Source organism: Micromesistius poutassou, assembly GCF_964030765.1.
Source record: "Micromesistius poutassou genome assembly, chromosome: 5".
Lineage (NCBI taxonomy): Eukaryota > Metazoa > Chordata > Actinopteri > Gadiformes > Gadidae > Micromesistius > Micromesistius poutassou.
In genome coordinates this window covers 9,577,944-9,650,032 of record NC_140275.1, presented here as the reverse complement: position 1 = coordinate 9,650,032, position 72,089 = coordinate 9,577,944, and the positions used below count along the sequence as shown (strand labels likewise).

General features: G+C 45.3%; 2 protein-coding genes across 4 annotated transcripts; one reads left to right on the top strand and one right to left on the bottom strand.

Annotated features, from left to right (window-relative positions):
• Window positions 1-18,023: 18,023 nt before the first annotated feature.
• hk2 (hexokinase 2) lies at window positions 18,024-61,180 on the bottom strand. Of its 3 annotated transcripts, none has more exons than XM_084468444.1 (18): window positions 61,136-61,180; window positions 59,698-59,860; window positions 58,277-58,425; window positions 57,915-58,034; window positions 53,934-54,029; window positions 53,427-53,526; window positions 51,519-51,702; window positions 48,491-48,652; window positions 46,461-46,694; window positions 44,988-45,292; window positions 40,495-40,643; window positions 39,978-40,097; window positions 39,746-39,841; window positions 38,186-38,285; window positions 34,793-34,976; window positions 32,848-33,003; window positions 22,211-22,447; window positions 18,024-18,429 (listed from the first exon to the last, which is right to left on the bottom strand). In XM_084468444.1, the coding sequence occupies exons 1-18, from the start codon at window positions 61,172-61,174 to the stop codon at window positions 18,285-18,287; spliced, it is 2,739 nt and encodes a 912-aa protein (XP_084324570.1). In that variant the 5' UTR covers window positions 61,175-61,180; the 3' UTR covers window positions 18,024-18,284. The 3 variants fall into 3 exon arrangements, with proteins under 3 accessions (XP_084324570.1, XP_084324569.1, XP_084324571.1); XM_084468443.1 differs by lacking the exon at window positions 61,136-61,180 and adding an exon at window positions 60,498-60,649; XM_084468445.1 differs by lacking the exons at window positions 18,024-18,429; window positions 22,211-22,447; window positions 32,848-33,003; window positions 34,793-34,976; window positions 61,136-61,180 and adding an exon at window positions 60,498-60,649 and having other exon boundaries at window positions 37,917-38,285.
• A 454-nt stretch (window positions 61,181-61,634) lies between these two features.
• On the top strand, window positions 61,635-69,082 carry figla (folliculogenesis specific bHLH transcription factor; the record flags this gene model as incomplete). The annotated part of the gene is made up of 6 exons (XM_084468138.1): window positions 61,635-61,817; window positions 62,166-62,312; window positions 64,012-64,101; window positions 65,080-65,235; window positions 65,345-65,417; window positions 68,997-69,082. The coding sequence occupies 6 exons, from the start codon at window positions 61,635-61,637 to the stop codon at window positions 69,080-69,082; spliced, it is 735 nt and encodes a 244-aa protein (XP_084324264.1).
• Between the last annotated feature and the right edge of the window lie 3,007 nt (window positions 69,083-72,089).

Below are 72,089 nucleotides of genomic sequence, written 5' to 3'. Positions count from 1 at the left end.
CTTTCCCTGAGCCTGTGGCGTGTAATTCAACCATTTTAACCATATATTCACATTAGGTCCCCCTGTCTCTATCTCCCATCTATCTGCTTGCACAGGGATAGTATCCCTCCTTGTACCCAGGATGTGTGAACCATGACGTCTGCTTCCATACCTTGCAGGCACTGGGGCCGTGGTAGTATCTTGTAGGCTCAGTTGTTATACACAGATATTTCTCAGCCTTGTAGAATGAGTCTTCACTTTGTCTGCAGTCCATTAAATGACAAATATCAAGTTCAAATATTGTTGCTATTCCGTAACAGTATGTCAACGTGGTTACCTCCGTTATTGTTGCATCTTTGTGCATTGGGGTCCGGAAGGATCCCATGCATCTGGAGGTGGTATCAGCCATCGTCTTCTGTGTGTGTGTGTGTGTGTGTGTGTGTGTGTGTGTGTGTGTGTGTGTGTGTATATGAGAGAGAGAGAGAGAGAGAGAGAGAGAGAGAGAGAGAGAGAGAGAGAGAGAGAGAGAGAGAGAGAGAGAGAGAGATCGATCGATCTTGTGCATTGGGATCCGGGCGGATCCCATGCATCTGGAGGTGGTATCAGCCATCATCTGTGTGTGGCGCCCGTGCCTCTATGCCTCTTTGGTCGTTCTTCTACACCTCTGCGTCTAACCTTCCAGAAGGGAAGGCTCCACGGTTACAACATGAAGCCCCTGGTCTAACATGAAGTGAAGATGGAAGTCCTGCAGAGTGTTGGCTAAGCAAAGACCCTCACAAATCCAACGAGACAGACGGGGCTTAGAGATAACACGGCCCTTGGCTGTGTAGCTATAACGTACAAACAGCTGAACGTTGCCCGTAAATTGCCAGTGCCCGCACCAGGCACAAGAAATGCAACTCTTGATCGATTGAACTAGCAACCCTCTGGTTACAAGTCAACCTGCTCAGGAGGTAAAGCAGGTTGACTTGGGGGGTCACGTGATGGCAAGCTAGAGAGCGGACGCGGAAAGCACTGCTCCGTAACTATAAATTAAATAACTGATTTGTACGTACTGAAAGTTTGAAATAATAGCATAAACTGCATTTTAAGAGCAACGGGAACGGAACCTTATCCTCCATATATGTCACCTAAGAAGAAATCACCGAAGAAACACAGTCTTGTGTTTCCACGCCCGTAGCTGCTAGCCAAGAACCTGCTTCACCGGACATGGCTAACCATCAAGAAAGGGCTGAACGGGAATACAGCTCCGCCGAACTGATGGCAGCTATCAACGAAGGAAACAAAATGATAACCAGCAAGATCGAAGATCTAAATTCCACTCTGAAAACTTTGCGACAGAAAACAGCACTCATCGAAAAGAAACAAGACAACTTAGAAGGCGGCCTGAACAAGATTAATAACGACGTGGATAACTTGTCAAGGCGCCTTTCTCAGGCAGAGCAGACGGTGAGCGATCTCAAATTCAAAGTGGACGACATGGAAAATTGCTCCCGGAGATGCAATCTCCATCTGACGGGTTTACCAGAGGGATTGGAAGGAAACAGCCACACCAAATTTGTGGGGAATTTACTGCTTAACACTCTGGGGCCCAACAACTTTCCCAATGGGATTGAGCTTGAGCGCGCCCATCGCACTCTTGCTGCAAGACCAAAGCCAGGTCAACCGCCCCGCGCCATAATAATGCAATTCCTTCGCTACCAGTGTGGTAGATAAACCGCATTTAACACTATAACTTAAATAAGAGAGTTCGAGGAGACCGGAGCAAGAATGACAAAAGACTTTATTTTTACTCGCGAACAAGTAAGAGCAAAGCCGAGTTGGTTTGACAAAGAACTCCCGAGCTGGTCACGGGCACCTCCTTATATCTCCTTTCTGGCCATCAAGAGTGTTGTTATTTACGATATCCCCTGTACATACAATGTCTAACTATAGTTTCACAGTCTGTTGTTTTTCTAGTTTCTCTCTTGGCCCGCATTCTGCTTGCTAGGATTTTTGGGAATGGTTCAGCTGTTTTTCCAACAGGTTCAACAGTTTTACGACACTAGATTGGAGTGTCCAGTTGGTCTCTGTCCCTAGACTAACCTCAATTCACCCTGATCCTTGACCTCTATGCCAGTGCAAACACAAGCAAGTTAATCTATAGGCCTTTTGGCATTCCAGGCTACAGTCTAAAGGGAAGAGGTGACTTGCCTTCTTAAGCTCTTCTCCACCATTATTATATTTATATAGCATATGGGCCTGATAATAATTGTATATTACCATGAGATGTAGAGGTAAATTTCTTCTATACCAGGATAAGGAACGGGCTTTGACACAGGCTCGTCAGCTGGGCACCCTGCGACATGATAACAACATCATCCGGCTCTATCCCGACTACTCATTTGATCTTCAACAGAAAAGACGGAGGTTTGATGACACAAAAAAATTCTGCGGGAGAAGAAAGTGGACTACCGGCTGGTGTATCCCGCTCGCCTACTGCTGAAACATGCCGGTAAAGAAATGAGCTACACAGACCCAGATGAAGCCCATACATTCGCCGAAAACCTGCCCGTGACAAATTGAGCAAAGACGTCGAGGGATTTTGTTATAAGATGACTGTTTGGAGACTACATCGCTTTAGTGCCCGACACCGGAATCTCGTTGGGATGTGGACTTATCCAGCAGCCGGGGCAACGTTAAGGCTACATGCGGACACCCACCTGTTTCTGCCCTTGTGTATGGAGACCGTAAGATTATTATTTGGACTTGTTTCGGTGATGGATAAAGCAATGATGACCAGACATTGTGATTGTCCTCTCCTCTCGCGTTAAGGAGAGGGCTTTGGACATGCTTCGCTGTTGTTTTTGTTGGTCTACTTTGTTCATTGTGCGGTCTCCTTCCTTCCTTTTTTCTCCCTCTGATACCAGCGGCATGTGGGTAAGTTACATGTGTGTTGAATTTGTTTAAAATTATTATGTAGGCTATATATAAGACATAGGCCTATGCACGAATGCTTTCAATTAAAAATAGCCTAGTTGAAACAGATTTTTTCAAAAAAAAAAATTCAGATTTTTTAAAAATGTGCTTGTCCGCCTACGTCTAAACTACTGGTATTTTATTTATTTATTTTTGGAAAAGGGCTTTTGGTAATGCGGTCTTCTTAATTACAATATGTTCCTGTGTGCCCTGTATTTCTGTTCCTTATTTAGTACTCATAAAATAGGGGTTGCTGTCACGTTACTACCTATTGATGCGCTCAATTTGTACTGTGAAGTGCAAGCTCGCGCACGTTGTGTTCTATAGGGTTTTTTCCTGCTCCCACAGTTCGGGAAACTGTTTCTTCGTGTTTTTTTTTTTTCCCCTGTATAAAACCTGAAAAACTCAATAAATACAATGTTTAAAAAAAAAAAAAGCAGGTTGACTTGTAACCGGAAGGTTGCTAGTTCAATCCCCGGCTCCTCCTAGTGTCGATGTGTCCCTGAGCGAGACACTTAACCCTAACTGCTCCTGACGAGCTGGCTGTCGCCTTGCATGGTTGACTCCGCCGTCTGTGTGTATTAACCGTTGTAAGTCGCTTTGGATAAAAGCGTCTAATAAACGCCCTATGCCCTTTGGCAGAAACCAAAGCCAATAAAAGCACCGTCTTAAAAGAGAGCATCCAAAGGGGCTTGAGAGTGAGACAGAGGCTGGAGAGGGTCTCCTGGAAAACCCACACAACAAGATCCCCGAAGGAAGATCCCCACGTGGCGTAAGCGCACAGAAAAATGGGCTCAACACGGCTAGCGGGTAGGTGACTAGCCGTCACAGGCTACGTGGCCAGCTGAAACGGCTGCCACATAGACTTTGATAGTGGCTTCTTTCTCCAGTAACCACTGTAGGAAACTAAGCACGCTTCCCACCTCACAGAGAGAAGGGATAACTTGCCTGCTGTCACACCAATTAGAGAACTCGTCCCACTCAGACGACCATCCCCGCCCAGTCACTTTGAATGGGCTTTGCTTAGGTCTATTTAAGCGATATCTTGACCCATTGCTGTAGCAGCTTTACCCTTTGTTTTGTGGAATTGTATTGCAACTATGCTCAAGTCACAGACGTTCTTAAAGCCTTGCATTTTGTCGGATTTTGTGCATATTGGCGGCACACTGTGTGCGTGTGTTTGTTATGATAGCACTACGTCGGTGATTGTGTGTCGGGCGTACAACTGTACTGCGTTTGATTTTTGGCCACGCCCCCTCGCCATATTTCGTCACCCCCTGACTGTTTTAAAGTTGGCACCGGGGGTCTGCCTTGACGGCCGCTGTTTACATGTGTAACAGACTTCGATCAGCCTGTTACATTAATGTTCACAGGTCTTCGTATGACTAGTTGGCCGATAATGCAGAGGAGACGTGGAATGGATCTGACAGAATTTATTCTGTAACATAGGACAACAGGGCATATCACACGCGGGCAGTTGGAGATAACGCTGACATCCCCCCTTTCCAAACTGCCAAACGATAGCACAAAATAATAGAAGACAATACTGTGATCGTGTGTACCAAGTATAATAAATAAAAATAATAAAATTACATGAATAATTATAAATTAAATACTGACAGATCTTTAAATATTATTAACACACATACCTGTAACATAGGACAACAGGGCATATCACACGCGGGCAGTTGGAGATAACGCTGACATCCCTACGACAGCATAATTAGCCCGTTAGCTCCTACTTGAATACCTTTCATTCAATTCGGATCTTATTACACTGATTTGCATATTTGCCTATCCGCGAACAGCGGAACCCATAGTAAACATTCATACACCATGAAAAATATATACTGTATGTGTCATGAAAACAATGAGACAACGGCTATAACAAAACATTTATGATGTAGGACTCATAAATCCAACTTACCCCCTTTCCAAACTGCCAAACAGGAAGTCTGGGCGTGTGCGACCCCAATTAGCGCCCCATCGGAACCAACAATAAATGACAAGTGGAACTAAATAAATAATGTACCATGTTACAGGTCAAACATTTGGGGAAATTCACTATAAACCAACATTTGTTTTATCATACTGTTACACATGCACAGCTTAATCCGATTAAAGCCATAGTTTGAATATGCTCCGCAATTGGACAACTGCAATTGTCCTGAGTATACATAATAATAATAATAATAATAATAATAAAAGCACTTTTCATTAAGTAATCTCAAAGTGCTACAGAAAACCGAGAAACAAAAAACAAAAACACTAAGGGCAATAACACATTAAAATCCAGTGGTAAAATACATTAATAAAAACAGCTAAAAGAGGAGGTGCAGATTGAATTATGAAAAACAACAACAACAACAACAACAACAACAAAAAAAAGGACAAGGACAACTTAAGAAAGCCTGCCTGAACAAAAAAGTTTTTAGCCCTTTTTTAAAAATGTCCACAGACTGTGGTTTTCGTAGATGTTCAGGGAGGGAGTTCCAGATGAGAGGGCCAGCAGAGCAGAAGGCTCGGTCTCCCATGGTGCGAAGTCTTGTGCGGGGCTGATGGAGGAGGTTTGTGCTTTGGGACCGGAGTGGGTGGATGAGTGAGGGGTAAGGAGGTATTATGTGGCGTTGCCGTCAATGCAAAGGTGGGTGATGAGGGCGATTACAGTAATCAAGCCTGGAGGAGATTAAGGCGTGGATGAGTTTCTCTGCGTCAGAGAAATTGAGGAAGGGGCGGAGTATAGAAATGTTCTTGATATGGAAAAAGCAGGTTTTGTACAGATGTTTGATGTGGTTTGCAAAGGTCAGTTGTGGGTCCAGCTTCACACCGAGGTTTGTAACTGTGGTTGAGAGGGGGATGTCTTGACCGGAGAAGGAGATGGAGGTTATGGGTGATGACTGGACCTGATGAGGGGTGCCAATTTGTATGGCTTCAGTTTTAGAGATGTTCAGCTGGAGGAAGTTGTGACTCATCCACGCCCTAATCTCCTCCAGGCAGTTGGAGAGGACTAGAGATGATGGTGAAGAGGGAGCAGATGATGATGAAGGGACCGGGGTAGAGCATAGGTTGTGGTCGGTTCGCAGGTACAACTGAGTGTCATCGGCATAGCAGTGAAAAGACATGCCGTGTCGGCCGATGACACGACCCAGTGGCATGTGTAAAATGAAGAGCAGGGGTCCTAGGATGGATCCTTGGGGGACACCACAAGTGACGGGGGCTGTTTGGGACCTGGCAGATCCCAGGCTGACGTCAGTGTCGAACCGTGAGCACTACAGCTGGGCCTTCAGTAGTCCGACCGGCTCCGGTTCTTACATTTTTCATGTTTTAAAACAAATAAACACAAAGTCTCTGCATCTGAAGGAGGCGATGCGTGAACGGGAAGCAGACCGTGGTGCTTTTTAATAACACACTTCGACCCCGTTTGTTGCAACTTATGAAAATATAATCATGTGGGGAAAAAGACTTACAAACATGGACCAAAACGGCTCCATAATACGCACAAAAATCCAACAGAAACGAAAATTAACTTTAAAAAAAATTAACTAAACAGCATGAGGGTCAAAATTGCTGTTTTACGCATTCCTCTGTGCGTCTGGCACGCGTGTGCCAGACGCACTATCTATCTAAAACACACACCATGCTTGCAAACTGAACCACTGTAGGGGGGTCTGGGGGCACACTTATGATTATTATCATTATATTGTTGTTGTACGGAGTCAAATACGACGAAGAGCCAGCGCTGTCCGCTCTGTCAGCGCTGAAATATGAATGAATGACAGCGTGTCGCTGAGAGAGAGAGAGAGAGAGAGAGAGAGAGAGAGAGAGAGAGAGAGAGAGAGAGAACCTGATGCTGATCGCGGCCGGATGCATTACAATGTGCTACTGGCTCTGCCTCTTTCTTTTCTTTTTTGCCACAGGCATTCCTGTTTGTGTACATCATTGTCCTCCGGTGCTGTCTCCTGCAGATTGGTCAGCTGACTTGAGAACTTATTGGCATTCACTTGTTTTGCTGCTATAATGATAATAAATAAACCTTTCCAAGCTGACCCAGAACCCTGGTCGGAATATACAGATTATTTTGGTCGGAGCAATGCAGAGAAAATAAATCATAGCGAAAAAAAGACACAGTATGATAAATTGAAAGCGTTTAACAATTGCAATCATTTAATTAACGATGATAAGGATGTAAACAATTAGACCATCAAAAACATTCTGCGCAACAAGAAACATTCCCAACATTAACTTCATAAACATAGACCTTTTAGGCTACATTAAATAAACATAGGCTACTCTAATGCCAAAATCTGTAATAAAATGAGGTCACCCAGAATGTTACCCCGTGACACTGCTGACACTGACACCGAGGCTCATTTCATCACCATGGACAGCGCTATGAAATCACGGCGCACAACGAACCATACACACTTGACAAATAAATTCATGAGCAGACTCAAACTACAATACAATTTGAAATGCACAATATAGCAAAAGCTACACAAAGCTGGTAAAATAAAGACTTTTTTTAAGTTGCAATGAAGTGCAAATACCTCTCCATGCGCAATTACGCATGGCAAATCAAAAATAAAAATGAAAGTCACAGTTTCCATATAGGTTCCGCTACGACTTAATTATGTACAGTGAATAAAATGGGGGGAATAAAACTCCTCTAAAAACAAAAATCCAACCACACTTCTGATAAATTTACACATTGAATTAAAGGCAATTTGCGCTGGAAATGTTCCGAAACAACCTCCGCAATAAATACAAATTACTGCATGTCCACTTGGCTCGAATTAATCACTTGAAATAATAATCAAGGTGATTTGTAACATAGGCAGCCGCCTACCTTACATGAAAACGAAATCCATTCGTCTGTCTTTCTTTGTGAAGTGGGCGATGGCAGCGTCGTAAAGTTTGTCCTTTGACTTGAGCTCCAAGAGAAGCCCTTTCTCTATGGACATCAGTGCCAAAGCTCCCAGGCGATCATGTCCAGTGCTGTTTCTGGCGTGCGTCTTGATGCGCTTCAGTGCCGAGAAAGACCGCTCCACGGAGGAAGTGGACACGGGGATGGTCAGCACCAGGCAGATGAGGTGATACAGCTGCGGCATGCTCTCAGTCAGCTCTTTCAGTGTCAGAAAGTGCAGCAGGTCTGATGGGCTCCTTCCCTCAAAGTTTGCCATGTTGTACATGACTGTCAGTTCAGTCTTGAGCCTGGGGAGGTCAAAGTGCAGCCCGTAGTTTTCAGCGAGGCTCTGAAACTCAGAGCTGGGGAAGCTTTCTCTGTATGAGGCAAACTTCTTGGGGTCGAGAAGGGCAAGGAACATCAGCTTTTCATGATCCTTGAACCTGTTTCTCAGCTGAGTGAGAATGTTGTCCAGGATTTCACTGTGCAGCTGCTGGTACGCACGTCTCCAACTCTCCGTGCCCTTCGCCCGCTGGGAGCCCCGGCTTCGCGCACCGTGTCCTCATAGATGGAGTCAAATTTGGCCTTTTCTCTCTCTGTGGTGCTGCAAAAGTCATCAATGCTGGACAAACAGAACTGCATGTCACACTCCTTATTCTGCAAGATCCCAAAGAGCACGTCAGAGTAGGCAAACACTGAGTTGAATGTGGCGAGGAGAAAGCAGAACTCGAAGCCCGTCAGCAGTGCGATGTATCCATCAGCGCTGTGCACAGCATCATCATCAAAATCATTGTGGTTGTCCACAATGAATTCAAAGAGCTCCAGGAGTTCTTCTCTCCGCTCATACACAGTGCAAACCAAACGTGATGAAAAGTTCCACCGTGTTGGGGTCACTCTGGGCAGTCTCCGCTGGCATATTTCATCCAGGAGTTTCGTGCGTTTGGCTGACTTTGAGAAAAAGGCTGCGAGGCCACTGAGGTGTGAGAAATTTTTTTTGCACTCTTTGATTTTAGCAGCACTTTGAGACATGACGAGGTTCAGAGAGTGCGCATAACAGTGAACGAAGAGAGCTTGTGGTATTTTTCCCTTTATTTTAGCTTGGACCCCATTCAGTCCAGAGGCCATGACTGCAGCTCCGTCGTAACACTGGGCAATTACCTTGTTGGTGCAGGCACAGTCCTCCAGAAACTCCAAAACTTGTCCAGCTATGGCGTTTGCACGCTTATCACCACTGACATCACCAAACTGGAAAAAGCGCTCCTTCACACTGCCGTCAGTGGTGTAACGCAGGACATACGACATCTGAGCGGTGTTACTTACGTCAGTTGTCTCGTCCACCATAACGGAGACAAAAGGCGTATTTCTCACCTCCTCCCTCATTGCCTCGGTCATTACATCCGCCACCGACTGGATCAAGTCATTCTGAATTTTGCTGGAGGTGCCGATGAAAACAGTGGCCGACTCCAGGTGGCAGCGCAGAGGGCTGTCATACTCCGCCAAAAACTCCAGTAACTCCAAGTAGTTCCCCTTGTTTGTGGAATCTTTACTTTCATCATGTCCTCGAAATGCCAGCTCTTGCTTTCCAAGAAATGTGACGACATTGATGAGACGTTTCAGGATCTCTCTGTTCTGCCTGACCTTGTTGTTGTGGGCCGTAGTATGATTGCGGCGCTGCTCATCTAGCTGAAGATCAACTCTTGTGTCCCCAAAAGTTTTCAAACTGACCGTCGCTTGCAGGTGTGCCGCAGAATCTTGATGCCGGTGGGCTGACTTGGTCAGATTTGTAAGGCTGACAAATCCGCCGCTGACCCAGGTGGATGACTTGTCACTGGTAAAAAGTAAACAACTCCAGCAGTACAGCCTGTTTGTTTTCTTACAGCCCGTCATCCATGGATACCGCTGGTAATTTTCTGTCTTGAAATGCCTTTCCACTTTTTTAACTTTTTCTTTTAATTCCAGTTCTGGAGTTGGTCTTCCGTTTTTTATTATTTCAAGTTTTTCTGTGAAGCACCGCCTTGAAAAAGGCGATGCTATCAAGCTAGCCACAACGTCGCTCTCGTCCGCCATTTAACTGTCTCTCAACGGCTCTCACCACTCTGCCCCTGTTCGGACTTCACGAAGGCCTACGATCTTTTGTTTTTGTCCCGCCCACTTAAAATCAAACCGTGATTGGTCAATTTTCCCATCACTCTCCAAACCAAAACACATGGCTTGGCCTTCCCCGAGATTCGTGAAGTCCTAACCAATCAATGAGCTAGCTAACCGGGCTACGATAGAGACGGACGATTCTGATTGGATAACACGTTTCAGGACAGAAACCCTTTCATTGCTGATGTGAACTTGACAGTAAACTTAACTTTAGAACATAGATGAGAGAAAATGTATTAAATGTATTGTATTAAATTAAATTAAATCGTTTAAAAATATATATATATATACACATATTATTTAATACTCATATTTTTTGGTTTACAATTTTTAAGGCCTTCTCTGAAGGCCTAGAAGGCCCTGAAGGTTCCCCTCTGGCTGACGTACTCCGTCCTGTCAGCGAGGTACGAGGTGAACCAGTGTGGAGTGACGGAGACCAATGTCGGTGTGGAGACGGCTTAGGAGGATATGGTGGTCGACAGTGTCGAAGGCCGCTGAAAGGTTGAGGAGGATGAGCAGGGAGGGGGATCCAGAATCGGCAGAGATGAGAAGGTCATTGGTTACCCTCAACAATGCTGTCTCTGTACTATGGGCAGTGCGGAAACAAGATTGGAATGTTTCAAACAGTCAATGACCTAGTAGATGTTACAGCTTTTTCTAGTGAATGACCTAGTAACAGCTTTTTCAAGCACCTTGGACAGGAATGGGAGATGGGCCGGTAGTTGGAGAGGCATTTTGGGTCGAGGTTGGATTTCTTCAGAAGAGGTTTTATAACAGCAGTTTTGAGTGAGGGTGGGACATGGCCAGAGTTTAACGAGTGGTGTATGATTTGTGTGATGAGAGGGCTTATGGCAGACAGGTTAGATTTGATGAGTGCTGTAGGGAAGGGGTCCAGGGGGGAGGTGGAAGGCTTCATCTTTTTGATGAGAACCTTCAATCTGTGTGACTGTAGCGAAAATGCTGAAAAGGGCTGGTTGGTTGTGGGCAGGCAGATGACAGAGATGGAGCTGGGGAGCCTGAGAGCTGAGACCGGATGGAATTGATCTTGTCTTTGAAAAATACAAGAAACCTGTTGTGTGTGTTCTGCTGAGGGTTCTGTATGGGTTTGGTTTTTGGGATTGAGGAGATGGTTTATGGTGGAAAAAAGCTGTTTGGAATTTCCTGGACTGTTATTGATGATGTTTGAGTAATAGATGGACCGGGCTTCTTTAAGGGCCGCTGTGTAGGCCTTCTGGTTGGCCTCACCGGCTTCCTCCATCTTCTGCGCCAGCTTTTTAAATAAATTGCCTATCCGAAGTAAATCGCCTATTCAAGTTGACAGCTGTCTACTGAAAACATCTTTGTCCTGCCGGAGCAGCCCCTCCGCCGCCCGTCCGTGTATGGCATTCCCCCAATTCCTTCTCCCCCATGGCCGAGATAACCCACACTATGAGTTTTTACTTGTTGTGGAAGTACCCGAGAATAAAGATCGTAAAGACGTCAGAAGAAAAAAACGTTTATTTTGACAGATGTGCCCGAAGTTACTAATTTACAACCTTGTTGATGACCCACATTTAGGAAAACATGTACTTTTAATTCAGCTTTGGGTGAAATCGAAGCGTAGCGTCTGTGTGCTTCCACCTTTAATGAATGCATGCCATGCGCACTCCCGCGGCCAGGGATACGCTTCTTATAGGGGGTAACTACATTCACCGGCTTCCTCGATATCCCCCACCTTTCTAAATAAATCGCAGTTTCTCGTTTTCCGACGGCGACAACAACACGTATACCGTCTCCTTCTACTTCCGGCCCCCCCGGAAAAGACCTCGAGCATGCGCAGAACGCAAACTCCGAAACGACGTTTACGTGTTTACATGCAGGTAGAGACCAGACTATGAACGACTTATCTAGGTGTTCTTATCCGATTTAGCTTGTCCGTTCACGTGGCGATTTTTGTGCAAAGTAGGTCGGATAAAGGTGTTTACATGCATTTTTCCAAGTCCTGTTGAGGTACTTATTCGCTTAGTTACCCGATTATGACTCTGCGTGTAGACGTGCCGACTGCCTCGCCGCAGGTGGGTGAAATCCAGAGGTGGACAGAGTACAGTTTCCTTACTTGAGTAAAGTACAGATACCCCTTGCTAAATTTTACTCAAGTACAAGTAAAAGTACTACAGTCAGATGTCTACTTAAGTAAAAGTACTGAAGTACTTGTTTTTAAAAGTACTTGAGTATCAAGAGTACATTCTCTAAATATTGCATTACTACTGCCACAGTGCTAACATTTATGTATAGAAACGTCCTACATGGAGTTATGAAAAATGTTAATACCTTGGAGAATGTAAAAGGAATTGAAAGTAAAATCAAGTCATTTTCATCTTTTTACCATGTTGCTTTATTATTTAACATTTCTCACTTGCCCACAAGGCAATAGCATACAGTAACAGTATACTCAAGAACAAAGAACAGCTGAATAACACCATTCTCACACATCTATGTGTGTGTGTGTGTGTGTGTGTGTGTGTGTGTGTGTGTGTGTGTGTACTTCAATTCAATCAAATGTCATGAAGTCCTTGTTCAGCTTGAGGAGAAGTTGGTTCTCCCCTTCTTGGGGTGAAAAGCAAACCTGCTATGCTAAAAAGCCTTATGTCTTCTGAGACACCTGCTTGGTCTCCAGCATTTTCAGTTGCTTCGCCTTGAAGCCTGTTCCACCTTCTGATGGCCTCTTGCAGGCTGTTGAAGTCAGTTGACTGTATTCCTCCAGATGTGTCTCATGCCTTCTCTGTAAAACACAGCATAATATTTCAGTTTACACAATAATAAACTAATAAATATTAGAAAAGATACCCATCATGTAGTCTACATAGCAGTATTATTAATTATGAAGTGCTGGTTGTTCATAATTTTCCAATGGCTCCAGACTAACTTTTAAATTGGTTTTACTGGTGCAACTTTCTTTAATTTACGTGTGTAACGGGTATAAGAAATACTTTGATTATTTTATTGAAATTCCTGCTGAAATATGTATATAGCCTGTATATTGTTTTGTCCTTCAAACAGGTAGAGACACACACACACACACACACACACACACACACACACACACACACACACACACACACACACACACACACACACACACACACACACACACTGTGATTTAGCACCTCCACTGGATATGACGTCTACGGGGGAAATAACATTGACTTCAGTGCAAAATAATAACACTACTAACGTGAGCAACACAACCAATGCAAAACGAAAATTAAACTTCAGTGTAATTTATAATACTTTGCAGAGCAACATCAGACCGTGGCTTACCCCAAGCAGAGAGCTGGAAGACTGCTAAGAGCATCCGGGTTGCGGTCATATATATAGACTTTTAGGTACCAGTAGATTGTCATTGCAGGACAAAACAATAGACAGGCAGTGTTTCGCCACAAATTGATTCCGCTTTTCTTATTTATTTTTACTTGAACGCGATTTTTAAATGCAACTCCGCCAGCCCGTAATCGCACCCCCGTAATGCTGCCAGTCCGACATGCTCCCATTCCGACAGTCCTGTGCGCGTATGCAAATTAGCCATGTGCGCCAAACAGAAGAAGGGCCCTATCTTGCGCCCGGCGCAATTGACTTTCTACACCGACGCATGTGTCGTTGCTAGTTTGCACCCGGCGCAAAGCTGATCTTCCCCCGCAGCAACCAGGCACCACTACACTTGCATGTTAAATATTATGATGTCAAAGATTATTCATACGTGTGAAACTGCATAGAAATAGCGTACTCGAGCTCACACTAGAAACGATACATTGTATGCTTTTGTCAGGGGCATGTCGAAACATGAATCTGAAAGGTCTTCAGTTGATTATCTATGTTACACGATTAGCTTGCCTCGGCTTATGCTAACTAATTGTCAGGCCAAAGTTAGCCATCTGAATGGCTAGCTACAGCCTCGACTACTAAAACGTAACCGAGAATGTAAAATGCTGCATTATCGCAGCTAGCCAATCATTTAGTACACTTTTCTGTAGCTAGAATCTAGCTTAGAAATGCAAGGAAGTGTACCTTGACATGCTTCCGCAAGTTGGAGGATGAATTTTTGTAGGCGGTGATGAAGTTCTCTTTTGGCAAACACAGCAAACACTTGAAGCGATAACTATCATTAACTTGTTCAGTAAATTTAAATAGTCTGGCGAGGTGGGGCCACGGGTTGGCAGTGGAACATTCCCGGGATGGACCTGCTGCGTCTTCATCCATTGTTTCCTCCATGGTTTCGTCTCGCATCTAAATCTGACCAAGGAGTTGACTTTGGTGGAAAGCGAAGGTGATTGCTGATAGGCTGAAGTGGCGCCTCGCGCCTGCACAATCCAATCACGTTTCAGAGGGAAACAACAAATTGACGGTTTCCGAGATTTTTCTTTTCTCCTTTTATTTTTTATTTTTTAGAAGAAGTAACGGGTACTCACGGTTATGATTGAAATGTAGCGGAGTAAAAAGTACAATATTTGCCCCTCAAATTTACTTGAGTAAAGTCATGAGTACTCCCCAAAAATGATACTCGAGTAAAGTACCGATCCCTCAAAATTGTACTTAAGTACTGTACTCAAGTAAATGTACTCCGTTACTGTCCGGCTTTGGTGAAATCACAGGCAAGGCGGTGTCGTCTGCGACGCACCGATAGCACAGAGGAGCGTCGCGGTCGTCTCCGCCGCCCCCCTCGGCCTCCGCCGGAGGCTCCGTAACGTCAGCGTTGGCTCGCCCCCCACTGCGGGGGTGAAGAGGAGGTGCCTGAAGAGGCAGTGAGAGGCAGGAGGATCGGAGCCCAACAGGGCGGCGGCTGACGGCGTGCGTGCCCCTCCACCGAGGCAGCGGATGTAATGTTGGGTGATTGCATCTGCGAAATGAGCCAAGGAAAGTCGTCTCCAGACACACACGGGAGATCGGAATGAATTGAGAGGCGGGAGGTCAAGCTCACAAAAGGATATTTATTCTTAGCAGTGAGCCATGTGCCCCAGGTCGTTTCCTATATTGCAAAGGAGATTATGTGTGACGCAGCCCAGCACCCTGCACAGGCCACGAGCACAAAGGCCTCCTCACAATACACAGAACCCCGTCTACAAATAAATGTCAAAAGGAAAACTACAATAGCGATTCAGGATTACCATATCTAAACCAGTTGAAGCTGAATTAATAATGGTAGCTAGTCAGGGAGCTGTGATGATGATGTCAGGGAGCATTATGATGATAATGTATGAAATAATCAATTTGGACAAAGAAAAATAAAATATATATACAGTATATATATACACTCCAGGGAAAATTGTAAAAGGTCCAACTTAGAAAAGATTATCCTCCAACAAGAATCATTGCTCCAATTTCCCAGAATGCTTAAACCAGGCCTAATTAGAGGACATATTATGCCACCAGGTGTGAGTATAATTAGCAATTACTAGCCGTTTTGATCAAATCAGTCTCTCCTGACATCGCAAGTGGGCGTTTACACCTAGATGTATGACAGATATTTAGATTTGCAGATTTTCAAAACGGCTTGTAATGGCTTATCACACTCAAGTAAACACACTGTCGTAGAATACCATTAATGCATTCATTCATTGCAGGGGTTACAAAGTGGAAGTCCAATCCCAAACCCTGGCAATGTTCACACCATGATCCACCAGTCAAAGTTCAACAGGACTGATTGGCTGCTCCTTTACGTCCCTCTACCGTCTCATCCAGAGTGGAGCGAGGGGCCTATGTGGTGGGTGGTCCAATAAGCTCAATTACCCCCAGCTGGCTAACCTCTTTCCCTGGTACCCTCAAAGCAGAACCAATTGCATCTATACTCGACGTCCCTGGTAAGAGATTTTTCCAGGATTGACTGGGTGTGGCGATAATATTCATAAACATATGCATTTGCCTTTGGATCGTGTGCAAACAACGCCACCATATTGTAGAGAGTGGCCTGTAAACATGAAGAAATGTATGGGCGAGCTGCGTTCTTTCTGGATAGAAGCACCAATACGTTTACATTTCTCAACCGATTTCAATTTGTCATTTAAATACAAAAAGACTAATTTAACTCTGTTGAGAATTGTAAACCTTATATATTTGCTTTTATTTTATTTTTTTTACAGAAAACCGTTGCTCCACAGTTGATTTGCATTTGTTTACAGGCCAGTCTCGGTTTGTATTGATTAGTTTAGTTTATTCTGATTAATTTTATGTTTCTGGCTGGAGCAGAGTAACTGCAACACATGGCATCTTCTTTTTGCATCCTAGCATCCATGGCATCCTGTCACACTGGCTTGATTTTTATTTGCTGGGTTTTGCTGATTGGTGCGAAGAAATTGACTGCGCAAACACTGCCTGTGGACTCGAGTGTTAATCACCGGCTCTCTGGCCAGGCCGGGAAGACCTTCCAAATCCAGACTCGATAATCAGCTTTGTTCGTCACGAAGGGGGCATTTTGTTTCAGGCTTCCAAGGGCGTCTGCCCGTGCCAGGTCCAGCCACTCACAGGGCTTTAATCAGAGGTCATTGTCACTGGCAGACGTCACCTCACCACCGTCTACACTCTTCTGCCGTTAAGTGAAGTGAATCACATGTGTAACACTGCAAAGTTCAGGTTGATCTTAACTGAAGATCAAGCTCGACCAATCAATTTACATTCTGAACTTGGTTACAAAAATATTGTTTGAGTGTTGGGTGTTTAAGTATTGTTTAAGTATTATTATAAGTGACGTTAAGTATTGATCACCTGCCCCAATAGTCTCAAGTAATGGAATAGTCACAGTAGGTAGTAGGCCAACACAGCCTAGACCTTCTTCAGTCATTATTGGAGTTGGAGCAGCTCAACAAAGAATAGACTAAATAAGTCTAGTTACAGTATCATTTTAAATATCATAGTAAGTACTTATCATAGTACTTAACCTCATTTTATGAACCATGAAAAGCACAATCATTCAAGCGATCTTGTAAGTTAATATCTTGTATTATAAATTATACCGCAGAATAACATTTCATTTAGCTGCATGGCATGCAGCTAAATGAAGTTACTATTATGAATACAGATATAAAAGGGTTTATCGTCTTTGGTGCTTCACATGGTGGTCCTCAATAATTGTTGTTGGAATAATAATCTAGTTTTACATAGTTAAAATCGTACTTAACTTGGCTCTACATTGCAGAATGTACTTCACATTCCTCATCTTCAAACCGTTTATCCGGGGTGGGGGTCACATTCCATGCAGAAGAATTGTATGTCTTCTACCACAAATGAGAAAGTATGTCACGTATTTCTTTAATTGTGTCTCTCTCTGACACAAACACTCCAGTGTGAGTACGACTTCAAGTGCTGTCACGGTGAACACTGGAGGTTGACCCCATCATAATAGCTTGTAGTCTTTTCATTTAGCAATTTTTTTTCTTTTCGAGAACACAAAGCGAAACTTTCAATAAAGACGCGGTTAAATCTCAAGCCGTTTCTTGTATTTGCAAGGTCATGTGTGTATCAAGTCATAGAACACACACATCAGATACGATCAGAACTAGAATCACGCTGGCCAACCTATCAGGCTTGGCAACTTTAGTCAATGCTTTGCTCAAGACAGAACAGTTGGAGTGTTCGTATTGAGTTCGTTTTGAGTTTGACAGGTTACAAAAGGATACAGCCTTCGTTTTTTTAGTCAGGCTACCTCAGTTGATAAGATAGAACATAACAGGGATGGCAACAATGAAATTAACCTTTCCGTTTGACAAAATCATAAAAGAACAAAAGAATACTAACGAATCAAGCTGTTGAACTCTAGCCACACTTTGCGTGCGTCTCTGACAAAAGGAATTATTCTTTTTAGAGTTAGGCCTGTTTTAGGCCTTGTACAATTGGGGAGACCTATTTATTAGACGTTTTATATACTGTATTTGGGATGCTTAATATATTGTATATCATAGTTAGTTATATTTCCCATTGTTGATGTCCTGACATTTTCAAGTCCTTCTATCTGGCGAGGCTGGGTTTGGACGGGCATTTAATCTCGGGTCTTTTCCTCCCCCCCCCCCCCCCCCCCCCCCAGATTGGGAGCGCTCATCTTTTAATCTCGCACCTTCGGGGGCCGCGCGTCTTATGTCCTTGCGAGTGGCTTCTCGCATTGGTTGGGTGAGATCCGTACACATACAGACCAGACACACACACAGTGTGAGATGAACCATGGCCATACTAAATACAACCGTTCCACAGAGCGGTCCCTCGCTGCGTCAACCGTGGGGGGGGGGGGGGGGGGGAGGGAGAGGCGGGCGGGCGGGCGTGCGGGGTTGGGGGTTCAGTGCTTCGCGGCATCCCTCACTCTGCAGGCGACGGCGGTGATCAGCGCAGCGCCTTTGCCGCTGCCGTCCTCCGACCGCAGGAAGCTGACCTCGCAGCCAGGGGCCAGGTCCAGCACCGTCTCCCGCAGGATCCCGGAGAAACTAGAGGGAGATAGGGATGGAGAGAGAGAGAGAGAGAGAGAGAGAGAGAGAGAGAGAGAGAGAGAGAGAGAGAGAGAGAGAGAGAGAGAGAGAGAGAGAGAGAGAGAGAGAGAGAGAGAGAGAGAGAGAGAGAGAGAGAGAGAGAGAGAGAGAGAGAGAGAGAGAGAGAGAGAGAGAGAGAGAGAGCGGCGAGAGAGCGAGAGAGAGAGAGAGAGAGAGAGAGGAGAGAGAGGGCGAGATGGAGAGAGATATTGAGGGCAAGAGATGCCTTTACAATGTCCTCCATCTGTAGTTGTTGATTATGTTATTGGCAACGTCACCCATTCCTGAAGAACGGCATTTTCTTGCATTCACTAATCAATTGTGGCTTTGGATTCTTATCCTCAGGGACGCCAGCAATGCATTGTCAGCAGCAAACACTGGCAACAATGCAGGCAAACATTTTTCCTCTCCAGTTTTCATACATCATACCTGCAAACTCTTAAGGGTTGAAAAATGGGACAAACTAAACCGTTGTAGGGGGGGTTAGCGATTTTGTTGTTATGCTTGCTATCCATGTTATAACGAAAATGCCTACATTAAACAGAATAATGATAATGCCATCAAAGGGGGAAATGGGACATGGAGATATGTCCAGTACTGTCATGAACCTTTCGTTTCTCACATCGCGCTGTTTCTGTTATGAAACACACACGCGAGACGAGACGGCGCAGCCAGACATGATACTGTTACATGATTGGCCATTGGCGTGTCGCTCCATACGTTGCTCTCCACAGGTATCAGAGGACGCGTGCCTTTGTTCACGCAACCAACCTCGCTTCGCAACCTCTGGTTCAAAGCGGAGCTAGACTCTTTGCTCCGTTAACTTCCAACGAGGAAAAAAAATTATCGAAACTTCTATCGAACGCATTTTCTATTGATATTGATTACGTGTCTATCGCAATACATATCGTTATCGTTTTATCGCCCAGCCCCATGTGCACCCCTGGTTAATATACAGTCTATGGTTGGTTGATTGGTCGGTCGGGTCGTCGTTTCTCCCCCCCCCCCCTTAAAAAAAAAACTCTTCGGATCTACACGATTCACGTAAATGACCTATTTTGAGTTGAAAACGGGCGAATTTCGCTGAAAGGTGACTAGTTTGCAGGTATGAATACACAAAGTTCACCAAGAAAGTACAACTCTGACTGCTACATTCCAGAACACGTCGCAGCAGTCCATAGGCCCTGGCCTCTCTGGCCCTTCCTCGTGAGGGAAGCAGCTCCGCTCTTGCTCTCTAAGTGCTCGTCGTCTCCCGACCTCGCCTACCGCAACTCGCTCCCGGCCGGACTCCCTGCCTCCGCCATCAAACCTTTTGTAATCTAACAAGAGCGTGTTTCCATGGGAACGCCCTCTACCGTGACCTCCACTGGCTCCCTATTGAGAATGAGGAGTTGTCGTCACGGCACAGAGCCCCCCCCCTTCCCGCCATGTTGGAAGGTACGCTCCTCCGAGTGCGGCTGAGCTTTGCGTTATTGTTGACGCGGTAGCTGCTAGCAGAGGAGGTTGTTGCAATTCTGTACTGTTTTAACAGTGCCTGGAAATAACTGCTGCATTAAAAACTGCTCCAATGCCTCACACGATCGTCGAGGAAACCATAAGAACAGCGGGCTACAGTTTGTCAGGTTCCCTAAATGGACAACGCACTGAAGGCTGCCCCACACTACAAGATTTTTTAATCTTATGCGATTTTTTGAGTCGGATGTACACCACACACAAAGAGAATCTCAGCCCATTTGTTGCTCTCCGATCGTAAATACAAATACATGAGATTCGAACACAAGACGGAACGCCACACACTATAGGACAATCTTGTCGGATAATTGCTCGCTGCAGGGCCGTGGAGGTAGAACTAGAGCGACTCGCGTCAACAGTGAAGATGGATCAGCGTCTTTTGACAGCAGTGGTTTCCGCGGTGCTTATGCTTACATCATATCAGAGAATATCCGCGTCAGTTCGGCCGCCGCGCAATTAATGAATAAAGATCATAAACATCATAAACTGAATGGCTGTACAAGTGTTCTGAGACACGGCTGCGAACCACCCGAACTGCCCCTGCCTACCTCCAAGCGGTAGTCGGATCACACTCACCGCAGCTTCAGCGCCAGCATCGCTAAGAGCAAGCAAGCAAGCATTCTTTTGATGTCTGCCATCAAAACATGGCTACGACCAGACATGAGAAGTCTGTCTCTGAAGTGCCAAGAGCCGTGTAGCAAAGATGATGCATGCAAATTAGGCCTTCTCGTTTGGGGCCCGTTTTCAAATTGGAAATAGGAAAGGCAGAAATGTCAGGCCAACCTGCAGCGAAAGGGAGTTTTCTTATCAGCACAAAATAAAGTTTCGACGTAGATTTTGATTTGGTTTATATTTTGTTTACTTGTTCCAAAATTGTTTTGGATTGTAAGGTAGTCTCCAAAGTTTGAATTATTGTTCTAGCATAAAACATGACTGATAAATTGAGTAGGGAAGTTTGGGAATTAGTAGAAACATCTAGAAAATGCAGAAAATGTGACATGTGACTGGTGAAAGGTAAAGGTAAAATATGCTTAAAATGATGTTGATAAACCGAAATAGTTTGAATTCAAATGTCAAATAGCTGAACTATTTGTTCCGCTATCAGACAGCGGAAATATCTGTTCAATTTGAAAGTTGAGTCTGAATGGGGTCAGCCTAAGTTATGTGGTGATGGGGTTAGTGGTGTAGTTATGATGATGATGATGGCGGCGTTGGTGCTAGTGGGGAAAATACAACATTATCCGTTGTACGTCCTTGCACTTAAAAATATAACTTGCCATTGTGTAGCATCTTATCCCAGCTATCTTTGTTGTAGTCGGGGAATGGCTTAACCTAACAAGTGTTAGTGCTTGGCACTTTCTATGAACATCCTTACTGTTCCGACATGCAATTTATTTAAGCAATAGATCACGACAGGCTGTGGTATACGCTCATTATACCACAGTCAAGGGGCGACTCCTTAACTGCCTGCAAAGTGTACGGCGGTTGCTATGCAACACACTGTAGTGTCCTTCAGAGAGAACGCTAGAGACGGTAGCTTGTAAGCTCGTTAACTTCTATCGAGTTCGCTCAGTGTGTGCCTATTGCTTTACAACATTTCCACCCTCTCCAGCAATCAACACGTTTTTAGGCTTCAGTGAACTATGCTATCATCTTTATATATAAACATATAAAGTTCACGTTCGGCGCGGAGTGATACGGAACTCCGTAAACTGAACAGGCATCATAGCTGTGTGTATACGCTCAATATACCACAGTTGGGAACCAATCAGAGCGCTTGATTTAAGCCACCTGTGTTATAATAGTTTCTTTTGCTTCTGACAAATGTACTAATTTTAAGTCGCTTTGGATAAAAGCGTCAGCTAAATGTAAATGGTAAACGGTCCTCATTTATACAGCGCTTTCATCCAAAGCGCTTTACAGTGTCATCTGACATTCACCCATTCATGCACACATTCACACACCGACGGCGGAGTCGACCACGCAGGGCGACAGCCAGCGGGTCAGGAGCAGTCAGGGTGAGGGCGTCTCGCTCAGGGGACACCACCACGACACTCAGCTTAGGAGGAGCCGGGAGGATCGAACCGGCGACCTTGCGGTGACCAGCCGACCCTCACTACCTCCTGAGCTAATCCCGCCCCCATAAATAATGTAAACGTCATAAAGTGTAAACCTAGCGGTGCTGCCCCCTGGTGGTGGCAGAGGCGGCGGCGGCGGCGCTCCTTACTGGGGGTGCAGCTTGTACAGCGTGCCGTCCACGCCCACGGTGATGCGCAGGCGCTCCAGGCCCCGGTTGCGCCGCACCTTGTCCACCACGGCCGCCAGGCCGGCGCCGCAGAGCTGGGCCGCCCGCCGGGACACCACGCTGCACACCTCCTTCACCAGGATGCTGTCGTCGCACGTGGAGCTGGTCAGGCCCAGGTGCTGCAGGATGGAGCGCACCTGCCGCAGGGCCAGCCGGTCACTGGGGGCCGACCACCCAATCAAGAGAGAGAGAGTGAGAGCGTCGGCGGCGGGGGGGGGGTGGGACGTTGGCGGAGAGAGAGAGGGAAACAGAGAGAGAGAAGACACAATGAAAGGTTGTACGTTGCGACGGGGCGCCCCCGGTGGTGCACTGGGCTAAGGCGCATACCATATACCATACCAACTTTATTTATAAAGCACTTTAAAAACCCAGTGGACCAAAGTGCTGTACAAAATCACACACAAAATATACAATTGGCATAAGACACAAAAAGTACATAAAACACAACAGAAAATAATAAAGAATAAAATAAAGTGCATTTAAAATAACACTATACAAAACAAGTAAACAATTAAAACATAGCGCATAGGTGAGTCAAACAACAAATAACCGACAGCAGAATAAAAGACATCAGTTAAAAACGGGGTTAAAGGCTATGGAGAACAGATGAGTTTTGAGGCGCTTTTTAAAAACATGCAGCGATGGAGCTTGTCTGGTATCAAGAGGCAGGTCGTTCCATAACTTTGGTGCCACAACTGAAAAAGCGCGGTCCCCTTTAAGTTTGGTGGTCGTTCTCGGGACTTTCAGGAGCAGCTGGTCAGCTGACCTGAGGGGGCGTGTAGGGGCGTAAGGTTCTAACAGCTCAGAAAGGTATGGTGGGGCAAGGCCATTAAGAGACTTAAAAACAAATAAAATAATTTTAAAATTAATCCTAAAACGAATGGGCAGCCAGTGTAGTGCAGTTAAAATGGGGGTAATATGCTCACGTTTATTTATGCCGCTTAAAAGGCGTGCAGCAGCATTTTGTACCATCTGAAGACGGGTGATGGCGGATGCGCTAACCCCTACATATAAGGCATTACAATAGTCAAGCCGACTAGTTATAAAAGCGTGGATGGTCATCTCTAGGTGCTGCCTTGAGAGAATGTGTTTTATTTTAGCCAACTGCCTCAGTTGGAAGAAACTTGACTTCACAACTGCCGTGATCTGACTGTCAAGGTTTAGCCCAGGATCCATTTTTATCCCAAGGTTTTTGATAGTAGGTTTTGAGTATTGGGCTAGTGAACCTAGATCAATGGATGGAGTCCCAGCAGTGCCGTTAAAAACCATCACCTCAGTTTTATTTTCGTTAAAATTTAAAAAGTTGAGTGCCATCCAGGCCTTTAGGTCATTAAGACATTTAAAAAGTGGTTTCAAAGAAGATGCATTATTCTTTTTGAGGGGCAGGTAAATCTGGCAATCATCTGCATAGCAGTGAAAGGATATGCCATGTTTGCGTAGGATGGACCCCAGTGGGAGCAGGTATAGTGAAAACAGAAGAGGGCCTAGGACCGAACCTTGTGGTACCCCACATGGGAGGGGCGCACAGGAAGACATAAAATCACCAATGTTGACACAGAAAGTTCGGTCTGCTAAGTATGATCGGAACCACTCTAATGCTGAGCCCCTAATACCCACCCAGTGTTCTAAACGAGAAATTAAAATGTTATGGTCCACTGTATCAAATGCTGCCGTTAAATCTAAAAGTAAAAGAATCACACTGTCCCCAGAGTCGGTAGCTAAAAATATATCGTTAAAAACTCTCAGTAGGGCTGATTCTGTACTGTGGAGATTTTTAAAACCAGATTGGAATGTTTCGAGAATATTGTGTTCTTCCAGAAAGGCCATTAATTGACTATACACTATCTTCTCAAGGATTTTTGAAAGAAATGGCAGCTTAGAAATAGGCCTGAAGTTTGCAGGGATTGTGGGGTCCAAGGCTGGTTTCTTAATCAGAGGCTGGACCGCTGCATGTTTAAACTGTTTCGGGAAAACTGCAGAGTACAGGCTACTGTTTATAAGCGTGAGGACAGATGGACCTACAGAGGGAAAGACCTCTTTAAAGAGTCTAGGAGGGACCGCATCACTTGGAGACCCGGAGGGTTTCAGGTGGCCAACAATCTCCTGTAGGAGGGACATAGTAACAGGTTCGAACTCATTAAAAATAGCAGAGCAGGGGACCAAGATGGAGGGATCATGGGCAGGAGGAGTAATTGACGCTCTGGATGAGGAGACTTTTCCAGTGAAGAAGTCTAAAAAGGTTTCACAAGTGGCAGGAGATGGTTCCATACCTGCAGTCTGCGGGGGGTTAAGGACTGAGTCAATGATTTTAAATAATACTTGGGGCTTGTTATAATTTGAAAGAATGATATTTGAGAAATGATTTCTTTTGGCATCTCTCACTATTTTCTGGTAATGTCGCCAGCGGTCTTTTAGAATTTGAAGGGACACTTGCATTTTATCTCTTTTCCATTTTCGTTCCGCTTTTCGACACTCGCGTCTGGCGGCACGAGTGACTTCATTTAACCAAGGCTCACGTTTGGCCTTAGGCTGCTTGGTTTTTAACGGTGCTACGGAATCTAGAATTGATTGGCAAGTTGAGTGAAACCAAGCATTGAGGCCATCAGTAGAATTACACATAGACTCTGGAAAAACACAGTTATTGAAAGCAGTGGAGAAATTAGCAGCAGTGGAAGGGTTTAAGATACGACAGCGCTGAGCTGCAGCATGGGGTTTCATTGAATTGTTAGGGAGAGTGATGTCAAACAGAACAGGCATATGGTCTGAGAACGTTGTATCACAGATCTCTAAATTCTGAACAGGCAGGCCATATGAAAGGACAAGGTCGAGTGTGTGTCCACGTTCATGTGTGGGACCAGACACAAACTGAACACAATTAAAAGAGTCAATAAGGTTTACAAACTCCATTGCCATAGGTTCACCAAGACAGCAAACATGGATATTAAAATCCCCTAGAAAGAGCATGTGGTCATATTTAGGGACCGAGCCAAACATGGCAAGGTCCCTATTGAAACCCTTGTGTTTCTTCTTATTATTATTTTTAGCCAATTCGACTGCATTTTCCCCCCCCTGAACATATACGAAAACTCAATTTTTTTTGGTGCAATTGTGGGGACTGGTGAAAAATTTGATATTCTAGCCCTCAAATTCACATTCGCCCCTAGGTGGCGCTATAGCAACTGTTCAAAAGTGCAAACTTTGCACAAGCAGCACGCGTCACCGGTTTGACCTACACTCATGAAACTTTGCACACATATGCATATCCTCATGATGAACAAAAAAGTCTCTTGAACTGAACACTTCCGGTAGCCATATTTTCCGCCATTTTGAATTTTGTTAAAAACAGTAAATTCCCCAAGGATCCTAGGTTTTTCGACTTTGACAAAAATCCTTTGGCACATATCATCTATGGCCCATTATCTTCAATGTGACTTAAGGATTAGTCTGTACAATAAAGTTTAGAGCACCAATGAGTTCTAAAAGGGGTGTGGTTGAAACCTCGAAAATAGTTAATTGCTCATATCAACATCAAGTTGGACGCCTATGATGTTGGCCCCAATACAAAAGTTGTTCAGAATCAAATTCTGAACAAGATAAAGTCAACATATTTTCAAATGGGGCGTGGCATCGAAATGGGCGTGGCCTGACACTAAAATCGCCACAGTTCATAGACGCAATGTTTGATTTGAGCGGAACCCACTCAGTGGCCGTTAGGTACCAAAGTTCTAACTGCTCAATTAAAATTAACTCGATTGAAAAAACAACATGGCCGCCACAGGCTCTGGTGTCAGGGTAAATCACTGTGCGGAGACCGTAATAGTTATGAATATGAAATTCACAGGACACGTGTAGACTGGTGCCGATAGCTCACATACCAAAATTCGTGTTTCTATTTTTTGTAGCGCCCCCTACAGGAACTTTAAAAAGCAGCCCCTGCGCCACGTTTCACCAATATGTATGAAAATCGGTAGGCACGTATAAGGTCCCATGACCTACAGAAAAGCCTCTTGGACCCATGCTCCAAACCCCACCGGAAGTCGGAAGTTTTAATTTTTTCCTTTTCACTCTCGGCGGCCATTTTGAAATTTTTGTAACTTTTTTGCCTTGTATTTGAATGAACTCCTCCTAGGGAATTTATCGGATCTCCTTCAAAATTGGTCAGTACAGTCATGACATGGAGCTCAACCAACGCCGTGCTATTTGTGACTGTACGTTGAAGGGCGTGTCTGTGGCGTGCCGTCAAAGTTGGCCATTTTGAATTCCGTGGTCTTATTTTCGCTTTTATCCCCTTGTATTTGAACAAACTCCTCCTAGGGTATTTATTGGATCTGCTTCTCAATTAGTCAGTACAGTCAAAAAATGGTGCTCAACCAACGCCGTGTTATTTGTGACTGTACGTTGAAGGGCGTGGCCGTGGCGTGCCGTCAAAGTTGGCCGCTTTGAATGGAATTTTTTCACTTTTTCGCCTCGTATTTCAACAAACTCCTCCTAGGGAATTTATCGGATCATTGATGTAGGGTTAATGAACATGTAATTCAGTTAAATGTGGTCTTACATGTTAATGTCAAAACAATCAGTAGGACACCACAGTGCACCTCTGCTTCTACAGATTACATAAATTCGCGCTTTTTTAAAACTGCGCGCAGTGATGAACAGGACCTCGTGCCGGCTTGCGGCTGCGTCACGTGCGGTCCTAACATGTGCACATCTTGCCAGCACACATGTTACGACGGCACGTGACGCGGCCGCAAGCCGGCGCAAATTTTTTTTAAAACTGCGCGCAGTGATGAACGGGACCTCGTGCTGGCTTGCGGCTGCGTCACGTGCGGCCCTAACATGTGCACATCTTGCCAGCACACATGTTAGGACGGCACGTGATGCGGCCGCAAGCCGGCGCGAGGTCCCGTTCATCACTGCGCGCAGTTTTAATTTGGCATTACTTCTGTTAAAAAATCAGAGAGGTCGTTTATAAAATCCTTATTGTATTTAGGGGGCCGATAGACCACCACGCACAACACAGTAGGAGAGCTGCCAAGCTCAAAAGCGCTTAGTTCAAAGCTGGGGGAGGAGGTGGTAAAAAACAACTGTCTGCATTTAAAACCATTCTTAAAAACCGTGGCTATTCCTCCTCCCCGACCCGACGCCCGTGGGGTGTTAAAGAAACAGCAGTCGTGTGGTAGGAGTTCGGAAAAAGCACTTGTATCACCAGGACTCAACCAAGTCTCAGTTATGCAGAGAAAGTCCAACCTCTGGGACATGAAGAAATCTTTTATAATAAATGTTTTATTCACTAGCGATCTAGCATTTACAAGGCCAATTCTGACGGGGACTGCCAGGTCCACGGTGTTTGCAGTCAGGGGATCCCGCTGCAAACACTGCAAGTTGCTCATATTTGCCCCTCGCCAACAGGGACGGGGAGTAGGCCTAGGAGCAGATGCTTCTATTTTGGCTGCATCTCGAGTAGTGTGTAGTTTTGGTGGCGGACGTAAAGTGATTCTGACAGGGATATGCATGGGGATGGTAACAGCAGCAGGACCCGCATTTTCAGGCGAACTATGATCAACAGAGCGGGGAAGCTCGGCAGGGTCTTGCTGAGGGGGATGTCAATCGAGGCTAAAAGCAATAAAGTTGATAAAGTTTTGACACAGGACTCCTGTACCGGTTTTATTTAGATGTAGGCCATCAGGTTTAAATAGATCATGTCTAGTCCAGAAGGAGTCGAAGTGGCTGACAAAAGCAAAACCACAGGCTGTAGAAAAATGTTTTATCCAGTCATGCAGGCTGACCAAACGACTGAAGTGCTCAGAGCTTCTAGTGGTGGTGACAGGAATGGGGCCGGATAGAACACACCTCCTTCCTAGGCTTTCCACAGTGGAAACAACAGCCTCAAGGTTGAGGTGCAGCAGTGTGGATTGCCTGGCCATGACGTCATTGGTGCCAGAGTGGACAATCACAGTGTGGACAGAGGGATGGATATCAAGAAGTGCTGGGATGAGTTCAATGAAGTCTGTGGTTTTACCTCCAGGTAAACAGTAGGTAATGGCGCCAGGGAGGGAAACGAACCTGATAATAGAATCACCTACTAAAAGTATATCTGGGCGTTCATTTCCTGGGTTACAGTTGTAGATCGACAGCCTAGGATTGAGGGAGACTGGCGAGCTGAATGTGATTGGATGAGAACAGGTGTTGATTTGGCTAGAATCTCGGGTGGGCGGGGCGGGGGAAGCTGAGTTTGTAGGTGCAGCAACAGCAACAGGTGGCTCCGAGGAGAAAGATGAGGGCACTGGGGCAGTTTCCAAATGAGGCTGCTTCTTGTGGAATTGTGAAGTAAACAGGCGAGGTCGCTTTTTTTCTGGATGTATTTGAGAAGGAGACGAGGGTGACAGTGAAAGTGCGTCTGTGCTCCGGGTGTCGCTGATCGGCGAGGAGCGTTTTCGCACCCGCGCGGCGCTGCGAGCAGCCGGTGGAGAGACAAGCGGGAGGAACGCCAGGGGAGAGAAAAAGTTTGCGAGTGGGATGATATCTTCGCCGATGTCTGGAGGGTCGTAGAGGGGAAGAGAAATCTTTTTTGTTCCCCTGACAACAGAAGACCATGATGGAGAGGAACTCGGACCAGGGAGGACGTTGGTAGCAGCGGCGGAGGGCGCTGGGGCTGAGGGCAGCTGGTTGGCTTCTGGCTCCAGGCGGGCTAACCGGGAGCTCAGCACGGACTGCCGCTGGAGAAGATCATCGATCATCTGCTCTAAGGTGCGGAGTTCCGACTTCAGCTCCACAATCTCTACTGCCGGGGCCATTAGGCCGTCGACGGACCGCGGAGGGACGGCGGCGGGTCCGCGCGGAGGAGCCGGACTGAAGTCGGGGCTAACTCCGCTAGCAGGTAGCCGCTACGTTAGCCCAATCCACAACGCACAACATATGTGCGCGAGAAAAAGAAAGAGGGTTATAGTGGGGAGAAAGAGAGAGAAAATTAAGAGAAATGTCACGGAGGAAATGGATAGCAACAGAGCAGATGAGAATGCACTTATTGGAGAGAGGCGGCGATAGGAAATCCGTGCTGTCTCTCCGGTGCTGCTAGTGTGCAAGACGATATAGGCACAGTCCTAATCGCAGAGACCCAGGATCGAATCCGGCCTGGGTCATTTACTGCATGTCCTCCCCTCTGTCTTCCACACTTTCCTCTCTGTCTCTCTCTATAATAAAAGCTGAATAAATGCAAAAATAAATCTTCATGAAAAGTTGTACGTTGGGGATCGTGGAAAAGCCTTCAGGGAATGACATGTTTGTTGGATTTGGTTTTTAAATGGTGGTGGTGTGGCTGAACATTGGCCTGTTGATCTTGATAGAACCATTGCCGGCTATCTTATGAAATCAATAAAAAAGACTGAAGACGGGGTTACGCTGTGGGGTCACGCTGTGGGGTCATGTACAACGACAACAAGGATGGACTAACTCACTGACCCACCGGCCTCATAGCTTCTAATAATGAACACCACGGCCAGAAAAGGTTGTAGGGGTGAGCTGTGTGAAAACACAGCTAGAGTCTCACTGCTCTAAACAAATGCACAGCATTCGCATAACTTAAACTGGAGAGTGTTCTGTGAGAAAACAACCCTGTGAACTCTTTACATCGCATAGTAGGGGTGTAACGCTACGTGTATTCAAACCAAAATATTTCGGTACGGGTCTAACGGTTCGATGCACGTTTCATTTCGGTACGTACCGAAGAAAAAAAAAATAATAATAATATATATATATTTTTTTAATTAAGTTTTTATTGATTATCACACACTCTGAGTGTCTCGTCTTGTCCTGGGGCCGTATTCACAAAGCTTTTTATCTTACCGCTAGGAGTGCTCCTAACTCGCGCTAAAACATTTTACGTAGGAGTTTTTTCTTAAAAGTTATTCACAAAGCCGCTGAGACCTACTCATACTAAGGATAAATTACTAAGAGTGAACTAAGAGTAACGCCCCCTAATGCCCCCTTACGTCGATTCTCGTGCACGAGTTTTGAAGCGGTCAGTACGGTGATTGGCTGTTGAGTGCCGGCGGTCTCCGTGAAACTCATTCGCAACTTCCCACAAACGAGCCCACTAAATCAACGAAAAATAAGGAAATAGCCTAGGCTACAAATTAAGTCCTATCAAATAGTTATGGACAGTGCAGTTAGCAGAATACACGCACGATGACAAGTTTGTGCAGACCACGATAATGACGTTGTATGCACGTTAAAAAGAGAGCCAAAGCAAACAATAAAAATACGTAAATTGCATTATATCAAGGAAGTAATTAAAAGCACCATGCAAACTATTATCCAATGAGCATATTTCCAGCACTAAAAGTTTGGGCGTAGCCAGAGATTGTAATTAAGGTGCGCCTGTGAGAGTTTGGGTGGCCTCAAGTTCAGTGATTTACCGGAACGCTATTATAACTGCTACAAGTGTCCAGTGGAAGCCAGGGTCCGGAGCGATCGATACGACCATCCTGAAAGCAGCCCTGGCTCTCCACTAAATCACTCCACGCTGTACATGGGGGAATGAAATGTATGGATATAATCGCAAAATCCAATAGGGGGGTTTCCTTCACAGCCCCGCTTCTGTGGTAGCGAATGCGTGGACCTAGACCGGTCACTACGCAGTCCTAGTGCAACGCGCACCGCGCTCTCTGTCACATTTTGCTTTAAATCGAAAGAAATCGTTGTAATGAATTAATTCTGAAAATATTTAGGTGTGCCAGGACCACGCTTGGGTGTCCCAGGCACACCCGTGGCTACGTCACTAAACACTTTAAATATCAGCCCATACCACCGTTCAAGTCCTCCTATCATGATGAATGAAGGAGAAGACAACGTGAAACGCAAGCGAAAGCCCAACTGGTCCGACTCCCGACTCCTTACTGAGCAGATTATAAACTCAATACAATAAATTATCTTACAATAAATGATTAGATAGTAATCATAAGTAAGAGTAGTTATAGGCCTATTATTTTTACTTCAAACCATTTATTTTTTATTTGAAATAAATAATGATGATTAAAGTGTTGTATTACTGTTAATACATGAGACAAATAATGATGGGTTAAGTGATTTATTTATATTTATATATTAAATAATTAAGGATGATTAAAGGTACATTTGTAACATTGCCCCCGTGTGTTTTAACAACTGATGGTTGCGATATTCCTAAATCGTCGTCATTGCAAAGTTGCATTTTCCCTGTTGCTAAATAAGAGTGTTATTCACTAATTCCACAACAAGTTTGATACCCTCACGATTTTGCCTATATCGCCTTATCAATTCACAGTCTTCCATTGTCTCCAAAACATTTCGTCTCGCAGCCATTTTCCGATTCTTTGTGAATAGGTCTTACTGAGTTAGGAGTCCTCTCGAGGACTTTTAAGCTCTCCTAGACTTAGGTGCTACTTTTAGGCCTAAAATACTTTGTGAATTGCTCTTAGTGAAAAAAGTTAGGAGTCCTAAATTTAAGACTGACACGCCCATTATTTTTAGGAGTTACTCCTAAATTCGCCACTTATGACCTACTTTTAGCCCTAAGATTCTTTGTGAATACAGCCCCTGATGTTTTCTGTTTTTCATAGTGTGGACCACTATGGAAATAAAAGTCCTGGACTTTATTGTGTTTTTATCCACATGTTTGATACAATTTAATAAATCAAAATCAAATTGTTTAATAAAATAATAAAAACTTTTGTACCGAAAAACATACCGAACCGTGACTTAAAAACCGAGGTACGTACCGAACCGTGACTTTAGTGTATCGTTACACCCCTATTGCATAGCACACTAGCGGTTAAAAAGCCAGCAAAAATAAAGAATAAAGAATCAATATCTCGTAGACTGATCTATCCATCTGGTTTGACAATCCCACTTGACATAAGGCCGAGGGAAGGGAAGGTTTTTTTATTGAATTGCAATGGCTAATCAAACTCACACCTGGTAGTAACACAGCGCTGTAGCAACATATGAACATTAACTATGAAGAAAAAATACAAAAAGGTGCACTTTCTTTTCTACCTCTTACACACCCTAGAAACGATACAAATTATCCTCCAGAAGGATATCAATTAACGTTACAGGCTAAAACACTTTGACATTGTTAATATGTGCTTATTGCTTATGTACAATGCAAACTCTGTTTGCCATGGCCGAACCTGATTACCTGATATATTGCAGCAGTATATCAATTGAGATTATGTCTTTAAAACTGCTGTTGCATATGTAGCAGATATGACAACTCATTGGTTCCGTCTCGTACATTGTTCTTTATTCTACAAATAAAGAATCACAATCGTCCTCCACAGAGAAATGATTTAGTAAGAGGAGACACACACAGCTAAACGCAATCTAAAAGTGATTCGGCTTGTATTTATTATTTTAAGCAAAGTAGAAATGACCAGGGGCAGGACAGTAAACTGTGTTCAAACCATAGCCCTCTACAGAGGCCCAATGTCCGAATGTCCAGTAACCTTAGAAAAATCTATAATAAACATTGGATGGTTTTAATATTGAGCTCTTGTCCACGTAACCGTTAAGAGGCTCACCTCTCGATCTGGGACAGGAACTTGGTCTCGAAGATGCCCCGTGTCTTCAGCCTCTCGGTGGGCTTGCCGCAGAACAGCAGGCCCTTGGCGGTGAACTCTAGCAGCACGTTCCGCACAATCTCACCCAGGTACATGCCACTGATCATCTTCTCGTACCTGAGAGAGAGACAGAGAGACAGTGACAGAGAGACAGGCAGAGGGGCAGAGAGACAGAGAGACAGAGAGACCGAGAGACAGGCAGAGGGGCAGAGAGACAGAGAGAGGGGCAGAGAGGCAGAGAGAGGGGCAGAGAGACAGAGAGAGGGGCAGAGAGACAGAGAGACGAGCAGAGAGAGACAGACATCGAGTGGTGCAGAGAGACAGACAGCGAGAGGGGCAAAGAGGCAAATAGAGAGACAGAAAGAGAGAGGGTAACATGACAAAGTAATGGTAAAAGACGAATGACTATAAACCTAACAGATCATAGTTGGAACTGTGAGAATAGCGACTAGTGTCGGAAACCAAGTCCTTTTTATATTGTGTGCCATTTGTCTAATACATGCTATACATCCTATCCTCCTGACAAGGACATATGCTCCGGCAAAGCACAAGCAATAGTGCTCTGATGTCATCGCTGACCCTTGAGAATGCTCCATGTACCCTTGAGCACACGCACATTGTCATGGCACATAAGATGGCTGATTGCCTTTCGCCTCGCTTAGGACACAATAGCAATGTGGAGGTAAACGGATGTAAATGAGATATAACGTTGTCTTCACTCTAAGCAGAACATTGCTCATCCGACGGGTCACGGTGCCAAAACAGCAGCAAAACGTTCTGCAGTTAGGGAAAAACAAATGCATGATGGTATTGTGAGTAGCATTAGTTCATCTTTGCCATTAGGAGCAAATGAGGCGTGAAGTCAGGCATAAAGAGAAAAGGTAAGACCATAATTAACCTAATAGAAAGTGCATATGGCTTTTCTTAGAATAGACGCAACAGCACTATGAAACCCAGACAAAGCCTAGCAATAGCATGAGGCCATTACAATTGAAGTGCCTGCTGCAAGACCCTACTGGAATCAGGGATCACACCAAGTCCTCCCCGAGTGCACTATATTATCATTTCCCTGCATATATATTTTTTTCCTTTTGCATTTTGTACTTTTGCACATTTATGCTTGTTTTTAACTCATATTCTATTTGTAACACGGTGTCTGCTGCTGCTGGAAGTGCAATTTCCTGAGGGAACCTTCCAGAGGGATTAATAAAGTTCTTACCTATCCATCCATCTAGTGAATTTATTATAATTATTAATTTTAATAAAATTAATATTATTGGATATAGGAGGAGCGGGCTGGTTACATTTATGTGGGTTGGGGGTGTGGTTTAAATGTACAATGACCCAGGCTGTCCTAGAGTGACATGTCTGTCAACCAATCACGAATGAGTTTCCTGTTTAAAAAGTAGGCTTTTCATCCAATGCTGGGGAGGAATTTTAGGCAGGGCAAAGAAAGGCCCAGGGTGCCAGCCAACCACAAATGATTTTCCGTTTTCTTTACATCCAACCCTGGGTGAGAAAATCCATCTGGCCAGCTCGGTTTCGCTGCTATTCATATGCTAATCGGGGCCATTAACGCCTCCGCAAGAGAGAATCCGTATCCGACGAAATGAGGCAGTCAAAAACATGAAGTGATGCGACGTGACAATTCTTGTTTGCTGGCGAAAATTGGTCTGGTTTGCAGTAATTTCCTGACCTGCAAGGGGACGGGAATCCCACTTTTCACCCAGTGTAGTGAGCTCCATGAGTCCATGAGCTCCATGGTGTCTGTGTGCAAGGCTGACCGAGCCTCTCCTCCCCCCCCCCCCCCCCCCCCGACTCTGGGAGGATGGAAGTGCATCGTCTCATATTCAAAACCCACGGCGGCGGCGGAGGAACATGCAGCCCTCGACCCCTCCCTCTGTACCTCTGCTTCCCGGGGTTGTTGGAGCTCTCGTCCACGACGCGGTCGAACTCGGCACACAGCTCGTCCAGCTCCCCGCCGTCGCCGAATGCCCCCCACTCCATGTTGACGCACATGCGGCCCTCGTCGCCCTCCACCAGCTCCACGTTCCGCATCTCCTCCATGTAGCAGGCGTTGGTGCCCGTGCCTGGAAAGCCCCGGTACAGGACGTGTCATGTGCATCTCCACCCCGGAAAAAATGTGGCTTCCAACAACAAAAAAGGATCCAGGGGACGAAACCCTGAAGGCTCAGTTCTGGTTCCACGTCGACGCAAACGCGACGACACACGCAGACGCTTTCGACGCAGTCGTGAACCGGAACGGTTTTGGTTCTGCGTCTGGGTTTTAGTGAGCGGACCGATCACAGCCCCTTTCGCTGCTGCGTCGCCTCGTCGCAAGGTTACAATTTTTTTGGCAGGCGCCGCGTCCGGCCCTCGCGGTGGACGCGTCGACGTGGAACAATAACCAAGCCTTAAGGGCCCGGTGTACTGAAAACAAAAGTTGAGTTTCTCATTCGACCGTGATATTCAATGCAAATAGATAGAAAATGTAATGAGTAGCATCTGTACAGCCGTAAGCAACAGAGGATCTAGTAGCAGGCAGCCGAGGCTGCGCTGTCTGTGGAGCCCTGGTGAAGGAGACAAACGTGGTTTATCTAAGGGCCTAAAGGACGATCGGGATTGGAACATCCCATGCTTGTCATTTGTGTCTGAGAGCAGAAAGGCCTACTTTAATGAGTTTGCTCCAAAAAGCATATAAACAAAGAAACTTAAGATAGCAGCCTAGTGGCTGTATAATAATTAAAAGATGATAAGAAGATTAAAAGAAATCTGAATTTCATCTGAATTTGATTGGGCTGATTCACTTGAAAGGACGATAAAACAAATGAATGACAATGTCATTACTTATTAAAATGTATTAATATGTATTATTATTGTATTATTACATTGTGCGTTCGGGGCTATGGACTTTGAAACAGGGGCAGATGGTAATTCCCTCAAACAACTTCTCTTCAGGGCGGCGTGCGGCTCAAGAGGTAGACCGGGTTGGCTGGTAACCCGACGGTTGCTAGTTCCATACCTGGCTCCTCGTAGCGTGGGAGCGTAGAGTTGTCCTTGAGCGAGACCCATAATAGTTCCCTGAATAGGTGAATGTTATGCAGTATTGTAAAGCGCTTTTAAATGCAGTAAGTGCTAAAAAAAAAAATGCAGTCCATTTACCATGTTCAACCTTCAGTGCGGGCAGGATAATAGATAAACACTAAATGAATTGGATGAAGTGAAGTCATTTTTTCCAGATACCGAGCAGGATCCGACACAATAGCCTAATCTTGAATAAGTGCAAGTAGACGTAAGAATTGCACTCATTCAGCTCCCAGCCCTGTAGCCTAACAAAGGAGAAAAATAAATTGTCTATTGAAATCTTGGCTGCTGCTACACACCAGAGATGGAAATTTGTTTGCCCACCAGCCACTGTGGATTTAAAAATCGACCAGCCACTTCTTATAGGCAATATTTTTTTTATATATATGCGTTAATATTAAACAATATAATAGTAAGAATAGCTTTTTCATACACATTATTTTTTCCATCAGAAGTGATTTCTACAATACACAGGTATCTGCCATGTTAAGTCATGTTAATTCAAAACATTTTATATTTGAACACAGACCCCCCCTATGGACTAAAAGTTATATCACAGTATGATTTGAGACATAGACGGTATTAACGGTATTATATCACAGTATGTTCGTTTTATCTTCTAATTTCTATATAAATGCTTCTGAAGGGGTATCAGCCAATCAGCGTTCACTCCCTGAGGGACGTAACATAACGGCCAATCAGCGTTCACTCCCTGAGGGATGTAACATAACGGCCAATCAGCGTTCACTCCCTGAGGGACGTAACATAACGGCCAATCAGCGTTCACTCCCTGAGGGACGTAACATAACGGCCAATCAGCGTTCACTCCCTGCGGTCCAGAGTGAATCGCAGCAGGAGGAGAAAGTGGTTGTTGCCGTTTGCGGACTCCCGGAGCTCTATATCTAAATAATATTATATTATATGATATTATATTATATATAGGTATCTTTATAATATAATATATAATATCACGGCCAAAAGCTGTGTGCGCCTCCGGATGATATTATGAATTAAAGACTGCGCCGGGTTCTGGGACGTCTCTGGTACTTCCACAACAAGTAAAGTGGGGGTTATCTCGGCCATGGGGGAGAAGGAATTGGGGGAAAGGAACTTTGGCTTTGACTCTCTGGAGTCCAGATTGAACCGCGACTTCAGATCGATGTGGAAGGACCTTAAGTCTTTAAGATAGCTCCAGGACGCCCGCCAGAGCTCCCGGAGTGTTCTAGAATATCTTATAGAACACGGCCAAAACTCGGCCTGTGTGCGCCTCTGGAGTGTATTATGAATAAACGACTGTGTCTCTGGCACTACGTTGCTTCTTTAGCGCTCTTTAAGTTAAAAAAAAAACAAAAGAAAAAGAAAGCGTTCATCTAGCCTACCGGTCACACGGTGACGTCAAAATCCATATCGTAGCGCAAATTCACACCGGTGTACTCTCTATACCGTTTATACTGTACAGTACACCCCTAGATATGCAAATCCGATCTGACCTATGCCCGCCACTGTGGCGGGCATAGTGACACAATTTACCCGCCAGCATACAAATCTACCCGCGTGTGGCGGGTTTCAATTTCCATCCCTGCTACACACAGAAGCTATACCAAATGCACAAAACGCCCCAAGCATTGGACTCTACCATTGTGTTTTTTATCTCTCAATCATTTAAGGTCCTTTTGTTTGCGTTACAGTTGTACAAATGATATTGGATGAGAACAATTAGGACGCCAACATTCCATCTGCCTCCTGGAGCTTTGATGTGACAATCTATCTTCAATATGTTAGTTATCTGCCAAAGCATCCAGCATTTAGTCAGGGCCGAATAACAATATCACTCATGAATGGTGAAAACGTAGCCACATCGTTAGCTTCTTTTTTTTCAAAATCACTCAAGTCTTGTACTTGCAGGTTGTGACAGCCAATTCATGTGCAAAGCTGACGTGGCGTGACATAATTTCCCTATACGCTCTTCTTGGTAAATGGTCCTCATGTATTTAGCGCTTTTATCCAAAGCGCTTTACAGTGTTGACTGACATTCACCCATTCATGCAGACATTCACACACTGATGGCGGAGTCGACCACGCAGGGGTCCCCCCCTTCTTCTTCTTAGATAACACAATTGACTGACGGCATCAGGGGAGGGGGCGTCTGCCGTGCATCGCCTGCTTATCACAGCGCAGCGCGTCACGTGGCGCGAAGAGGCGCGGGGCCGCTCACCTACGATCAGGCCCACCTCACACAGGGGGTCCTCGTAGCCGCAGGTCATCATGGTCCCCACGGTGTCGTTGACCAGCGCCACCACGTCCAGGTCGAACTTCTGCGGGCCGAGAGACAAGAGACAAGAGGGAAGAGACAAGAGGGAAGAGACAAGAGGGAAGAGACAAGAGGGAAGAGACAAGAGACAAGAGACAAGAGGGAAGAGACAAGAGACAAGAGGGAAGAGACAAGAGACAAGAGGGAAGAGACAAGAGGGAAGAGACAAGAGAGAAGAGACAAGAGACAAGAGGGAAGAGACAAGAGGGAAGAGACAAGAGGGAAGAGACAAGAGGGAAGAGACAAGAGACAAGAGGGAAGAGACAAGAGAGAAGAGACAAGAGGGAAGAGACAAGAGGGAAGAGACAAGAGAGAAGAGACAAGAGGGAAGAGACAAGAGGGAAGAGACAAGAGGGAAGAGACAAGAGGGAAGAGACAAGAGAGAAGAGACAAGAGACAAGAGGGAAGAGACAAGAGAGAAGAGACAAGAGGGAAGAGACAAGAGGGAAGAGACAAGAGACAAGAGACAAGAGACAAGAGGGAAGAGACAAGAGGGAAGAGACAAGAGATGAGAGGGAAGACAGACAGACAGACAGACAGAGACACTTTATTAATCCCTCTGGAAGGCTCCCTCAGGAAATTGCGCTTCAAGCAGCAGACGCCAGGTTGCGATAACACCCCTTGCTACGCTGTACACGTCCGTCCGACGGATCCCATTGACTTTGCGCGGGGGGCTTCGCTCCCGAAATGCATTGTGGGTCCGTCCGTCTTATCGGCTCCGTCTCTCGCGTCCAACAGTTGAGAAAAGCTTCACTTTTTCAGGCAGCGACGGATCCGTCACCCAATCAGATCGCGTTATGCAAATATATACGCACATGTCCAATTGTGCACTGTCCAATGAAATCGCCTTTGTTATACAACCCCGGGAAGACACAGGGATACGTCAAAAAGCCGCCATCCGTCGACGGACGTGTGCAGTGGGCGAGAGGCGTGAGAGTTAAAATGCATAAATGTGCAAAAGTACAAAATGTATATATAAAAAAGGGAAATAATATGCAAGAAGAATACTATACAAGCCAATATTTATGAGGTAGTGCTTAAACAGTGCATCAGTGCTGTTGTGTTTGATATGCAGTGTTATGCTATGTGGTGGGTGTAGTGTTATGTTAGGTAGTGTTATGTTAAGGGCAGGAGGTACACTTTTTTAATTTGGTAGCACTGTAAATAGTAAATGGTAAATGGTCCTCATTTATATAGCGCTTTTATCCAAAGCTCTTTACAGTGTTGACTGACATTCACCCATTCATGCACACATTTACACACCGACGGCGGAGCCGGGGATAACCTTGCGGTTACCAGCCGACCCGCTCTACTTGCTGAGCTAGTGGCGCTCCTGTGTGGAACAAAGACCGGCAGCGATCTTTGTTCTTCATTAAAAGGGCCGGAGCACACACAACAAACAAAAACATGTGCAAGGAGAATCGTCCGAGGCCGAGCTAATCAAAAGCTGACAGAGCCGTGAACCTCTTTACGGCGAATGGCGTCTTTCAGCAGCGTGACCACGTCCTCCCCCTCGCAGCCGCTCGCCTTGAACCCCTTGGTCCATCTCAGAAGGATCCCCTGAACAGAGCGTTGGACAAAGACGGCGACATTAGACGTAGTGAGTAGTGTGGTGTGGTGTCGTGTTTGGCCTTCATGATGGCCACAAAAGGAAGGATGCATCAATGAAGTCGCCGGCTGTTGTGGTGCAGCTCACCTGATCCAGTTGTCTCTGTTGACAGGGGAAGGAGAAGGTGAAGCCCAGGGGGAGGACGGCCCCCTTCATTCCCATGTACTCCAGGAAGTCTGCGATGCACTGGACGATGTGGTCGAAGAGCTAGAGGCCACACACATCGCACACACACACACACACACGATTCAAGTTAGGAAGTACCACATTAACAAATCTGTAGTCATTAGGGGTGTAACGATACACTAAAGTCACGGTTCGGCAGCGTGGGGGGGCCCCCCTGAGGGCCAGTGTGTGGGGGCCCCCCCCTGAGGGCCAGCGTGGGGGCCCCCCTGCTGAGGGCCAGCGTGGGGGGGCCCCCCTGAGGGCCAGCGTGTGGGGGCCCCCCTGAGGGCCAGCGTGGGGGGGCCCCCCTGAGGGCCAGTGTGTGGGGGCCCCCCCCTGAGGGCCAGCGTGGGGGCCCCCCTGCTGAGGGCCAGCGTGGGGGGGCCCCCCTGAGGGCCAGCGTGTGGGGGCCCCCACGCTGAGGGCCGATTGGGCGTACCTCCTCTCCGGTGCCCTGCATGGTCTCTTGGGGGATGCTGTAGATCTTGTTGTGCATCTCTACGTTGCGCTTCTTCCCGCTCCGCACGCGCACCAGGAGGACTCGGAAGTTCGTCCCCCCGAGGTCTAGAGCCAGGAAGTCCCCGTGTTCTGGTGGGAACGCAAAACGCACACACACACACACACACACACACACACACACACACACACACACACACACACACACACACACACACACACACACACACACACACACACACACACACACACACACACACACACACACACAGTCTCTCACACACAGTCACACACACACACACACACACACACGTCATTTTGGCATTTGCACAATGCCACCTTGAGAGTTGAGTACATCATGATTGTAATCATCATTGCGCTTGTACATCTTTCTTTACAGACATTTCCGGATAGAAGCAGATGCACAAACAAAATAATGACATAATAGGCTGAGATGTCGTGGTGGTGCACCCTATGTATTTCGCTTTCATCTTTAGCACCTCATAATAGTAGATAATAGTGGATTCTAAATGACTAAATTTATATAGTGCTTTTATCCAAAGGGCTTTACAGTGACTGAATTCAGCGTCACAGAAGTTGAATTTCCTTGTGTTCCCGCTGTGGGATTCTGGACAGCTCGCTCTGATTATTAGTTACATCACTCCAATTAGCAATCAGTCCTAGGCACGACAGAAGCTACAGCTGCGTGCACCCGGCACATCGAATCCGCATCTTCAGACTTGTTCCTTGGTGACATCAATGGACGACGCAGACTTAACACATGAGCAAGGCATCAACAGTAGGTGAAATGCAACTTCAAGAACACATATAACACCACCTGTTAGCACAGCAGACCCTAGAGTGCATCTTATGCATCTTATCCCTGCCTACTGAACTAAATGACATCAGAAAAACCAAGCTGTCAAGTTGTCAAGTTTAACCCCACCTCCATCAGACTACTCAACTCCTCGGTTGTTTTAGTAGTTGAAATGGTTTCCAACCACTTAGTGGACCGCGCAACACATTTAGAATCAGACTTGGACACTTCCCACATGTTCTAATGCAATATAAATCGCACAATGTAAACAAAGTTCAAGGAAAAATTTAAATTTCTCATCCTCATCGTCATCCGCTTATCCGGGTTCGGGTCGCGGGGGCAGCAGCTCAAGCAGGGGGCCCCAGACTTCCCTTTCCCGGGCCACATTGACCAGCTCTGACGGGGGGATCCCGAGGTGTTCCCAGGCCAGTGTTGAGATATAATCTCTCCACCTAGTCCTGGGTCTTCCCCGGGGTCTCCTCCCCACTGGTCGTGCCTGGAACCCCTCCCAAGGGAGGCGTCCAGTGGGCATCCTTACCGGATGAACCACCTCAACTGACTCCTTTCTAAGCAGAGGAGCAGCGGCTCTAATCCGAGTTCCTCCCGGATGACTGAACTTCTCACCCTATCCCTAAGGGAGAAGCCAGCCACCCTCCTGAGAAAACTCATCTCGGCCGCTTGTATCCGTGATCTCGTCCTTTCGGTCATTACCCATACCTCATGACCATAGGTGAGGATAGGAACGAAGATCGACCGGTAGATCGAGAGCTTTTTCCTTGCGGCTCAGCTCTCTTTTCGTCACAACGGTGCGGTAAAGCGAACGCAATACCGCCCCCGCTGCTCCGATTCTCCGGCCAATCTCACGCTCCATCGTACCCTCACTCGCGAACAAGACCCCGAGGTACTTGAACTCCTTCACTTGGGCTAAGGACTCCTCCCTACCCGGAGAAGGCAATCCACCGGTTTCCTGCTGAGAGTCACAGCCTCAGAATTAGTGGTGCTGATTCTCATCCCAGCCGCTTCACACTCGGCCGCCAGCCGATCCAGTGAGTGCTGAAGGTCACAGGCCGATGATGCCATCAGGACCCATCATCTGCAGCGAGCAGTGATGAGATCCTCAGATCACCGAACTGCAACCCCCCCCCACCACGACTACACCTCGATATCCTGGCCATGAATATCACAAACAGGATTGGTGACAAAGCGCAGCCCTGGCGGAGGCCAACACCCACCGGGAACGGAACTGACTGGCTGCCAAGAACGCGGACACAGCTCTCGCTTTGGGAGTACAGAGGTTGGATTGGCCCTGAGGAGTGAACCCCTTACCCCGTACTCCCGCAGCACCTCCCACAGTGTCTCCCGGGGGACCCGGTCATATGCCTTCTCCAGATCCACAAAACACATGTAGAGCGGATGGGCATACTCCCAGGCCCCCTCCAGGATCCTTGCGAGAGTGAAGAGCTGGTCCGTAGTTCCACGTCCAGGGCAGAAACCGCATTGTTCCTCCTTTCCAGCACCTTAGAGTAGACTTTCCCAGGGAGGCTGAGAAGTGTGATATCCTGGTAATTGGCACACACACTCTCTGGTCCCCCTTTTTGAACAGGGGAACCACCACCCCGGTCTGCCACTCCTTTGGCACTGCACCAGACTCCCACGCAATGTTGCATAGGCGTGTCAACCATGACAGCCCCTCAACACCCAGAGCTTTTAGCATTTCTGGCTGGATCTCATCGATCCCCTGGGGCTTTGCCACTGCGGAGACGTTTGCCTACCTCAGTGACCTCCACCAGGGAAATTGACGACGATCCAGCGATCAACCTCGAGCCCTGCCTCCATCATATAGAGGGCGTGTTGGTCGGATTCAGGAGTTCCTCAAAGCGTTCCTTCCAACGTCCGACTACCTCCTCAGTCGAGGTCAACAGAGTCCCACCCCTTACTGTACACACAGCTCGGATGTTTCCCCCGTTTCCCCCATCCTGAGGCGCCGGACGGTCTTCCAGAAACACTTTGGTGCCGACCGAAAGTCCTTCTCCATGGCCTCTCTCCGAACGTCTCCCACGGCCGCCGCTTAGCCTCCGACGCGGCAGCGGCTGCAGCCCTCGGAGCCCACCGGTACCGCGCTACTACTGCGTCAGCAGTCCTCCGTGATAACATAGCCCGGAAGGACCTCCTCCTTCAGTCGGAGTTGAAATTTGAATTTAATTTAATCTTTAAGGTCGGTGCATTGTATCGTAACATTTCAATTAAATACTTAATTGATCAAAATCCAAATTTTCTGAAATTAGCAGCAAAGCGTGGGTGAGGTAGATGGGGCGAAATAGTTTCCAGGCAAATTGATACACTTTAAATATGAACAGTGTGATGAACAAGCATTGATTGGCAGCATGCCATTCAAAGAGCCAAAGTGTCACCTCACCTAGGTGTGCCCTTAGGCAAGTGAACCAAACAAAGCTTATTAAAAGTGTAATCACTTGTTTCTACGCCACCAGCGTTAAGAGCGTTGTCACACACACACACACACACACACACACACACACACACACACACACACACACACACACACACACACACACACACACACACACACACACACACACACACACACACACACACACACACACACACACACACACACACAGGGAATCTGAAATGAATACAGGAGCGGGAGGAAGAAGAGGGGACTTGGTACAACCCTGGTACAGGTCCACTTGAGCCCACAACGGACCACCGTTAGAGAGACATTAAGCTATAGAGTGGCATGGAAGCTAATCAATACTCTTTGTAGGTTTAAACAGAAATTCAATCAATGCAGTGGAATAGAAAAATCTATATTGCCAAGCATCTATGTCAACCGTTTGTTGCAGAGACAGTGTAAAGAGAACTGGGAATATGGATTATAACTAAAATGCTCCGGTAAAAAAAAAAATGAAGATAATGAACTGATAATTACCAACGTTGTCTTTTTTTTTTTAATCCTATATTTAATCCTCAGTTCTCCATCCACCAGTTTAGGTACTAGGTTGTTTTTCTTTACAGCTACTGAAAGCTACTGCAGTTCTACGCTCTCATCTCTCTTATAATTAGCTTTGCCCAAAGTAAAAGAAGCAGCGGCCATTTGAAGCAAAGCGATGCACGCGTGGTGGTTAGCTTTTCAGCTGTCCGCTGGTGGTCTGAAGTATGGCATAGTATGTTTATCTCATTCTAATCGTTTTTTATTATATTTTATTTCAATTGGTAAATTTATTTGTATATATACACTCTTGTTTCGCACTCTTTTCCCACTGCACTGCTGGTCACTTGTGAATTTCTCCTAAGGGGGATTAATAAAGGACTATATCTATCTATCTATGTATCTATCTATCCATCCATCCATCCATCCATCTATCCATCTATCTATCCATCTATCTATCCATCTAACTATCCATCTATCTATCCATCTAACTATCCATCTATCTATCCATCTATCCATCCATCTATCCATCCATCTATCCATCTATCCATCCATCTATCCATCCATCTATCCATCTATCCATCCATCTATCCATCCATCCATCTATCCATCTATCCATCCATCTATCTATCTAAGCAGCTGAAAAGCTTCATGCCTTTCATGCCTTCAAGCTCCGAGCCTTCTCCAGCCCGCCGTTCCCCCAGCTCACCTGTGCCGTCGGGCGTGGCCCGCACGTAGGTGGGCAGCATCTTGAGGCTGGCCCGCTGGTGGCTCTCCTTGGCCAGCCCCTGCGCCATGGCCTCCTCCAGCCTCCGCTTCACCTCCAGCAGCTGCTCGCGGCCCAGCCGCAGGGGGTCCAGGATGCGCTGGCGCTCGGCGTGCTGCACGGCCAGCCGGTACGCCACCGCCGTCACCATGGCCGCGCCCTTGCCGCTGCCGTCCTCCGAGCTCAGGAAACGCACGTCGCAGTCGGGCGCCAACCGCCGCACCATCTTGTGGAGCTTGCGGGCGAACCTGTGAGGCGGGAGGTTGGGTTGGGGGGGGGGGGAGGAGGAGGGAGGGAGGAGGGAGGTGGGGGGGGAGGATGATGAGAGTCAGTGGGACTCGGAGGTGAGGTGCCGACGACAATCAGAGGGGCTCCTCCATATTGGCATGCTGTTGTCATGGCGAAGAAGTGCCCCCCGAGATAAACGAAAAGATGGAAGACGAATCGACGGAAAGAAGCCTCGTTCACCTTTCCCATCGAACGTCCATTTACAAAGCCTGTTGATGCATCACATAGACACTGTGGACAAACGGATCACAACCAGGAGACATTAATTCACAGCGCAGTGTGACTCATTGAGCTGCTCCACTGGTCATTGGAGGAAACCGACGTGTGATTGTGAAGCGAAGCGTGCTGGGTCACCGGCTCGAAAAAAAGACACAGGGCTTTTGTCGCAGCGCATTGTGTGACACGGAACGGATTATGGATTATGTGACCGATATTTTCTTGTGCCCCTTTCATGGTCCACAGGAGAGGGGGCTGTATGTAGTTACTGTGGGAGGGGGGGGGGCTATATGTAGTCACTGTGGGGGGGGGCTCCATGTACTCACTGTGGGAAGGGGGGGGGGGGGGGCTGTATGTACTCACTGTGGGAGGGGGGGGCTCTATGTAGTCACTGTGGGGGGGAGGGGGCTCTATGTAGTCACTGTGGGAGGGAGAGGGGGAGGGGGGAGGGGGGAGTGAGGGAGAGGGAGGGGGGGGGGCAGTGCTCCATGTACTCACTGTGGGAGGGGGGGGGGGGCTGTATGTAGTCACTGTGGGGGGGGGAGGGGGAGGGAGGAGGGGGGGGGGGGGGCAGTGCTCCATGTACTCACTGTGGGAGGGGGGGGGGCTGTATGTAGTCACTGTGGGGGGGGGAGGGAGGAGGCAGTGCTCCATGTACTCACTGTGGGAGGGGGGGGGGGCTGTATGTAGTCACTGTGGGGGGGGGGGAGGGGGAAGGGGGAGGGAGGGGCAGTGCTCCATGTACACACTGTGGGAGGGGGGGGGCGCTGTATGTAGTCACTGTGGGGGGGGGAGGGAGATGGGGGGGCAGTGCTCCATGTACTCACTGTGGGAGGGGGGGGGGGGGGGCTGTATGTAGTCACTGTGGGGGGGGGGAGGGAGGGGGGGGGGGGCAGTGCTCCATGTACTCACTGCGGGTGGCTCTTGTAGACGGAGCCGTCCACGCCGATGGTGGTGCGGAGCTTCTCGGCGGCCTTGTTGTCGCGGATCTGCCGCAGCACGGACACCAGCGAGGCGGCGCAGAGGTGGGCGGAGCGGGTGGACACCACCTGGCACACGCGCTGCGCGGCCACGCAGTCCTCGGCTGACGGGCTCAGGCCCAGCGCCCGCAGCAGGGTCTCGGCGGCCAGCAGGCCGGCGTTGTCCCTGTTGGGGTGGGGGGGGGACGGGGGACAGGGGACAGGGGTGGGGGGTGAGGCATGTTGAGCGCAGTGGAAACTACGGGCGGATCAATTAATCGAATTCAAAGTGAGCGACGGCGATGTGATGACGGAGCGCGATTTGCAAAAATCGCAAAAAGGCTCTCTGGTTAAAGAAAGGAAGGAAAAAGGAAATCTGTAAGTTTTGCATTTATTTTTCGTTCACAATTGAATAGTTAAATAAAAGATGTTACAATGTCAAATCTCCAGATATAGACTGGTATGAACCGGAGGGTAGGGCTGTGCAATTGATCGAATTTTGATCACGATTTCGATTCTTGGGTCAAACGATCTCCAAATTAATAAAATCGAGTTGGAACGATTCTTTTGGAAAAAAAAATAATATATATATATTTAGATTCTGAAGTTCAAGACAAGTTAAATGCATTTTATTTTCAAACTCAAAAAGAGTCGTTTGAAGAATCGTGATTTCAATCTTGCCCAAAAAAAAAATTGTGATTCTCATTTTTTCCAAAATCGAGCAGCCCTACCGGAGGGCATGTCATGCATGTCATCGTCCCGCCACACCCTGGGTTCATCTCATCTTTCTAATCTGAAGATGTGACAGGTTACATCCAACCCCGTGGTAACATCAACTCTCACAATAAGGTGGGAGAATAACCAGAGGGAAACACTTTTGATCTACACTCCATAATCACGACTTTTCACCAGCCAAATTGGATCACACCTTTGAAGCATAGAAAAGGGATAATGAGGTTCAGTGATCTTTATGTAGATAGAACCTTTTCTAGTTTTAATGATTCACGTCAACTATGATGTAACATAAGGACCTACAGTATATGCTACTTTCAAATTATTAATTAATATTAATTCAATCTCTAATATTAATATTATTGAAACCTCATGAAGATTACATAAAGTCTGGAAACCCAAGGTTTTATTTTGCCTTATTTTTATTATTACTATGCATAATAGTAATTACTACACATAATTCCATCAGGTACAAAAAATATAGATAAATAATGCATTGGTAATACTGTTTACAACAATATTGTGCCAATAAAGCTTTTTGAATGGAATTGAAACGGCGGCATCTGGTGGTTGTGTATACAGCCACGCAGGTTAGAATGCGCGAATGCTTCTTGTCAGCTGTGCCCCAAATAAGAAGATCCATTTGTATTCAAATAAATAGTGAAAGTACAGACAGGAAGACTTCTCTGTGTTTTTCACTCACGAAGAACATCATCCAGAGATACACAATAATTCCCTTTACGGCTGCTCACTTCTGTTTCTTTCAAGTGCTAACTTATGTACACTACCCCCCCCCACCCCCCTTCCTATTTTGTTAAGCGACCTTGGGTACAGTGAAAGGCTCTATATTAATCCACGTTATTATTAAACCCACCTCCACCATACAGAGAGGTCCATCATGCAGCCTACGCTCAGAGCATCAGCAGCTCCAGTCCCTTTCAAGTATATAATTATGGGCGGCATTAGCTCAGGAGGTAGAGCGGGTCGGCTGGTCACCGCAAGGTTGCTGACTGCTCCTGACCCGCTGGCTGTCGCCCTGCGTGGTTTGACTCCGCCGTCGGTGTGTGAATGTCCAACTCCACAAGACCCATACCCCCACCTGTCAAATCCCTACCCAAACATGTCTCAGGCTCCACCACCTCCACCACCTATCCCCCCCCCCCCCGCTGTAACTCCATCCCCCATATCCCCTCCTGTCTCTCCCCCACCCGTCACTCCACCACCTCCCATAACCCCCACCCACAGCCTCACCTGTCATCTTCGATGGCAGAGACGTGGCTGGTGTTGAAGTGGCCCCTGGTCAGTAGGCCGGGGGTCACCTGACCCTGGAAGATCATCTGGTCTTTGGCCATCTTCACCAGGATGAGGCGAACCAGCTCGCCCATATAGAAGCCACTGATCATCTTCTCAAACCTGCGGATGAGAGACAGAGAGCAAAAGATGAGAAAGCGAGATGTGTTCAGTATCGATGATGAGGGCATAAAATGCCTTGTCAAAAGTTATTCAAGCGTTTTTTTGGTAACATTTTTGAACAAAACTTCTCATACATCTGTCCGTTTACAAAAAGCCTGCCTTAGTTCTGGATGAATAAAACCCAATCAGTTCCTGCTGTGCAAACTTGAAAATATGCCACCACAGGTTGCTAATCAAGAAGGTTTCACACAGGAAGGACTGGCAATTATGGAGCAGGTGTTTGACAGTTGGTTGCACATTGCATCGCACTATTCACACGTTGAATTCTAGACAGACTGGGAACAGACATGGAAGCAGACTTTTGCTGGGATACTTAGACCACATTAGACATGCAGGCCCCGTGCTCCACCTAAAAAGAAAAGTTTGTAAATCAAATGCACCAGATATGCCAGGCAGTGTGTAAATGGTAAACGGTCCTCATTTATATATAGTGCTTTTATCCAAAGCGCTTTACACTGTTGACTGACATTCACCCATTCGACCCAGTCGACCACGCAGGGCGACAGCCAGCTCGTCAGGAGCAATTAGGGTGAGGGCGTCTCGCTCAGGGACACCACGACGACACTCAGCTAGGAGGAGCCGGGGATCGAACCAGCAACCTTGTGGTTACCAGCCAACCCGCTCTACCTCCTGAGCTACTGCCGCCCCATGTGTGTGTGACACCGGACACACAGGTTTTGTTTGGTTGACTTGTAGGCAAAAGTTAAATAGCTCAAATACTTTAGCAAACTGACATAATGATAACAACAATTATAATTGTACTCATGTAGATACATGAACAATACAAGTAACAAATTGCTTGATGGCATGGCATGACACTAAATAACGATAGGCTTACTCTGGAGTACTACAACTGAATGCAAATCATACAATTGATATACTAGTGTGCTTTCTGTATGGCGCCATCGAAAGAGGAACTCAAAAAAGCGGTGGGCTTAGCTGCAGGAACAAGACATGTTACACTGCTCTTTCCTGTGTCCATGGTAACCCATACAGCTGGACATGAAAAGTAGTATTTCGAGTGTGTCTATTTCAGTTTTCCAAAAAAAAAAGTGGCAAAGCCACACACTTCTGTGCTCACTCCCTTAAAAAAAAACTTTAAAAAAAACTAAAACATAGACAGAGAGAGTCACCATGTTGTTTGTTCCTATGGCTGTGTTGATTCATTATCGATTCTCCACGACTCACCCGATATTTGAGTCCGTGACTGGACCTAACTGAGTCTTTGGCCAAGACGGCCAAGTTAAGAGTTTGACGAGGTTAGAGATGAGACAACAAGAGCAGAACTATTTAAACAATTGCTTGGCCGGTAGAACTTTTCTCTATTGCAGGTACAAGACAAAATTATTTTGCACCTCCATCTTTCACAATTTGTTAACTTGGGCGACTCATTTCTCCAAATACCTGCTTATGGCCCAGCATAGTTGATGTTGTAGGAACCTGGTCCCAGGATCATTACCCTGACGTTTAAGGGCAAAGAAATGTTTTCCGTCTGGTTACTCGTTATCGCTTTGCATGTATTCTTTATCCAGCCCATTTTATTCTTCATTTAACCTACACACACACACGACAGTAGACACACGACACTACAAAAGGCGATTATAAATGGCAGCAGTCCTCATCTACGGATCTATTGAACCGATTGATTAACTTGGTTGATTTTTTTCTTACTTACTTACTTAAAGAAATTTACCATCATTAGCAGCGGTTCAAAACAAGCCTTTTCTTGCAATCCAATCATACAAAATCATCAGTCTCCATAATGACTATGTACCAGGGGATATCACCTGGTCCTGTATGTACCAGGGGACATCACCTGGCCCTGTATGTACTAGGGGACCTCTGGTCCTGTATGTACCAGGGGACATCACCTGGTCCAGTATGTACTAGGGGACAACACCTGGTCCTGTATGTACCAGGGGACGTCACATGGTCCTTTATGTACCAGGGGACAACACCTGGCCCTGTATGTACTAGGGGACAACACCTGGTCCTGTATGTACCAGGGGACGTCACATGGTCCTGTATGTACCAGGGGACAACACCTGGTCCTGTATGTACTAGGGGACCTCTGGTCCTTTATGTACCAGGGGACAACACATGGTCCTCCATGTTCTAGGGCAGGGGTTTTCAAACTTTGAGTGTGTGTGGACCACTTTTTACAATCAAGGATTTCCGCAGACCATCCCATGTTACACATAATAAAATATGTCTACACACTACCCGAATTACCCGCACCTCTTTATAGAGCATTTACTAGCACTATATGTAACAGAGCATCAGTGCAACAGGCTTGTTAAAAGAACGTTTACTGCACGCGACGGCTGCCACGTATTTAATGTATTTATTAAATATGAGGACGTAATCAGGTTCATTTGAACACCGGGCTTATATCCACAGCAGTGATCCTTGTGAGGAATCTGGCTTGTAGACGCCTGCGACTCACTGTCAACCTCTTCATCGTTGGTTATCTCTGCCTCTTTTGTCTTCGGAGAACACTGCTGCCATCCAGCGATCCACCTCGCGGTTCTGAGCACTGAATTTCAAAGTTCCCTCCTGGCCACTAGACCAAACATTCTGGAACGTTCTAATATTTTGCACTAGGATATTTTAGTAATCAACACAATACCTTCAATTTAAGTTAAATTGTATATCATACATACATATTTTAAATTTTTTTTAATGAAAAATATTTTTAATGAAAAATATTATTTCATATTTTTGTTTACTTTTCCAAGGATCACCTGCAGTACCGTCACGGACAACCCACAGTTTGAAAATCACTGTACTAGGGGACAACACTTACAGCTGCCCTCCGGGGTTCAGCGAGCCGGCGTCGATCTCGCGGTCGAAGGCGGTGCGCAGATCGTCCAGCGCCCCGTCGTCCCCGAACGCCCCCCACTCCATGTTGACGCACATGCGGCCCTCGTCGCCCTCCACCAGCTCCATGTTGCGCACCTCCTCCATGTAGCAGGCGTTGGTGCCCGTGCCTGGAAAGTAGGGATGTGAATAACTCAAATTTTTCATGGTCGAATAATCAGTGGGTGGTTATGAACGAATGATCGATTATTCGATGTGTGCCGACATTTACAAAGGCAGCCGTGGATCATCGGCAAGAAATCACTTAATATCTTAAACGCAAAAAAAATAACTTTAACAGTGATCAGTGTTTGTGTTGTAATAGTGCTACAGAACCAACATTAGTTCCGTCCGTTAATTCTTGTTTATTTGAATGGGAAAAAAATGTTAACGGTCCAAATGTTAAAAATCGACTTTGACCCTCGGGAACGAATAATCGAATAATCGAATATTCTGACCCATCCCTACTGGAAAGACACCCGATCAGACGAGCCCCGGTGACAAAAGCCGGGGGGCAGGTTCCGGTGGCTCACCTCACGCTAGGGCTGTGCGATTATTAATCGAATTTTGAAATCACGATTTCGATTCTTGGGTCAGACTGATCTCCAAATGAATAAAATCGAGTTGGGAACGATTCTTTCGAAAAAAAAAATAATAATATATATATATTTTTTTTTTTGATTCTGAAGTTCAAGTTCAAGTTCATTTCAGTGAGTTCTGAGTATGATGGGCCAGGCCAGTCCTTCCAGCCTTAATCCATTACTGGATCAATTTACAGAATGCAATTTGTTGAGTGTCGTTTACAAAAAACGTTAGATTAAAAATGTGTCAGTGCACTAAACACGAGAAAGTTAATTTAAGTTAATTTAAGTTGTCTTATTTGATTTTCTAGTATATTTATTTTATTAATTGAAAGTTTTATAGAAATTACAGAACAGCTGGATACATATTTATTTGTACATTATTTTCAATTTGAACGTTTTCTATTTTTTTATTTAACATTTTGTGTAGTTTAAGAATTTTGAAAACTCTGTTACAGTGAGTTGTTTTTTTTGCCGAAATGCCAAATAAATGCATTTTATTTTCAAACTCAAAAAGAATCCTTTGAAGAATCGTGATTTCATTTGACCAAAAAAAATTGTGATTCTCATTTTTTCCCAAAATCGAGCAGCCCTACCTCACACCTCACACACTGCTGCGTCGCCTCGTCACAAGGTTACAAATGTTTGGAGGCGCGCGGTGGACGCAGGGAGGGTCCGCGAGGGACGTAAAGGGTCCGTAAAGCCCCTTGCGCTGCCTCGATGTGGAGCCATAACTAAGCCTTTACTTGCTCACCACTTGTGGGCCGTGTGCCCTGCAGCGGACCCAGGTTTGATTCTGATCAGAACGTCCCACTTCACTCTCCCTCTCCCCCCACTTCACTGTCTGAGGTCACTGTCCAGTCAATGAAGTCACAGGGACGCTTGTCACAATACATAAAACTAAATACTTAAATGTTCTCAATTTATAAATACAGGCACTTTGGAGATTATGAATATCAGATTGGAAATATCAATTATTCTCGGCAACATATGCCAGTATGTGTTGCCAGGAGAGGGAGTATAATCATTGCACTGGCCTATAATTACTGGCCTTCATCTGCTTTGAGACTCTAGACTAAATATAGGATATAAACAGTTAACAAAAAAAAAAAACACAAAACGGAAATGCACATAATTACAAAGAAAAAGAAGACTGCAAATCATCCAAGCAGCATGCTATCCAGTGAATCTCAATGGCAGAGGCTTGTTAACCGGGATGAGCGAGTTGCACGACACCAGAAGACAATTACAGAGCTGGAGCCCGGAGCTCTTACCGACAATCAGGCCAATCTCGCAGTGATGGTCGTCGTAGCCACAGGTCATCATTGTGCCCACTGTGTCATTGATCACGGCGACAATGTCAATATCAAAGTCCTGGGATTAGACAGACACAGATGCATGAATAGAGTAGAATAGATTAAGAGATTCCATTGATTATAATGCTACCTGTGATGCGCCATGGACAAGGAGCGGTGGGCAATATGTGGAATAATGTGGAATCATGGAGAATTTTACTGAATATAATATAATACTTTCCTTCAGTCTGAAGGAAAGTAGACACATACCAAGATAATCTTGGTATGTGTCTACTCTCCTTCAGACTTTATAATCCTATGTATTATATTATATTCAGTAAAATTCTCCATACCAAGAGAATCTTGGTATGTGTATAAATATATGCTTTTAAAACAAATTGCCCTACCTAGCATTAATGTCATCCAAACGATCCGGATCACTAAAAAAAAAAAAAAGAGCCGAAATTCCCATCACTTATCACTCACCCCTCTCTTCTGGATGGCGGTCCTCAGCACGGCCACCACGTCTTTTCCCACTACTCCACTTGCCCTGAAGCCCTTTGTCCAGGAGACCAGGACACTCTGCAGGAGGAACGGGGAACAAACAAGAGGCTTAAGCGCAGGTTACACTTCGACAACCACGTAATGCGCTATCCAACTGCGTAACCACGGAGACCCCTCGACCCCCCCCCCCCCCCCCCCAAAGTTCTCCGTCGTGGCACCGGATACGCTACGCAATTTCCTGATCCCGATCAGTAGTAGGGTTCACGTTGTGGTAGTAGGAAAGGTCATTCCGGAAATTGTGTTTTTAGAGGACCAATCGCAGCCCTTGCCGTCTCCGTTGTCGCTTGACGGAGTGACGGACACTCGAGAAATATTTCATGCAGTCGGAGACGACGGAGAGGCTCTCCGGCGACGCAGAGGGCTCTCCGGAACCGACGTACAGCACTTTACGCAGGAGTAAAAATTAGGCTTTAGACCTGCATGCAACACGTTACCTCTTTCCCATCAGTATTAATAAAGTACTGGTACTCTGAATCTCTCTCTCTACTCTGAGATGCATCAAATTACATTTAGCATACATTGTGATACCGTGTTTTGTTCTTATGATGTATAACAATGCACATGTGAGTTTAGCTGCCGATGTTTATTGAAGCCGGGCACTAGAACAAACAGCATCTAAAGTATTTTTCATCACGTATCCACCAGACGTACATAACGGCACATCCAGGGCCCTTCTTAACACTTAAAGAAAAGGTTTCTTATTAATTGTATTTCCAAGACAGAAGAAGCAGCTGCCTGCAGGTAAGGAGATCAATTATTAGAGTCGTGTGTTAGAAATGTCAAAGCTGTATTTAGAATCAATCATTAGCTCTCTTCCTTGATTGGTTTGGAAAATTGTCTTGCTTGTCTATTACAGGCACCTAAAATGCAGCATTTACCATAGAAACAAAAGGGGAGGGGAAGAGAGTGTGGGGGGGGGGGGGTCATTATGGTTGTTGATTGTTTCCATATAAAATATATAGGGTTAGATATAAATATCCTTCGTATATGCTCATCATTTTAAATCAACAATATTGATCACTTTAGTGAAAAATAATGTTCAACACAAATTGCAGATGGAAATGCATTATTATTATTAACCGCAAGGTTGCTGGTTCGATCCCTGGCACCTCCTAGCTGAGTGTCGTGGTGTCCCTGAGCGAGTGGTCGACTCCGCCGTCGGTGTGTGAATGTGTGCATTAATGGGTGAATGTCAGTCAACACTGTAAAGTGCTTTGGATAAAAGCACTCTGGAAATGAGGACCATTTACCTGGCCCGCTATTGGACATTAATGACCTTTAAGATACCGCTAGTGATTTTCACATAGTCACACATGCAGCTGGAACATTTCCCTCTTACCCCATTTCATACATGGTATAGCAATTCCGGAATAGATGGGCCAAGGGGCGGTCCAACAGATGACCGTAATGGAAGACTTGTAGAGGCCAGCTGCCATAAAACTAGCGAGCTGAGAGGAGCGCCCTTGTTTTGGAATCTCTAGTTCCAAACTAGTACATTCCTGAAGAAAAGGAGCTTGTTGCTAACACAATAAGCTGTACTGATAATGATATTGTTATCAAATCAGCTGAAAAGCATTGATGCATTAACAGAAACGGTTGCAAATTCAACTACTTCATGAGCGGAGTCTTGCAATTAGTTCACTCGCTCCACGTGAACACGTCTTGCATGAAAACGTAACCGTTAACGTGCTTCTCCCGGCAATTTTACTGCTTTCATTCGATGTTTTGCCAGATTTTCCAGCATTTCGATCTCTGTTCCCATTCACGGATGGTCCCATGCAGGCAATGTACTGGAATATTTCTGTGTGAGACTGCATGTGTTAAATTAGCTTTAAAGACCGGGTAAACCAAGAATAATTATGGGTTTTGAGTTTATAATACCACAGGAAAATATATTATTAACCACCCTGCCAAATTTGAAGGACTAAAAAAATCGCGAAGTATATAAAATTATGCTTCAAAGTTGATGAAAAATGAGCAGTAATCCCTGGCTCAGGACGGTGGGGGCGTGTGCGCTGCAGGCCAGGAAACCACGCCCATCACCGGAGAGCCAACTGCAAACTGACAATTCAAACCAGACTCGTGAGCGGTAAAACCATAGACGGGTGAAACCACAGAATGCTAGTGCGCGGTTAATGTATTTATACCTAGAGGGCAGCAGGGGGCGGGTTTATGTGAGTATGACCGCTTTACGTAAAGCGGTCATCGATGTAGACCCGCCCATTTTAAACCTGCACACACAGAACATTCTCTGAGGCCTAGCTCCTCAAGGAAATGATGAATGGGAAAAATATTTTTTACATGTTTTGAGGGACATATTTAAGGCCTAATTAATATGATAAGAAGAAAAATACTGAATTTGGTTTACCCGGTCTTTAAGCTTTTAAACACACATGGACTATACAGGTTGAACTGACTTTTGAGATGTGTACATTTTGGTGAATAACCTCAAGTTTGTCATACAATATATAGGCTTGCATTTGCAAAGAATACACATTTAGTGTATTGTGTGTACTGTAGAGATCTTGGGAGCTGAAAATCTCTCCAACACGACTCGGGCAGAAATCATGTTCGCAGACGAGGGAATGCATTAAAGTTTTGTTCACCTTAGATTTAGTCAATGTGACAATCATACTAAAGTTAACTTTATGAGCACGTTGAAGGTTGTTGTACATGTTGTGGGGGTGAACATGTTTTTGTTGGTTTTTTTATATTCAACAGTTATTCTACAATTATACTGCTTATTTATAAAATTTTTATATGACATTTTATATTGCCTCTTTTTTATACAACTGTCAAGGTTATTTCTCTCTATTTGTATTGTTTGTTACTGTGTGTAATGCTGCTGCTACACTGCAATTTCCCAGCTTGGGATAAATAAAGTAAATCTATCTATTTATCTATCTATCTATTCATGCTCTGAATTACAGCGATGTGACAAAGGGAACTAAAGACTCGATACCAGTAGGAGTCCAATGTGTCTATAGATGTATGCCATGCCCTTGAGCTGGTCAGGCAGCATCACTCTCTATAGAGCCAAGCATCTCAGATATTATTGCGTTTCAGTTTGGCTTTTGTTCAGGACGTAGTACTTTGAAATTCCCCTTTTGTGTAGAAATAGTGACTTAACGATGGTCAACATGGGTCACGGTCAACTAACACACAATTAATGCAATTAAAACGGTGACGGATGGGATTTGACGGGTTGAAATCTCTGTTTAGAATTGTATCCCACTCTACAATAGTAGTGGTAATACCGGTAAGAAGGTAAAGAACTACGTGGCCAACGGAGCAACGGTGTGGGTGTAATAAAGTAAATAAAGTTGCCTTGCCTTGTAACGGACATAGTCTGCATATGATAAAGGGGTAAACGGACTTGACATAAGACTGTATATAAAACAGATTAAATTGCCTACAGATTTGTGTACAATTGTGAGAACAATCGCAGAATCTTTCACACCAAGAAAGTGCCAACAATGCACAACGAGTAAATACTGATTCGTGAACTCTGGATTGATTTTATTAATGAATTCGACCAGCCTTCATCATTCATCCCGAGCATGTTCCTGTTTGATTCAGAGTGGGCACAGGGAGGAGGGGATATGCAAAGGGAATGTGATGTTTTTTTGACAATAAAACACATTTGTATTTTATTCTGTTAAAAAAAGTTTAAAGAATGATTGCACACTAAAGGTGCGTTCACACCAAAAGCAAATATTCTACTCTCGTTACTCAGACAAGGTTTGCACATCTATTTGCGTCTTTGCGTTGACTTTCTATGTATTCGTGCCTCGGCTTCGCTTTTGGTGTGAACGTACGGTAACAAATAAATGTACTGATATTGTAATAATTACCGTAGCGACTGATATGAAAAAGTTCAAGGCAAAATAAAGTTAACTTTACCTCGTCAAGCTTCGTCTGCTGGCAGGGGAATGAGAAGCAGAAGCCGAGTGGAAGCTTTTTCTCTTTTATGCCCAATTTGTCCAGGAAATTGGCCAGACAATCAGCAATGTGGTCAAATAGCTGTGGATCATGAGAACAAGGGTTAGCAAGGTTATGCAGACATTTAAAGTACAACGAACCTAGGAGAGAGCAGACTATAACCGTTGCAACAGAACAATCCTGATCAAAAGTTGGTCCGGTTCATTGAACAAAAAAATACTTAAAATGATGTACCATGGTTGAGCATTTGACCCTTTAGATTGGCAGCGAGCTGAAAATACAAGCCCAAACTTCTAAAAGCGTTGTCGTTTGTCGTCCCTCACCTCAGAGCCACTGCCCCTCATGATTTCCTCTGGAATGGCGTAGATTTGTGACTCCATCTCCACGTTCTGCTTGCCATTGCAGGACACCTTCACCAGGAGCACACGGAAGTGGGTCCCGCCAAGGTCAAGAGCCAAGAAGTGGCCCTTTTCTTCAAAAGAAAAGAAAGGTATCGAGATACTGCATTTCCAGGGGCGTCCCCGCATTAGTTCAGGAGACAAGAGCGGGTTGGCTGGTAACCGCAAGGTTGCTGGTTCGATCCCTGGCTCCTCCTAAGCTGAGTGTCGTGGTGTCCCTGAGCGAGACGCCCTCACCCTAATTGCTCCTGACGAGCTGGCTGTCGCCCTGCGTGGTTGACTCCGCCGTCGGTGTGTGAATGTGTGAATGAATGCATGAATGGGTGAATGTCAGTCAACACTGTAAAGTATAATGTATATAAATACATTTACCATTAGATACAGTTCCGGTGAACATGGGTGACTTCTTCACACGGCTTTGGAAGTGCTATACAGGCTTATATGTAGCCCTGCTTTCAGTCGTGATACACAGTTGTTGAGGTTAACACTGGTGAGTAGAAGTATCACCGGTGAAAGAAAATGTGTTGTAAGCTTACAGAATCCACTTTTAAAAAATCAGCTACGATAAATGGCTTAAACCAACATAGTTATCATTTTATTTTAGTATAAGCGTAGTTATGACACATGACGCCTGCAATGGTGTTACTATGACAAGTATTTTGTGCTCTATAGTCAACTGTAACGCCCAGTTATTGACATCTAACCCTCGGTTTTGGACGGATTCAAATATCAAGGCAAAGCTCTATCCTAGCCACCACGACCAACATCGTTTTAAAAAGCCATGTCCTGTCCTAGCCTCCGGTTTTATACAAACACTTTACGAAAGACTTTTGACAAATGCAATCGGACATCCGTTGGATAGGGCCTTTAAAAGCCTAATCTTGGGTCGTCTAGTCTTAGTAATGGAAAGCCAGAGATAAGGGTTATCTTGACGAGGGGGGGGGGAGAATGTTTCGGCCTGTTTCGGCCTGAATCTCCAATGGGATGCCCACGATTAATGAAAGGGGAGCAGGGTGCTCCAAAAAGTAACAATAGCACTTTGGACAATTGATTTTATTCTGATTTAAAAAGCAATTTATGATGCACACACAGTGGGTATGCATCAACAACAACAACAACAACAACAACCTGTAAAATGAGAGGTGGTCAAGCAATCCAGCAATGATTATCAGTCAACCCAGTCGCAAAGGCTACGATTTAAATTGTTTATTTTAATGTCACACAACGGAACCAACCAAGAGGGTCGGAGTCTCTCTGACCAAGGCCGGGTTTACAAGTAATAAAACCTACCAAAAAACAAATTCAAAAAGAAATGCTGCAGTAACTGTGACTGGCCGGACACTTACCAGTGCCATCAGGGGTGGATCGCACAAATGTCGGCAGCATCTTGAGGGCGGCGGTGGGGTTGGTGTCCCGGCCCAGGCCCTTGTCCATCTCCCGCCTGAAGCGCAGCGACACGTCCATCAGGTTTGCGTCAGACAGCTGGAGCTGGCTCAGGTATTGGTCCACCTAAGAGAGACGCAGAGAGAGAAAGTTCACCATTTTCATTTGCAGCTCTATTGCTAGACGTTAATGCGTGGAGGATGACACAGCAACAGTCGATTGTGGGATACCACATCACTAGACCAGCTTTTCCGCTTCACGCTTGGAGAAATGTATGATACGAATGATATGATACAACAATGATAAAAAAAAAAGAAAGTAAGGGTAAGTTTAGGGTTGCACATCTAAGTTTAGGGTTTGGGTTGATTGAGGGATAGTGTCAGGTATGTTAACTAGGCGTTTATGAATGATTATTATTATGTTACAGCACAGTACTGCACAGTACAACACATTATGTTGAACACACATACTAGCGTGTGACGCAGACTGAAGCGGCTTGTGACGTCACACCACGGGGTTCGCGTTGGCTACATCCGAGCTGAACCGACACATCGCATGCGACTGTGTCCACCATGGTGGAGTCGACTGACCACAAGCACAAGCACCACTACGCACGCCATGCTTGGCGGCCGACTCAATCCTAACCATCCAATCCGACAGTACACATTACCCCACACACTCGGTAGTCAACAAAGGGATGCTAGGCAACGTATTGTGGCGTAAGAACTCACTAAGTGACTTGTTTATTTCGTCAAACACTCACTTTCTGTACATGCTGCTCATGATGGAGTTCCGTGAAGCAGTAAGCCTGCAGATTGGTCGATGACATCGCCGATGCTTTGTTTACTGGGATAGGATATGGACACGAACAACTTATCTAAGGTTGTCTGGATGTTTCGGGGCGTGTAAGATGCCGTGTTTGGGTCAGTTTTAAATGAAGTGATGCTGGGTGTGCTACTGCGCAGCCGTCAGAAACTTCTTCCTCATAATAGTAATTTGAGTGGGGCGCGTCACGCCCCGTTTGAGCTTGTGATTGGCTACCAATGAGGCGCTGTTGAATCAACACACACACACACACACGGTCGAAAAAGGGAGGAAAACTGTGGGCAAATGATTGAGGACAATAAGAGTGAGCCCCAAGTTCATCTGAACAAAAAAAAAGTAACACCAACAACGCGCAGGTTTTAAAAGTTTTAAAACCCGCCTGCGTTTCCGCGAAGCTGAACAGAGCTACCCCCTCTCCAGAACTCCCAGATGGTTTCGGTTGGTGCCATCCTGTAACATGACACTTTCGAAATACATATTGGTCTCTATAAACCTCTTAACCCAAAGTGGTGTGTAAAAAAAAAAAAGTGATACCACGCAAATTGAATATGTTTAAAGAAGAACGATTTACGTTACCTTATCGGCCACACATTCTGGTGATATGTCGGACGCCATATCCAAACTATAAGTGAACGGGAAGTGCGGAACTGGTTTGGCAGGTCCCCACAGCTGTACGCGACGTCAGGTATCTAACGTGGGCGTGTGTGTGTTATAGATTTAATTAAGCCATTGTAAATTCGTGGGTTTTTTTTGCGCACAAAACACTCTTTAATGAAAAAGTTGTATTTGCTATATTTTTATTGGTGTTATTCTTCTTATTCTAATTATATCGTCATCATTATATATTATTCATCATAAAATGTATACCCTAGCGTGATATATCGTTGACATCCAGAACAAACGCACGCGCACACTTCCGCGTGCACGCACACAATCGCACACAGCTGATAATTAATTAGGCATGCCCTGACACACAGGTGTGACTTCTTTTTGTGTTGTTCCTTATTGCGTGCGTCTGTGCGCGAAATCAACAATCCATAGACGAATCAGCTCAATCTTCAGGACTTCGTTTACGATGAAGGTTCCACCGGCGGAGCTGATGAGTGACATTCTGATGCGTGTGAGGGGCGAGGCGGTGCTGCCCGTCCACAGCAGCATCGCCAAGTTCAAACGGAAGGACGGCGTGTACGTGGTCGCCGAGGACTACAGTGAAATCGTGAAAAAGAGGGAAATTGTGAACGCCAAAGAACGCCTGCGAGTGAGTGGGATCACCTCGCTCTGTCAAACTTTGAAAGGCTTCGGAATTTGCTATTCCGTATGTATGCTACGACCCCCCCCCCAGATGGCTCGTCTTTTGCTGCCAAGCTAGCTCTTTAACAAACAAAAAAAGAATTGTATGGATTATTGCTGCATTCAAACACAAGTAGGACAAACCTGCAGGACTTGGGATGCATACTTACTGGCTTCCTCACCACCAACATGAACCATCTTTAGGAACCACATTTGTGCTTTAGGAACAACAGTGGTGGAGCCAATGTTTTTGAAAACGTTAACTTGTGCGTTGTGCTTCTTTTTAAAATTATTTTTTTATATTAATACCTAATAGATTAGGAACCTGAACACCATGTTCTTCCGCTTGAAGCGCATGGTGCCCCTCATGCGCCCCGACCACAAGCCCAGCAAGGTGGACACGCTCAAGGCGGCCTCCGAATACATCCGCCTGCTAGTGGCCGTGCTGCAGGACACTGAAAAGGTTAAGTATTGCACTCCAGAGACCTTTTAAAGGTCGCATGAAATGCCACCCGTGAGTGTGATTACAAACCGGCTTGAAAATCGGTTTGTAATCGATTACAAACCGGGCGATCGGTAGCTCGACAGACCCATTAGTGGACTGTAGCAAACGTTGCTCGTCGTCACACATCTCGGTGGACGCGCCCACTTGTGATGTCACAAGAGACCGATTTTCAAAACGGCTTGTAACTAGTGATGGGAATTTCTGCTCTTTTTAGTGAGCCGGATCTCTTGGAACGGCTCACCGACAAGAGCTGGCTCTTTCGGCTCCCAAACGGCTCTTCATATTACCGCTTACTGTATACCTTTTATAATGGTGCCGTGCCGTAATTCCGACGCTCATTTTGACACGTGCGCGCGTGTTGACCTTTGTGTTCTCAACACTGATCAAAATGCATCCAAATGCTGCATCTTTTCCTTGTCTCATTCACAGCGCAGTCGTATAGGGGGGAAAGGTTATGACAATTATAAGGGCCCACACACAGCCCCCAGTAGCCTCTATGACAAAATGATTATGCATACACTGAACTAATATATATTCATATGAATGAATCCGAATTAAAACAAGCCACAAGGGGGGGGGGGACGAGCGCGGACGAGCACTTTTGTTGTTGTTGAACACTCAGAGGGCACTTTTTCATACGAGGCAAAAAGGGCAGGGGCTCAAGCACCCCTAGGGCCCTATGTGTGCACGTGCCTGGTTCTTCCCATGGTTCTTCCTCATCGGAAGTGAGTGACTAACCCTAGCGATGAGACTTACAGTGAACAAACAAGCCAATTTAAACTTTAATTGAGATTAGATGAGGCTTGTTTTTGATACTTGTTTTACAACAACGTATTCCATGTGCTCTTTGTTTCACTTGCACATTTAAGTTAAATGCTACATATTTACCTGTGGACTATCTTGAGCCAGGACACTTTGTTTTTTGCATATCAGTAACTTCATTGTTAAATACAATAAAATACCCACACCTATTTGTTGAGTGGTTAATTGAAAATGTATTTGCAATCAGAGGTGTAATAACATGTTGCAAATCAGGGAAATGAGAATAAGACAATTAATAATACATAATTTACATAATAATACTCTGACTTGTTAAGTCGTTAAATGTAAAAAAGAGGAAACAAATTGGGTGTATTACACCAGGCACCGTCAAGAACGCTGAAAAACAAGAACATTTAAGGTGGCAATGAATGGGGTAGAGGGGCCCACACCGATATTCTTTCAGGGGGCCCATAATTCCTAGCAACTGCCCTGCTCATTCATCTTGTACTCACACGCTCGCCACTCGTCTCTCTCCTCTTTTTCCTCCTGTCAGTCACAGGCAACGTGTGTCGCGCATCGAAATCCCCCCCGCCCCTCGCTGCTTGTTCTCGTGATCGGTTGCTGGCTGCCGTGCATTGCGCCGTGACAACGCATAGCACGCGTAGAATGAACGCATGTAGCAGCCCGTAGCGTGGGAGAACAAAAAAAGACAACGGCTCGCATTCGGGAGCAGAACTCCCATCGTTCACTTAACAGAGCGACCCATCACGACTTGTAACGGCTAATCACACTCGGGGGTGGCATTTCATGGGACCTTTAACAAGTGGCCTCTTTTGTGTCTGTGACGGTCGTCGTTGCGCTGGCTAATGCTTGGTGTATGTCTGTCTGCCTGCAGGGAGTCGACACCGGGACGGACTTCCTGAAGAAGGCTATTAGTTATGGAAATGCAGAGGCCATGAACAGTGGCTTGTGGGGCGAGGACGACGTGAGCTGTCCCGTGCTTTGTAAAATTATTTATAGTAGAACAGAAAGGCACAACTATTTTACGCAAAAAAAAAGTAATTTCCAAAGGGTGTATTATTATCACAGTACCTAGTATAGTCCACTTTTGAGCGTGTATAGCCAATGATTTAGCAGACAAAAGAAAGTTCACAAAGCACATTGCATTATAACTGGCCAATCAAGAGCAGCGTGCTCTAATGTGTCGAGCACTTAAATAAGTAGGGTCATTTTGAAAAACCAAACTTTCAGGGCAGATCTCAACTTCTTCCTTACTTACAGTCTCCCCACACTTTTGATTTATTGCGCCAATGTGTACCAGTGACCAGTGTCCCCACACGCCATTACTGGTCTGTTTGTACGGTGGGGAAATACTGAAATAGGCGCTTACTGGGAGAGTAAAGACGAGGCTCATGGGCTTTGTATTGATACCGATGTGGTGTCTTCAAAGGTCCATCAGCTAAATCACAACTCTTCTCTATCTCGGGACCACAGTGGTGGAACGAGCTCCAGCTTCCGCAAACGTCTCAAAACCCACCTGTTCAGAGTTCACCCAGACTCTACATAGCCATTCAGTCCCTTATTTGTCTGTTGTTTGTTGTACGTCCTGGCACTTGATGAACGCACTTAATGCATGTTGTATTCATTCATTGTACTTAATTGTGTAGCATGTACTTAATTGTGTTGTGCATGCATGTTGTGTAGCATGTACTTAATTGTGTTGTGTATGCATGTTGTGTAGCATGAACTTAGTCGTGTGGCATCTGCAGTAGCTAGCTATCACTGCTGTGTACGGGGAATGGGGTCAGCCTGGCGATTGTCAGTACTTGCACTTGGTTCTATGAACGTCTTTACTGTACCGACGGCGATATATTGTTTCACTTCTTATGACAAATGTACTTACTGTAAGTCACTTTGGATAAAAGCGTCTGCTAAATGTAAATGTAATGTGTCTTGCTGGCAGTTAAAAGACATGTCCGAGCTGAAGATGTCGGAGGGATTCGTGCTGACCGTGCCTGTCGGAGCCTATGGCGGAGAGCAAGCCGACCTCAATGGACTGTTGCTGCAGCACTGTGTGATGCCCACCTACCAGTTAATCATCCAGATGGCACCAGAGCAGGTAACCCTTTTTTTCCCCCTCTAGGCGGAGAGGGCACCCATATGTTTGAAACGTCCTTATCTAGTCTAACGGTATCTACACGGTATAATCTCGCCGCGCCTCTCTGCAGGGTATTTTTGTAACAGTGTCGTCCTTTTTGAAGCCTGTGTGCTTTCGCACTGCCAACTGCGCTATTGAGGCCCGTCAGATGGTTGTAATGGCTTTGCTTTATGTCCATTCACTCCCACATCTGAGCCTTTAATTCGCAACACAGCATGTAGGAGCGCAAATATTCGCGGATTGAGTTGCCATGGCTTGGTTCATCGGTTGCAAACCAGTGATGCTGAACCTGCATATGTTGCTACAATCATGTGCAAATGTACCCTCCTTCTTGGATAAAATGCATTCAAAGTACTGAAATAAACAATTGTTTGTTTAGAGATGCATTAAATGACCCATTAGAAGTAATTTACAATTATAGAGTAGGTTTTGTGACTCAAAACACGTCTACTTTGTAATCAAATCCTGTAATTATGAACAGAATATGAGCATTGGTTTTATTCTACCCGGACGGATATATCCTTTCATTATATCCTTTTCCTAGGACCTAACAATAGGCAATCAATCAGCTGTAATTCATTCGTCATGCCTGACGAATTAATTACATCACAGCTGATTGCAATTAATTTGTCAGGAAAATGCTGCTATTGGCAATCACAAGAGGCCCCTTTGTAAGGCTGTTAAGTGCGTCAAAAGTCAAATTGTGACATTGTATATGAATTCAAGCTGATTCCATAAAAACATCTGATTGGGTAATTCAAGGAGAAGAGATTAAAGGTCTGAATTTACTTTTTTTTTTAATGCAATGCGACCTTATGAACCCATGTTTAATGTATCGTTGAAAATCTACAGGTACTTGGGTGTTTATTTTGGTTATTGAATGTAGTTTAGATTTTAACGTCCAAACGTCGGAAAACGGATTAATAAACTTTTCTGCATAGAGAAATGCCCTCAGAAACATGCCTTTTTTTTTCCAGGCACAATTCAAAATGTATAGAAAAACCTGTGAGGTATGCACAAATGGTAATGCCTCCCAGGGTATGCATTCATCTACCCACCTTAGACGACACAGAATGCGTGTCGTCAAGGTGAGAGAAGTTGACAGAGGTCTTGGTATGGCATTATTTGCTTGGGATTATGTGATGCGCATTCCCAGAATGATTCGAATGACCGCACGGTTTCAACCTCTGGGAAACATAACCACAAACATTTATCGCTGGGCATTAATTTGCTCAGAGACCTAGGCAAGGGAGAGTTCAATGCATGTGGCCCCTGTACTGTTGACCAAACCGCAGCCTTTTAACTGCGAGTTAATTGGTAATGTTTGCTTTTACTCAACAGAATTCTCCGTTGAGCTAATCTGCCCTTTCCAGAAGGGTTTTGAAATGTTGTCATTACTCGCCAGGTGAGCTTATTATGTTAAGTTTTAAGATCCCTTTTTTTTTTTCCCCATTAAATGTATGTACAATTATTTTGTACTGTATCTCTCAGTCTGTACATTTGAAATGTGAACAATATAGATCATAATAACGCCATATATTATAGCAGCCAAATTGGTCTTAGAAATTGGACAAACAGAGCCACCGCATGGCACCAAATGGTACTAGTCCAGACGCACTGGTCCTCACCATGGCTGTTTTTATTGGGGGTAATTATTTAAGTGGGGATGATGAACGCTTGGGTACCGCTGCTCTAGAGGTTATCTCCGAAATGAATTACTTACTTAAAGTTATCACGATGGATATTGCAAAGCCATTACAACAATATAAAGTTATTAAATAGGGTTTACACTCTTGACTATACACGAGATGGACACTCTGTGTGCTGTGTTTGACGGTAATGTTTTTTCTGTAGGGGGGAAGGTTTTAGCTTCTCCAGTAAATGCCACATTAGGGTCCATCCAAACACCACTTGACATGAAAGCATTGCTGTTGAAATCCACGCAAACTGATGCTGTTCGGAATCAAAGCATCATGTTTCTCCCAAAACCTAATTACACACACACACCTACTCACTCTGAAACACACGCCCATGCATAGTCTCACTCACGCGATGGTATATTACTTTTATGAGAGCTAATTCATCAGTTGCATTTAATGCAACACAATGCATAACTGGCTATGCATTTGTGATGACATCTGTTCAGCCAACTTTGTTCCTTTAGGGGCATGCTCCTTCAAGGAAAGGCGTTTCCAGAAGAAGATTGAAAAATTATTTATTTTACATATTTTATTTTAGTTAGAAGTTTACGAATTTTGTTTGGCATTTTGTAAATGTATTTATTTCGGAAACTTCCTTGGATGCCCCAAAATAAAATGTGCACTGTCTTGATGACTTCAGTTTTTTTTATTTCTGATATAATCTGATGAACACGCTCACTCACTTTAGAACACTCACTCGCATACCATTATAGATTGGGGGTTTACGATATTTTAAAATTGTTTGATTAAATGTAATCTTGTAGCTTGCTGACACAGTGCTTGCCTTTGCTGTTGGGCTTACAATTAAATAATAAACACTATTAAATGTAAAACATTTGACTAAAGATTTTGCCAACTATGCACAATTATTTATATGCTCGTCATGAATCATGCTTAATCGCATTGCATTTGCAATCATATTTTAATTCAGTTCGGACATGATCCAGTATAATTTTACACGCAACCCAAACTGGAACAGCAGGTGTCGCCAATTTGCAGAAAATCCTAACTAAATAAATGATGTAGGCCACGAACATGTTATTTAAGTCGACGCGGAGTAACCTATGGTTGCACCCAAGTAATGCACGATAAATACCATATTTAGGTTATTCTGTGAAGACTGATTCACCAGTTTACTCTGAACTCCTCTGAGTCAGCCCTTTGCGCATCTCATCTGCTCAGGCGAGAGTCGCAGGTTTCGACGGTCTGCAGGCGTGGCAGTGGGCTGGTCCATGCGCCACCATGAAAAACACCAGGCTGCATGGACTCGGCTCATGAGGCCTTGGTTATAGGGTGACAAAAGAAGAATCATTTTCTTTAAACAATAATTCTGTGAGAGAGAGAGACCTGTTATACAGAATCAAGACGTGGGTGTGACCTGCATCCGCAGAGAATAGCGTGCCAAGGATGCACTAAGGTAAGCGCATGCCTTTTTAAATGTGTTTTTTTTTTAATCAAGAGAATCCACTGCGTTTAATGGGATGTTCATGCATAGCGGCGCGTGTGGTGGGAGTCTATTCCCAATTTACCATCCGTTGAATAACTGAATAGCTTTATAAATGGATATTTCACTTCGTTCCTGGAGGTATAAGCGTTTAGCCCATCTCTGTTCATTCTGATGCCTACAAAACAAAAGTGCAATATGCAATGCATCATGATGAGCGTCCAGCTATGGCCTGGTTGGTTATATTGCCAATGCCACCGTGCCTTGTACAAAGTGGATTATCGAGAACGTATATTCGCATTCTAATTTAGATCATACAAATACTACCTCCAGTAGCCTATTTATTCGAATATATCTGAATAACCATAATCGGTATAAAACAACCCTCTGGTCGCGTTTTAAACTGCTTACAACGTAGCTTTTGGTGTTTTTTTTGCAAGGTGCCTTCTAGCGTTCGTTCATGGTCACGACCTCACGTTTTATTGTTTTATGGTCGTATTTATTTAAAGCGGATATATGGTCTTGTTCAAGTGCACGTCGTTATTTTGGATAACGCCATATGTGTTTGGCTTCCGCAGCTAAAGGAGCACTGCTGGTCGTCGGTAGATTGCGGGTGGCCATTGCCAGCGCCTCTCCATACGTGGTACTGATGTTGCAGCGCTGAACCGGTGTTGCTAGGCAGCCATGTAGACTACCATCAGCATAGATGAACGAGAGACGCTCTGGGCCCATACAATGCTCGAAATAGACTCATAAAACCATATTGAAGTATAGGCCTAGAAGACATTTTGAGAGGCAATGTCCGTACGATATTGGATTGTATTGTATAATGGTGAAATACATGGTGAAATGGTGTTTAAGCCAGTGGTGAAGGTTTCAGTTTTGTCCCACCAGCTCCGCAAGGTTCAAATGTATCATGCATCATTCATTTACAGCGTCGGCTGTATTCGGTTTCGGTTTGTAATATACATTGTCAGTCCATGTTATATCTGTGATTGTGAAGAATAGTGTCTATATCTATAAATTAAGATTTGACCATGTGTAATCATTAGCGTTAGTAGACTAGACTGTAAGCGCAATGGAGCTAAATTCATTGATATATATATATATATATATGGGAGAGTGTTGTAGTGGGATATTGTAGCGTATAGATATCATGTAACTTCTTGTTAAACTGATACCATCATGGTCATGAGCGGTTGGACATGGTCTGCGTTACCATGGAGGCACACATTTCGCTCCTTTGCGTTCAATACGTACTACGTTGCTTTATTATGAGCTAACATATTTTAATACTGCATACAGTGTTAGAATCATGTTCAACATGTAGACTACCGTCCCCTTTTGCAAAAACAAACTTCCTCACCAACAATTCTTAAGAAATGTAGATTGTGTGTCCTGATTGTTTGTTTGTGTGTGTGTGTGTGTGTGTGTGTGTGTGTGTGTGTGTGTGTGTGTGTGTTGAGATTGCTCCAATGTCTTCACAAAGCGTGTTTTCCACACTGATGTGCAGAGCGGAGGAGGTTCTGGATACACACACACTCATCATTTTAACATTCAAGTCATTCAGACTTTGGTAAAAAAAAATTAAAAAAAACTTTCCCATCGCAGCTCATAAAACCTTTCAAAACAGATATATGGGAATAGGATATAGAGCTCGGCACTAGACATAATCAATGTTGACTTGTTAGAAAGTGGCTGCATAATTAGCATCCACTGACTAGCCATTAGGGCCTTAGCACTAATGAAAGTGGTGCCGGAGAGGAGAGATCCTGAGTTACTTATGTAATTATACCCCTGAAGTCTGTCGGCCTGATGCTGCTGAGCTCTCAGACACAGGAAATAGGGCTGAAACAGGAGTGGGTGCATTTGCTGCGATCAATAAAATCATGCACAGGGGGGAATAATCGCCCTGGGTTTACTTTACTTTACGTGCGGGCATTACTATATTGTAACGCCCGCACCTGCAGAATATCTGAGTCCAAGCACTGTGTGTGTGTGTGTGTGTGTGTGTGTGTGTGTGTGTGTGTGTGTGTGTGTGTGTGTGTGTGTGTGTGTGTGTGTGTGTGTGTGTGTGTGTGTGTGTGTGTGTGTGTGTGTGTGTCATTCCTGCTGGAATGACACAATTAAACAACATAAAACGATTGATGAGTTAGCGGTGTTTTTCGGTTTGATTTCAAGCCTATTATTTATTTTTGTTTTAGTATTCAATATGCTTTGGGGATTCAAAGTAGTGACTAATATGTATACGCCTGTGTTCTTACAGACATTGCTTCTTCAGCAAAGGCAAATTGTATGCAACTGCACATATATATATATATATATATATATATATATAACCTCGCGCAAGTTATCAAGTCTTTCTAAATGTTTCTAATCAACTTGTGTACTTTTGCCATGCATGTTACAGCTTATACCTCTGCCTGGGGTACATGTCAACAAAACAACCAACCAAAGAAACAGCCAACCACTGTTTAGAACAAACTATATTGTGGTATAGTCCCCCTATATTGGTCCTCTGATTAAATCCTATTTCGATCTGCCTTTTACTGATATTTTCCTGACAGCACACTACACATTCAAAGCGCATATTCACAGGCGTGTGGTATTAACAACTCCAGCCCAGGGACTACGGATTATTTTGCTTATAGCTATCTCTAGTGCAATATAATTATTGTTACTGTCCCCGGCCGGGGATACAAACATAGAAATAAATTTTAAAAAGGCAGCTAATGCAGCAGTATAATCGATTGAAAGTGTATGAATGAACCATGGATAAATGGGAGAGTTGAAACGCAAGGCTTAGCCCGTTGGTTAGCATTGACGGTTGTAATCCTAGACGGCGGGGTTGTCTGTCTCTTTGAGCGTAGCAGCAGCAGCGCAGCAAAGAGGCTGGAGCCAGGAGCCAGCAGGTCTGCTAGGAGAGACGAGGGACGAGGTGTTGGTGATGCGGCCGGTCCGGCCAGCGGGGCCCAGGAGGAGGGATGGCGGTGGTGGAGTGGGCGGGTTCAATAGTCAGACAATGCCCTCCCACCCACCCTCCTCCTCCACCTGTCATTATGACTCTCCCTAGAGAGACACACTCTTCATCTGCTGCCTCTCTGCAGCTGGGGTCTCTCTCTCTCTCTCTCTCTCTCTCTCTCTCTCTCTCTCTCTCTCTCTCTCTCTCTCTCTCTCTCTCTCTCTCTCTCTCTCTCTCTCTCTCTGTCTCTCTCTCTCTATCTCTCTCTGTCTCTGTCTCTCCATCTCTCTCTCTCTCTGTCTCTGTCTCTCCATCTCTCTCTCTCTCTCTCTCTCTCTCTCTCTCTCTGTCTCTCTGTCTCTGTCTCTCCATCTCTCTTTCTCTCTCTCTCCTTATCTCTTTCTTTCTCTCTGTCTACCTCTCTCTCTGTCTCTCTCTCTCTCTCTGTCTCTCTGTCTCCATCTCTCTCTGTCTCTCTCTCTCTGTCTCTCCTTGTCTCTCCGTCTCTCTGTCTCTCTTTCTCTCTCTCCTTATCTCTTTCTTTCTCTCTGTCTACCTCTCTCTGTCTCTCTCTCTCTCTGTCTCTCTGTCTCCATCTCTCTCTGTCTCTCCGTCTCTCCTTGTCTCTCTGTCTCTCTGTCTCTTTCTCTCTTTCTCTCTCTCTCCTTATCTCTTTCTTTCTCTCTGTCTACCTCTCTCTGTCTGTCTG

Excerpts from the sequence above, each read along its gene's own strand:
- hk2 (XM_084468443.1), bottom strand. The coding sequence starts at position 60,563 with ATGTCATCGACCAATCTGCAGGCTTACTGCTTCACGGAACTCCATCAT. Across the intron at positions 48,653-51,518 it reads CTGAACCCCGGAGGGCAGCT|GTTTGAGAAGATGATCAGTG; the intron begins GTAAGTGTTGTC and ends TCTCATCCGCAG. Across the intron at positions 22,448-32,847 it reads TTCCTGTCCCAGATCGAGAG|TGACCGGCTGGCCCTGCGGC; the intron begins GTGAGCCTCTTA and ends GTCGGCCCCCAG.